The sequence below is a fragment of the Peromyscus leucopus genome, unplaced genomic scaffold (assembly GCF_004664715.2).
Source record: "Peromyscus leucopus breed LL Stock unplaced genomic scaffold, UCI_PerLeu_2.1 scaffold_1511, whole genome shotgun sequence".
Lineage (NCBI taxonomy): Eukaryota > Metazoa > Chordata > Mammalia > Rodentia > Cricetidae > Peromyscus > Peromyscus leucopus.
Genome location: NW_023504679.1, coordinates 1 through 50,914, shown reverse-complemented (window position 1 = coordinate 50,914; position 50,914 = coordinate 1). Strand labels below are relative to the sequence as shown.

General features: G+C 44.2%; 2 pseudogenes; both read left to right on the top strand.

The window, feature by feature from the left end:
* The first annotated feature begins 14,159 nt into the window (after window positions 1-14,159).
* Window positions 14,160-21,589, top strand: LOC114689119 (annotated as a pseudogene).
* Window positions 21,590-37,076: 15,487 nt separating this feature from the next.
* Window positions 37,077-44,455, top strand: LOC114689118 (annotated as a pseudogene).
* The last annotated feature ends 6,459 nt before the right edge of the window (window positions 44,456-50,914 follow it).

Below are 50,914 nucleotides of genomic sequence, written 5' to 3'. Positions count from 1 at the left end.
TGTTGAATTTAGTTAGCTACATAGACCGTTCCAGGTTGTTTCTTTTTCTTTCTTTGTCGTCTTTTGGTTCTTTCGTTTGGGTGTAAATGATCTTTCCAGCCAGTCCAACAATGCCCTGAAATCTGGTCTCTGTGACTTTCCTCCATTACTGAATTCCAATTGAGCAACTACACCTGACTTCAACTTTGGCCATCTTAAATGAACCAGTCATTACCAGGCAGGATGTATATTAGCGGGCGGGTGGGTGCCACGCGCTTTATCAGCACTCAGGGAGCAGAGCGCGACTGGGGATCCTCTGTGAGTTTGAGGGCCAACTCTACAGTAGTTCAGAAGGCGCAAGCTACAAAGGAACCCTGTCTTCCGAAAAACCAAAAAAAAAAAAAAAAAAATGTTTCAAAGATTTCTTAGTTATGGTTTCTATTGCTGCAGTGAGACACCATCCAGAAGATCACTCTGAGAGGAAAGCCAGAAGGGGTCTAGTTTGGCTATACTCATCATCTGACAGTCTGAGAAGATTAGGACGGACATCCACAGGGGATCTAGCTGAACCCTGGAGCAGAGTGAGCAGAGCCATGGGAGGGATGGCTTACTGCTTGCTGCTCATGGGCTTTCCAGACCTGCTGTTTTTTTTATATAAAACCCCTGCCACCACCTAGGGATTGGCCCCGCCATCAACTGACTTTGGCCCTTTCCCAAATATACACCAATGAAAATGCTTACAGCTTGGATCTTGTTGTTTGGATTTTTTTTTTTGAGCCCCAAACCCTTTTTTTTCCTGCTTATCTCTGGCTGTCTTGTAATCACTCTGTACACCAGGGCTGCCTGAACTCACAGAGATCCGCCTGGCTTACCGTTGATCTCAGGAGCGCATTTCTCAACTGATCCCTCCCTCCACTCTTCTGATGACTCTAGTTGTGTCATTGACATAAATAGCCAGTACAAGATTTAACTGTGTTGTGTGTGTGTGTGTGTGTGTGTTGTGTGCTTGGGTTGTGATGACGTGTGGTGTGAAGGTGTGTGTGTGTGTGAGGTTCAGTGTGAAAACCTGGGGTGTGAGCCGATGCAGGCAGATACAAGAGGTCATCGAGATCCTCTTAGACTGGGTTTACACACGTTATTGACCAATGTGAATAGGGATCAAACTGAAGTCCTCTGGAAGATCGGCAGTGCTCTACCACGGAACCATGGACAGGCCTAATTAGATATAGCCGATAAGTGTAACTAGGAAGGTATACAACCCAAGCTACGCTAAAAATTAAGCCATTAAAGTTAAGGTAATGCGATGAAGCCCAGTGAGCTGGCGGAGAGATGTACTCCTTGCGCCAGCTTGGAGGCAGAGCATGGTAGATCTCGCGAGAGTTTGAGCCAGTCTCTGTCTTACAGATGATCCCCAGAAGACAGGACTGGGGTGGGCTGGAGGCTCAGATGTAGGCACTGCCTATTTTCCAGACCCGAGATTGACCGCCACCGCATGTTACTTGTCTGTACTGCCTTCCAGGGGAGTCGGGAGCCCTTCGTCTGGCTTGACAGCACTTGAGGCACAGGGAGCACAAATATGGATGCAGGCAAAACCCATCACATGAAATAGGGTGAATAAAATGTAAAAAGAAAAAAGGCGGAAGACTGGGCCACATGACCCTAGCTGGCCCAGGAGCCGCGTTTGATGTGGCGGCGGAGGTGCTCGGTAGCACGACTGCGACCCTGCGTGTGACAAGGAGCGAAAGCCTCACAGAAGTGCCACCGTGCCCATGCCAAAGACCAACGCGGGAAGTGAAAAGAATGCCCACCCTGTCATCGAAAAAAAAACCAAAAATAAAAAAAAAAAAAAAAAAATAAAAAAAAATAAAAAAAAAAAAAAAAAAAAAGAAAATGTATTTTTGTAACAAAAAACAATAGCAAAGAAAAGTTGTCTGGGATGACAAAAAGCTATATATAATCCATATTTCCTTTCTGTATGGTTAGTTTTTTTAACTATAAAATGTTATTCTGCAATAAAGAGGAACAAATCTTGCATGAAAAAAAGTTACTAGAATAAAGTGTTTACTTCCTTTCTTTAAGGTTTCCAATCTAAATCTGAGTAAAAATAAATTGAGGATTTTTTACATACAATGACTCAGTAAAACAATAAATTGAGGATTTTTCACATACAATGACTCAGTAAAACAAATAATTGTTCTCAAAAGTTTCCCCGACACTAGCCATAAATCCTCCTGGTTCTACAATTAAAAAATATTTCTTTAAGCGTTTGAAACACTTTTGAGTGGATGATTTGAATGAGGAAAATGTCATTTTCTGATTATCGTCCTCAGCTATTTTGAAATATCCTAAACACATAATTACATTTATTTATTTAACAGGAAAAATGCTGCCTGTGCTTTTAAGAACTGGGACTAATTTATGCTTACTCAAAGTTTATGGATGTTTAAAAAGAACCACACTTCAACCTGCAGGGAAAAGAAAACATCCCAAGGCAGTAGCAACAATACCACAAGCAAACAACAACAAAAATAAACAAAATAAAACCCAGACCAAAAAAAAATCTCAAAACTTTCAAAAACTGTAAAGTCAGAATTGTCAGAAAATGTTTCACTTTTTTGTGTAGCATAAAGTTTAAATTTTTAAAAATAAAAAACCATAGTCCCTTGTGTGGTTTGGATGACAGTAGCTGGTAAGTTTACACACTTAGTCAACTGTTGGTTGAACACTTTTGGAAGGATTAGGAAGTCTGACCTTATCAGGAGGAGGTGTATCACTGGGGCCAAGTAGGAAGATTTCAAAAGACACCCACCATCCCCAATGTGTTCTCTGATTCCTGCTTGTTGAAACATGAGAACTCTGATGCTCCTGTGAGGATTCCTTCACTATGCCATTATGAACTATCTATAACCCTTTGAAATTGTAAACCCATTACCACTTTCTTTTGTAAGGTGCCTTGGTCATGGCGTTAGTGGCTGCAGTAGTAAAGTAATGAACACGAACTCCACAGCAGGTTTCAAGTGTACAGTGCAGAACTGTTATCTGCACCACTGCAAGAGTGGGTGGGAAAATGAGGAGATGATGGCCATGGGCCTCATAATGTAGCTTCAATAGATGAGAGCATTCCCAAGATCTGTGGGCACCATGATTTCAGTGCATAAAAATTTTGAAATGGGCAGGAGGAAGGAAGAGAAGGAAATCTGCCATTGGTGTATAAAATAAATAAAAATGTCTTAATAAAAATATTTTGAAATGGTGAGTTGTGGGATTCATTGGAACCTTGTTTGGGGCTGTGTTAAATTCTGGATCTCAGCCTGGTGATAGTTCATGCCTTTAATCCTACCACTCAGAGAGTCAAAGGCAAGCAGATCTCTGTGAGCTTGAGGTCAGATTGGTCTACAGAGTGAGTTATAGGACAGAGTGAGTTATAGGACAGCCAGAGCTACACAGAGAAAACAACCCTCTGGGTCTTACTTCACAGTTTTCAGCGACACCTGTGATTTCCATATTGTGGTGAGCAGATGCTGTGTGGTCAACAAGCATTGGGCTTTCAACAGGGTGCACTGGGGCCACAGTGACCACATTCTGCTCACTTATCAGTAGTGATCAGCTTTTGCCTGTTGTGCTGCAGACAGAAGGAGCATGCTCCTCTCTGAGACTTTCCTGTCAGCCTGGCTGAATCCTTAGTTCTCAGAAGAAGTATGAATCAATTTTGTTGATCATGTCTCCACTTGGGACTAGTCAAACTAGAAAAAAGATTTGGTAGCCTTCTTCCTTAGCCTAAAGCAGACTTTGCAACAGTGTACGTGTCCTCTAACTATATCATTACGGTTCTATAAATTATGTCCACAAGATCTCCCCATGTTTATTCCGCAGAGCATCCACAGAGACAGTGATAACTGGTTGAAGTCATGCTCAGTCCATGTTCACCTTGATAAGGAAATAGATCACAATGCTTACAAAAGAATATTTTAAAGTTAGATGTCTGGACCTATTTATAACTCTATTTGTTTTTTCAGTCCTTTTTATATTAAGAATTTTTTTTATTAATTTTACATATCAATCACGTGTGCCCCTCTTCCCACCTCCCTCCCCTCCAGTCTTAGCCCCAATCCCCTATTCCCTACTCCAAAAATGCAAGGCTTCCCCTGGGGAGTCAGCAGAGCCAGGTATATTCAGTAGACGCAGGTCCAAGCCCCTCCCCCTACATCAAGGCTGTGCACAGTATCCCACCATAGGTAGTGGGCTCCAAAAAGGCAGCTCACACACCAGGGATAGATCCTGATCCCACTGCCAGGGCCCCTTAAGCAGACCAAGCTACACAATTGTCTCCCAGTCCATGGAGGCTCCACAGCTGTTGATCTAAAGTTCATGAGTTCCCATTAGTTTGGTTTGGTTGTCTCTGTACATTTCTCCATTATGATCTTGATGTCCTTTATTCATAAAATCACTCTTCCTTCTCTGCTACTGGACTCCTGGAGCTGGGCCTGGTGCTTGGCTGTGAATCTCTGTGGATCTCTGCATCTGCCTCCATCAGTTATCCAATGAGGGCTCTATTGTGACAGTGAGGGCATTCACCAATCTGATTACTGGGGTAAGCCAGCTCTCACTATTGCTAGTAGTCTAGGGTGGGGTCATCCTTGTGGATTCCTAGGAACTTCCCTTGTACCTGGTTTCTCCCTGTCCCCATGATGTCTCCCTATATCAAGGTATCTCTTTCATTGTTCTCACATTCCATCCCTGTTCCAGCTCAACCATCCTGTTCCCTTATGTTCTCATTCCCCATCCCTTACCTTCTATTGGTCCACTCACCCTTGGTTTACTCATGGAGATCTCATCTATTTACCCTTTCCAGGGATCTGTGGTTAGTATGTAAAATTAATTAAAAAAATAAATGCATAAAATTTCTTAAATAAGAAATTAAAGATTCAATGAAACAAAGAGTTGGTTCTTTGAGAAAATCAACAAGATAGACAAACCTTGTCAGGCAGTAGTGGTGCACACTTCTAATCCCAGCACTCAGGAGGCAGAGCCAGGTGGATCTCTCTGAGTTTGAGGCCAGCCTGGTCTACAGAGCAAGATCTAGGACAGACACCAAAACTACACAGAGAAACCAAAAATTAAAAATAGAGATAGACGAGCCTTTGTCTGAACTAACTAAAATAAAGACAGTTTAATATCCAGCTATACCACTACTGGGCATTTACCCAAAGGATGCTCCATCTTACCACAAAGAAACTTGCTCAACTATGTTCATAGCAGCTTTCTTCATAGTAGCCAGAATCTTGAAACAACCTAGATGTCCCTCACCCAAACAGCAGATAAAGAAAATGTGGTACATTTACAAAATAGAGTATTACTTTGATGTTAAAAACAAGGACACCTGGAAATTTGAAGACAAATTGAAGGAGCTAGAAAAAAATCATCCTGAATGTGATAACCCAGAACCAGAAAGATAAACATGCTATGTACTCACTTATAAGAGGGTATTAGCTGTAAAAGAAAGGATAATCATGCTACAGTACACAGAGCCAGAATGACTAGGTATGAAGGAGGACTCAAGGGAGACAGGTGCAGCTCCATGGGAAGGGAAAATAGGAGAGATCTCATGGGTGGACTGGAGTCAGGTGGCCTTAGGAACATGAGAGATTGGGTTTAGGGGTGGGTAGAGGAGGAGAGTACTGAAAGAGACCACTGGAAATTTATGGTATCTCTGGGTCAGGTAGAAAACGGGTGCAAGGGAAACTCCCAGAAATCTACTAGAAGGACCCCAGCTAAGACTCCTAGCAATAATGGATATATATATCCTGAATTGACCATCTCCTTTGACCATGCAAGACTTCCAGTGGAGAAACTGGGATACTAACCCAGCTCAATAACCTTTGCGCTACAGTTACTCCTGCCTATAAGAAGTGCTCGGTTAAAAGTGGTACAGAGATTGTAGGAATGTCCATCCAATGACTGGTCCATCCTCAGACTCATCCCACAAGAGTGAGCCTTTCCCTGACACTGCCTGGAGTGCTAGAACTCAGAGACTGGATGGCCCTGTGTCCTAAGATAGAACCAAATATGAATGAAAAAAGATGTAAAATAAATGAATGAATCAATTAATTTATTTTTCAAGTTAACATAATGATGCTTATGATATTCTGCTATACTCATAGATTAGTGCCTATCCTAATTGTCATCAGTGAGGCTTCATCCAGTAACTGATAGAAACAGATACAGAGAACATCACAAAAAAACCCACAAAAGCAACTAACTTGGTCACATAGGGTCACAGAGTCTGAACCAACAACAAGAAAGCCTGCAAGGGACTGATCTAGTGTTCAAATGTGTAAAAGAATAAAGCAAATGCTCATTTAAATTTGTATTTGTTCTTTTAAATATCCATACATGTGTTATACCACCTGGACCTGAGTGTGAGGACAGATGAGACAGACATTTATGGGGTTGTGAAAATGTCATCTGTGTAAAAATTGCAGAGTCTACTCCCTGACCTAGCCACAAAATTGGGGAAGTTAGAACCAGGTTCATGAACAGGGTAGTTCCCCTTCCTGTGAGTTTCCTGAAAAACAGCCTCCAAAGGCCACACACTGTTTCCTGTCCCTTCAGATAGGTATTGTATATGGACAAGTACATTTGTAGCTCCTGAAAGAGGTTACATGACTTTAACCTTCAAAGCTCTGTCCTGTCTAGGTGAGATATGAAGAGGGGGAGGTGATTATAGTGGTCTAAATTACCCTGCCCCATGGCCCAGAACTGGCCCACCAGGAAACACCAGGGTCTCAGGAATTTTTGCAGAGGTGAGGATATGCTCAAGATTCAGAGGCAAACCTCTCACGGGGAACACTCTACCAGGATTTACTCTGGGTCTCAGGACCCCAGTGCTGGCAGGTGAGTATCCACAGCTGTCCTGATGTGCTCCTGTCATCACACACAAGAGCCATGCCTGGGCAGTGTAGATGGAAAAGAACATGTGTGGCGTGATCCTGGGGTGTTTGGAGGGCTGTGAAATTCAGTCCTGCATTCTGAAGATGGATATCCTAAATTCAAGCTGCTCATTTTCTTTCAGGGACAATCCCTAAGTCCATCCTCAGAGCACAGCCACACTCCATACTTTCCCAGCAAACTAAGGTGACCATCTTGTAGGAGAGGACATCAGGAGTCAAATACTACTACACCTACAGAAAGGAAACCATATCAGTGGTGCAAACAGTTTTCACTTCAGCTTAGGAACAAGAAGGAAGCTGAAACCATATGCTCTGAATGAGCAGCCAATGATTTATCCACTGAGGCAACTCTCCAGCCCTTGATCTGGTTTTTGAACTGTGAGGATAACTATAAGTTCAGGTAGGAACTTTACATCACAGCCAGATAGAAGGGTGACTTTGAGGAAACATGAGAAGGCAAATACGGTTGGAAAATGTCCTAGGAATCTGTCTCTGATTTCAGGATGGGAAATTCCCCAAACCAATTATTTGGCCTAAGCCACACACTGTGAGACCCTTTGTGGATTCCATGACTCTTTGGTGTCTAGGAACTTTGGAAGTCACAGTCATACACTCTTTGGAGAAGAAAATTCAAGATTTGGGGCAAGATAAGCTGAACTTCATCTTAGGACCAAAACCAACTTTACAGCCTTTTACATGAGAGCTGAATATACAGGTCTATATTGTGTTTCCATCATAGAAGTACTGTCTTGTCAGAAAGCACTGACACCTGTACTTCATGATGACAGAGGAAAAGACATACAGTGATACCATCAACAACCCTGCCCTAATAGAGAAAAGGTCCTGTTCTCAGAAATCATCATCCAAGTACAGTATTAGATGATGCTACCTGTGTCTAGAACTCTACAGTATACTGAGCCTATCAGCCTTGACCAGCCAGTTAGTGACATGGGAAGGGACTCTGACATTCCAGTGTTGGTCACAGTAAAGACTTGGAAGCTTCTTTCAGTCCAAGGGAAGAGAACACACCATGAGTGTTCTTTCACCTTGAACTCACACCAAAACTATAAACACACAGCATGTCCATCCTGGGCCAACAAATGCTGACCCACAAGGGCTCATGTAGATGTTCCACTTACTGCAAGAATAAAAACCACAGTTGTTGTCAATGCCCAGTAATATCCTGTATCTCCAGGTCAAAGGTGAGAAAGTCCGAACCCTGAACCACCTACTTCAAGACTTGAAGGTCTTTCCAATAGCTCTGTCCTAAGGAGAGCCACAGATGGAATTTGACTGAATGCAGCTGAGTTCTCATTTGCCAGAGTGTGAGATAAGGGGAAACCTGAACCAGAGGATGGAAGAGGGCAGATTTAGGGTAAGAATGAACCCAATGCCTGTCTTTACAGGAGGGATACCCAGGAGATCATTACTAGTGACCCAAAAATGATCTGTCCTAGGCCATTTGAGAGACTGATAGTCCAGCATCTCTTTGATATCCAAAGATGGAGAAACTGATGTCATTGTGTGCCCTGGACAAAAGCTTCGGCTGTGTTCTTTCAGTATGACTTCCTCTTGGGCTCTGTGAGCACCTGGAGGGCAGTAAAAATGCTACAGTGCACAGAGTTCTCCCTCCCTCCCTCCCTCCCTCCCTCTCTCTCTCTCTCTCCTCCCTCCCTCCCTCCCTCTCCTCTCTCTCTCTCTCTCTCTCTCTCTCTCTCTCTCTCTCTCTCTCTCTCTCTCTGATCCCAGTGAGCTGCTAGGTTTTCTATCATAGAAGATGAGCCCAGCAGATATAGTCAGAACTCTGGACACACAGATGCCACTGGGAAATTCCAGATGGTGATGACTATAATAAGGCTTGGATTCCTGGAGAGAGAAAGTTTGAAGAACAGAGCAATGGAAGAAGAAAAATAATAACAGACAAGGAAGTCCTCAGAAACAGGGCATGGTGAGATAGCTGAGGAAATGTAAGAAGCTATTTGAGCACCCTTCTTCTCCCTCGCATAGTTTTCTATACAGCCTTCTCTGTTGGTGCAGCCAGGCCTGATGATGTCCTTAGGAGAAAACATGACCTTGAAAATTCCATCAAGAAACTGGGTGGAAATTTCTTCCCTTTTAGGGATAAACTAAAAACCTGACCTAAATATTAGCAGGAAACACACCCTGGCATGTGGATGGAATGATAGACATGATCAACATGAGCATAATCCAGAATTCAAGATTGTATTAAAAATATATGTGTCAAACTCATGTGTGCGTGTGTGTGTGTGTGTGTGTGTGTGTGTCTGTGTCTGTGTGTGTCTGTGTGTGTGTGTGCATGTGTGCATGTGTGGGAGGGTGTGGGTTTGTGTGCTTCAGTCACAGGGAATGGAAAATGGGAGATGTGTTCCCTTGAATTGAAGAAGACAAAGAATTTGATCAAAAGTGAATAATCAAGATCTGAAAGTACTTCAAAAAGGATAGATAATCACTCACTGCCCAAAATAACAAAATACCAGATACAGCACAGTTGCATATGGAATCATAAATACAGCCTGCATTCAAGATACAGCCACTTAGATTCTGCCCAGTGCTGAGGTAGATTCAGGACAGAGACTCTCCTGCATTCCACCATGAGCTGTTTGTGAAACGCAGCAGGAACCGTCCTTAGCTGGGCACACTCTGATGGACACACAGGTTTACAGGACTCACCCAGCAGAGTCTATCTGGCTGTGTGATCAGTAATTGTGGTCCATGTGAAGAGCTGTGGATGGAGGCCATGGATCAAGGTTGGAGAAGAATCTTGATCCTACATCCCGGGGAGTTCATATCCACCAGCAAACAAGATGCCTCTGCTGAACTCTGCATCTGACCATTCTGTGTCAGAGAGGGCGAATGAGATGCCATGTGTGGCTGTCAGTCATCTGAGGCAAGTTCACCACATGGAGCTCATCTCACCAAGACAAGTGTTGGTGTTTGGTTTCATGCAAGTATGTGGAGGAAACAGGGTCACTCCAGGAAGAATTTTGGCTTTTGCAGAGACAGGGGAGAAGCCTTTTTATTGTAAGACAATTTACACCTTAGCAAGTCAACTTCCCCATAACAAACCTCTTATCTGAAACTTCCCAAAAAAGACAAATGCCAATGCAATTCTCAGGGACAGGACCTCACACTTTTGTGAGTCCTTCTACAACCAAGTTTTGAATAGGTTTGAACCTTTCAGGAAGAACTCAGATAAGATTGATATACTTCAAACAGAAGGCAGTAGACACAAAAGGTAAGAATCACAAAAGACAGATCAAAGCCCAGGCACTAACACTCCAAAAAAAAAAAAAAAAAAAAAAAAAAAAAAAAAACACAGCTTCAATGCTCTGTGGGAACTCCCAATATACAACCAGGAGAGGGCAGCACTTCTTCTCCCTGACAGTGATGCCTGTGTTAGTTCGGTATGAACAAGCTCACAGCACTCAGTGAAACCCTGACTGGTTCAAATGGCATGCCTCATCACTTATTCTCAGGTCAGAAAAGGCAGGTGCCCATGAAATCCACAGAGAAGATACACTACAACCATGTGACACATTGGGCATAACAACTCACAGGGGTGGAAAAAGCAGGGTCTGGGATAAGAATATCTCCTTAGCAATGGATGTAATGAAATATTTGGGACATATGCACAGTGTGAGAGTTCTATAGGAAATATATTTGATCCTGTTCACCACAAACTCTGGGGGACTTTTTCTTTACTTTGATGAGACAGGGCCCAGGCTGACACAAAACTCATTGCATAATAAGAATTTCCTTAACTCCCTCTACTCTTAGCTCTACTCCTGAATGAAGTTAAAAGACATGAGCCACAACATCATATTTATGCAATACTGGGGATCAAACCCAGACACAAGTACTCTACCAAATGATCATTTTTCTGATTCAGTAAAGGAAATATACAGACAGACTTAAAGGATGATGATTATTCATATTGACATTGATACAAAGAGGAAATTAAGAATGTGTTTGGGGCTCAGCAACAAAAGGAAGAAATGCTCAGTGACACCTCTCTCTTTCTCCATGTGACAACCAAGACATGTGTGCCCTGGATCCATCCTGGGAGGTGATGCTAAGTTAGACAATTTCTTCATGTGACACACTCCTAGCATGGGGTCATTACTGAAGAGGTTGAAATTTTAAGACCCAGACATGGTGGATGATGACAATAAACTCCTTTCTGGACACTGCAGAACAGTTGAACATCTGAGCTCACAGTGGTTGTGATGGCATCTACAAGCCCCATGTAAGCTCAATGAAGAGCAAATCTAGTATGGTGATGGGAGATGGACACAAAGTACCACCCATAGATGAAGAGCTATTGGCATTTCATGCCTATTGGAAGAGGGAGAGTCAGTTTTCATTAATGGTGTATGCCCAAACTATGGGAAGCACAAATTGAGCTGCATGAGAGAAAGAGAACAGAAATTTATGTGTATAAGGAAAAGCAGTGGACTTTCTACAACTTGCAGGTCACAGAAGGAATCAAAAAGCAAATCAGGTCCATGAGCAGGGAACTAGAAAGAGATGGTTAAGGGACAAGGGGAGGTTGGAAGGGTGGACTCCATCAAAACACAATGCATACTGCTAGGACAATTTCAAACAATTAATATAGTAAGTACATGGCCAGGTTTGGTGGCCTACACCTTTAATCCAAACACTTGGGAAACAAAGGCAGGAGGATTTCTGTGAGTTCCAGCCCAGCCTGGCCTACATAATGAGCTCCAATGAGAGAGCCTGTCTCCAGTCAACAACAAAAGTTATTAAACCCATAAACATACAAAAAATATAGAAGATGAAAAATGGATAAATAAAATGTGGTACATATACACAATGGAGTACTACTCAGCAGGGAAAAACAATGACATCATGAGGTTTGCAGGCAAATGGATGGATCTAGAAAAAAATCATCCTGAGTGAGGTAACCCAGACTCAGAAAGACAAACATGGTATGTACTCACTCATAAGTGGATACTAGATATAAAACAAAGGATGACTAGACTGCTACTCACAACTCCAGGGAGGCTACGTAGCAAACAGGACCCTAAGAAAGACACAGGGATTGCCCAATGACAGAGAAATGGATGAGATCTACGTGAGCAAACTGCATGTGAGGGGGAGTAATGAAGGGCAAAGGTTGGGGGAAAGAGAGCTTAGGGGAGTGAGAGATCCCAGCTGGATCAAGAACAGTGAGGGAGAACAAGGAATAAGAAACCATGATAAATGAAGACCCCATGGCAATAGAAAGAAGCAGAGTGCTAGAGAGGTCCAAGGAAACCCACAAAGATACCTCCACAATAGACTACTGGCAATGGTGGAGAGAAAGCCTGAACTGACTTACTGTGGTGATCAGATGGCCAAACACTCTAACTGTTGTGATAGAACTCTCATCCAATGACTGATAGAAGTGGATGCAGAGATCCACGGCCAGGCCCCATGTGGAGCTCTGGGAGTCCAATCAACAAGAAAGAGGAGGCATTGTATGAGCAAGAGATATTGAGACCGACACTGGAAAAAGCACAGGGACAAATAGTCAAACTAGTGGAAACACATGAACTATGAACCAATAGCTGAGGAGCCCCCAACTGGATTTGGCCCTCTGGATAAGTAAGACAGTCGATTAGCTTGAACTGTTTGGGAGGCCCCCAGATAGTGGGATCAGGTCCTGTCTTTAGTGCATGAGCTAGATTTTTGGAGCCTGGGGCCTATGCTGGGACACTTTGCTCAGCCTGGGTGAAGGGAGGAAGGGACTGTACCTGCCTCAACTAAATCTACCAGGCTGAGCTGAATCTCCAGGGGAGTCCTTACTCTGGAGGAAATGGGAATGGGGGGTGAGTTAGGGGGAGGGGGTGGGATGAAGGAGGACAGGGGAATCAGTGGCTGATATGTAAAATTAAATTAAATTATAAAATTCAACAAAAAGAAACATATAGAAGATTGAAAAAATTAAAGATAAGAACTTTGCAATTGCAGGATAAGGTGGTGTGGCCGGGGTGGAGTATGTCTCAAGGCAGTAGAATACTGGAGGCCCTGCCATCGATCCCTCGCACTAAAGAGAAGAGGAAATAAGATATTTTTACTGAGCTCTCTTTTTCTTCAACTAGGTGGCTGAACAGACACAACATCAGGCTTTTGGTAAGTCTTGACGGGCAAGACCATTACCCTCATGGTCTGGCCCAGTGAGTTACTCCTCAAGAATGCAAGGCTGAGGTCCAAGACAAGGAAGGCATCCCACCTGACCAGCAGCAGCTGGTGTTAGCTGCCAGCAGATAGAGCTGGCTGCACCCTGGCCAACAGCAAGGTCCAGAAAGAGTCCCACTCTTCACCTGGTGCTGTGCCTGTGTGGTGGCCTCATAGAGCCATCCCTTTGCCAATTTCTCCAGAAACACAACTGTGAAAAAGCCATGTACTGCTGCCCACAAGTGCTGCCCACACCTGCACCCCTGTGTGGTCAAACTCCTCAAGAAGAAGGGTGGCCACACCAACAACCTGTGCCCCAAGAAAGTCAAATGATGCTGGGACCTTGTTTGGCCCAGGACTCCTTGGGAACAATGAATATTTTTTGCCTGCAGGAGAAGGACTAAGGAAAGTGATGATGCTAAGATTGGGCTAGTGACATGGACCAGTGTATGAGTGCTGCTGCCAACCTTCAGCCCTGACTCTGATCCACATTATGCAAAGAGAAACTGTCTTCTGTAGGTGTCCTCTGACCGCCATGCATGTGCTGTGACACATGCGAATATACACACATGAAGGAAAAAGTAAGTGTAATTTATTATTATTATTAAATAAGTGTGATTTAAAGAAACAAGTGTAAATAAACAGGTGTAATTTAAAGTTGTAATGGAAAGTACACACAGCAAAAAAGAACAAACAACCAAAACTAGTGGTGCACATTTCTAACCAGCACTTGAGACTATGAGGAAGAGGATTATGAATTTTATTCCATGCAGATGTACACAGTGAACCCTTCACACAAATCTTCAAACATTTTGAATATGAAGCATTTCGCACAAAAAGTGAAATAAAGCAAACCCACATGTAAATTTGTATTTCACATGTGTAATATTCATACATGTATTTTTCATGTGTAATATTTATACAGTTCCATCCAGAAGGAACTGAATAAGATGAGGACAGAATGAGACAGACAATGATGGGACTGTGGAAATGTCATCCTCAAAGAATTGATTGCAGAGTCTACTACCTGACCTAGACACAGCCTTGGGGAAGTCAGAGCCTGGTGCCTGAGGAGGGCACTTCCCCTTCCTGTGGGGCTGCTCCAGTACAACCATGTCATGGGGAGTGTCCAGCCTCCAGAGACCACACCCTGTGTCTCCTGTCCCTCCAGACAGTCTCTGTAGCTCTGCCCATGAGCAAAGTTGCAGCCTCCAGGAGGAGATGCCATGACCTTCACCTTCACAGCCCTGCTCTGTCTGGGTGAGATGTGGAGAGGGGAGGGGATACTGTGGTCTAGGGTTGATGCTGCCCCACAGCCCAGCACTGGTCCATCAGGAAACCCAGGGTCTCAGGAGGTTCTGCAGAGGGGAGGACCTGCTCAAGCTTCAGGGACAAACCTCTCACAGGGAACTCTCTTCCAGGACTGACTCTGGGCCTGGGACCCCAGTGCTGGCAGGTGAGTGAGTGTCTGCAGATGTCCTGACCTTCACTTCTCATCATTCCTGCAGCCATGCCTGGGCAGTGAGGATGGAGAACAACACATGTGTGCTGCCCCTGGGGATGGCTGGAGGTTGGGGTTGGGTCTGCAATCTGAGGCTGGCTGTCCTTGGTCATAGCTGCTCATTTTCTTGCAGGGGCCCTCCCTAAGCCTATCCTCAGAGCACAACCAGACTCTGTAGTCTCTCAACATACTACCGTAATCTTCTTGTGTGAGGGGACCACAGGAGCCAAAGAGTACATACTCTATAAAGATAGATACCAATATTCTACAGAGCACAGAGATTCCACAGAGTCCTAAGGAACAAGGCTGAATTCTCAATCTCAAAAATAGACCACGACCATGCAGGGCGATATAGCTGTCGATATCGGACCCGTGATGGATGGTCAGAGTACAGTGACTCCCTGGAGCTGGTGGTGACAGGTGAGAGGACACATAGGGTCCACAGACTCAGGCTTGACTGTCAAGAAGTGGGTCTGTTAACAAGAATGCCCCCACCTCATATCATGGGAGATAATGAGACCTTGAGAACATTTAACTGATTCCTCTTCTCTCCTAGGAGTCTACAGTAAACCCAGCCTGTCAGCCCAGCCCAGCCCTGTGGTGACTGAAGGAGGGAATGTCACCCTCCAGTGTGTCTCAAGGCAGCATATCATAGGTTTATTCTGATTAAGGAAGGACCTCAGAAGCTCTCCTGGACACGGGACTCACAGTATAACTACTCTACTAGAGAGTTCCAGGCCCTGTTCTCTGTGGGCCCTGTGACCTCTGGTCAAAGGTGGACATTCAGATGCTACAGCTTTAAGAAGAACAGACCACAGGTGTGGTCAGAACCTAGTGACCCCCTGGAGCTCCTGGTCTCAGGTGAGGAACCCCAGCCTTTCCCTAGAATAATGCTAAAATTATGCATATGTTCAGGGAGGCCTTGGTGTGTGGGGTGTGTGAGGACCATGGCTCCTGAGTCATTGACACAGTACATAGAAGAGTGGGACACAAGATACAGAATCCAAGGCAGAAAGTAACAGCAGCATCCAGGAGGTCCAGGACAGAGATGAATGCTTATGGGGTCTTCTGTTACTCTGGATCAGCTAATTACCATCCACAATAGCTCTGGGGACCCACCAGAAGAGAGGGAGGAAGGGATGCAGGAACTGGAGCCTTCAGGACATCAAGTGAACATGGCCCATGTAATCAAGTATGCAGGGATCATGAGGGCTCACAGAGACTGAAACAGTGAGCACAGAGCCTGCATGGGTCTGCCCTAGGCCCTCTGCACACAAGCTGTGGTTCTTTACATTGGATGGTTTTTCTTGTTTGGTTTTGTTTTGTTTTTTAGAGTTCCACTATGTAGTGTTGTCTGGCCTGGAACTCACTCAGTAGACCTGGATGGTCTTGAATTAACAGAGATCAACCTGCATCTCTTTACTGAGTTCTGGGATTAAAGGCCTGCACCACCACTGCCTGGCTAGCTTGGGGTTTCTGTTAGATTCATAACAATGGGAGTGAGGATGTCTCAGACTCTTTTGCCTGCATGTGGGATCTTTTCCCTCCTACTGGGTTACCTTGTCCAGCCTTAATTTGAATGTGTGTGACTAGTCTTATTGCATGTTGTTATTCTGTGTTCAGTTGATATCACCAGAAAACATGTTCTTTCTGAAAGGAAACAGAGGAGCAGTGGATCTGGGGGAGAGGGGATGTGGGTAGGCTGCTGTCAGGATGTATTGTATCAGAGAAGAATAAATTAAAAAGAAAAAAGTGCCATCTGCATGTGTGACTTTCTCTGTGCCACATTCAGAAAGACCCAACTTCTTCTCTCCTACTTCCTTGCAGGGTCCCTCCACAAACTCACCATCAAGGCTGAGCCAGGCTCTGTGGTCACTTTCAGAAGTGCTGTGACCATCTGGTGTGAGGGGACCATGGATGCAGAAATATGTGTTCTGCATAAAGAGGAAAGCCAGAAAACCTGGGGCACACAGACCCCAGAGATGCCTGAGAACAAGGCCAAGTTTTCCATCCCTTCTGTGACACAGGAACATGGAGGACAATATCACTGTTATTGTTACAGCTCAGCTGGCTGGTCAGAGCACAGTGACACCCTGGAGATTGTGGTGACAGGTGAGGGGACAGTCAGCATCTCCATACTAGGCTCTGCTCTTATATTTTCCCCTCCCAAAGCCTTAGCCCTGGAGAACGTTGTGGCTGTGTGATCCCATGCAATAGTCTGCTTCCCTCTCTCCTAGGAATCTACTACAAGAAGCCCCACCTGATGGCCCTGCCTAGCCCTGTGATATCCCCAGGAGGGAATATAACTCTCAAGTGTATCTCATGGGTGGGATATGACAAGCTCATTCTCACCAAGGAAGATCAGAAGTTCCTCAGCTCTCTGAATTCACAGTATATACACAGTATTAGGCAGTACCAAGCCTATTTCTTTATAGCTTCTATGACCCAAGATCATATAGGGACATTTCAATGTTATGGCTACTACAATGATACCCCACAGTTATGGTCAGTACCCAGTGACCACTTGAAAATACACATCTCAGGTAAGTCAGCCCCATCATTGATCAATCATTTCTTGACTGACACTCTAAGCCCTTTGCCATGGACTGTCCCACTGGGTAGTTGTTGGTAGATAGTGGTAGAGGAAAAGCCTAGTGGCTGAGCCAGAGTCCCACTCCAGGGAAGAAGCAGTGACGTGTGCAGGGCAGGAAGGGAGGGGATAAGTGTTTGGTTAAAAACCAGCTCCTCAATCACTAACCTGTCACCTTCCCTCTAGGCCTGTCCAAGAAGCCCTCCTTGCTCACTCACCAAGGCCATATCCTGGACCCTGGGAAGAGCCTCACCCTGCAGTGTTGCTCTGATGTCAACTATGAGAGATTTCTTCTGTACAAGGTAGGAGAAGACAAATCTGACTGAGCACGGGAACCAGCAAACCAAGACTGGCTTCTCCTTGTCCAACTTCACACTAGATTCTGTGAGCAGCTCCACTGCAGGTCAATACAGATGCTATGGTGCACACAACCTCTCCTCTGAGTGGTCAGCCTCCAGTGACCCCCTGGACATCCTGATCACAGGTAAGGAACCAAGAAGTTTCAATCAGGTAAGGAACCAAGAAGTTTCAATCAGGTACTTAGCATCTGCATGGTCTGTCATGGGGAAGTCTAGTAGCTGATGGCTGGGATAAATGGCACAGCTCTGATTAGGGAACAGATGTAGATGTAGGGGAGCAGGAAACTGGCACAGGAAGAGAAAGGAGACAAAGTCCCAAGTGCTCAGGGCAGACCCAGGTGAGGTGTCATCTCAGAACATTGAAAGCAGCCTCTCATCATCCCTCTTCTCTTTAGGACAGCTTCCCTTCAGTCCTTCCCTTTCAGTGAAGCCTAACTCCACAGTATACTCTGGAGACAACGTGACCCTGCTGTGTCAGTCAACATACAAAGTGGACACTTTCATTCTGTCCAAGGAGGGAGCAGCCCAACAACCCCAGCGACTAAAATCAAAGTTACAAGATTGGGAATTCCAGGCAGAATTCTCCATGAGTGCTGTGACCTCTGCTCTCTCAGGCACCTACATGTGCTATGGTTCTTGGGACTCATCTCCCTACCTGCTGACACAAGCCAGTGACCCCATGGAGCTCATTGTCTCAGGTGAGGTGACCCTGCACTCTCATGGTGACTTAAGTCCAAACCCTAGGACTACCCTTGACTTGGTTGGAATTAAGGGGACAATAGGAAGGTTAGTCAGAAGGCACTTTCCCTGCCAGAGAATTGGATGCCAGCAGTGGTCCTTCTACTAATGTCCACTCCATCCTCTATTGTAATCTTGGTTTGGCATAGACAGCATGAGGATTGCAGGGATATTATAGAGCAGATGTAAAAGTGTAAGCAGAGGCAGGTCTCTTGGTTAGCATCTAACTTTCATCCTACAATTGTTCTTTTCCTAGGATCCATTAGACCTTCCAGTCCACCACCCTCAGGGCCTATGCCAACACCTGGTGAGTACCAAGCCCTTTGGTGCAGGGTGTATGCTCCATCTCCAGGGAGCCTGCCGGCTCATAGGCCATAAAAGTCCTCAAATCTCTGTGGCTTCAACTTCTGAGTGTGGGAGGCAAACAGATCCCCACAGAAACCCCAGAATCTCAGGGTTTAGTTTGTGCTATAGAAGGTGCCATTCAGAGAGAGAAAGATGTTTAGGCTCAGTCTGGAGGATGGACCAAGTGGGTATGTAGAGAACAGGAAACCCAGACACTCACCTCCCCATCCCTCCACTAAGATTCTGAGAACACAACTCTCAGCCACATGCAGTCAGGCCCAGAAGACTATGTAAAGACCTACTAGAATGAGTGGCCTGATGGACAATAGCTACTTGTAGACTTGACACAGCTCTTTCTGGAGATGACTAATTGGGCAACTTCTTCCATTTCTGGACTGCTGCTTCTCTGCATATAAAAGGTAGAAGTGTGGCCCACATCTTTAAGTTGCTTTCAGTGCTGGCCTTGGCTGTGACTTCTCATGACAGAAGAATCCTCCAGAAACTTATTCTGCAGTGTATCTGTCCCACAGTGACTATGGTATGTTAGGTACCATGTGGTTATGGTAGGGGTAGGTACACGGCCATGGCAGGGCATCCAGGCTACCTTCTTCTAGATCGTGAGCATATTTCTCGTATTCTCCATGATTTCTGTGACCTCCTGTCTCAGTGGCACCTACAGGTGCTACAAGATATGTCAACTCATCTCTGTACCTGTTGTCATGTGCCATTATCCTTGTGGAGTTCATGGTTCCAGTTGAGGTGATCCAGGTATTTCTGAGATAAAGGGTTATATCAGCATTCTTCATTTACAATTGTTGATTAGGATTGGGTTACAAATGCTGCAGAGATTCAGTCAGATGGATATTCACCTTCATGATGATGGAGGCCAACATGGATATTCCTAGGAATACTCACTACAGTCTCTGTTAATGGAATCCAGAAGGTATCACATAGTCTGAAAGAGCATCTTTTAGAGGCCACAGACAGATATAGGCTACTAAGCAGAAACTGGTCCCCAGTGACAACCTCTGCTCATCACCCTTCAGTTATCAGTATTCACAGACCCTTACTGTCAGGGCATGTGTGACTCACAGTGTCCCCAGTGGAGGAGGTAGCTTTTCTGTAATAAGTACAGGTCCTGCTATATTTCCTTTGTTCAAAACAGATCCACAGCCATAGCTCAACCCTACCAGATAGAATTTGACATAAGAACCTGAAAATAACAATGATCACATTAAGTAAAATAAAATCCAGAAGTGTCAGTCAAACCTGCTCCTTTGTGAAGTCTGCAACATTTCACTTCAGGGTGAAATAGAGAAATTGAGAATAATGGATTTGCCTTCTTTTGAGAGGTGACAGCTAAGAAAGTCTTCTGCCTACCCTTGGTGCACTCATCTAAGCAAGAAGTTTAGGGATAGAGCTGCCAAGGGCTGTACACAACTTACCCTAAAGTGATGGAAGAGCTGCACCACTCTCTCCTCACACTACAGCCGTCCTGTTTGTCTCAGTATCTATTATTTGTAAAGAGGAGAAAAGTAAGGATTAGATATGTTGGTCTTGGCATCTATTCTTAGTGTTGGCTAGCCATGCCTTTAGGAGAAATATTAGGTGAAAGCCCAGTGGCTTCCCATCTACTATCTTTTCTGGTTACACACACACACACACACACACACACACACACACACACACACACACACACACACACACACTTCACATCTTCTTTTGAGAGCCAGGATTACAAACACTGCACGACACTGCCCCACACCTTGGTCCTGCATTTCTGAAGTGATATGTGAAACAAAAGAGATGGAGAGCAATCTACATCAGAAGGATGTACTCCTACCTGAACAGGACATACAGAAATTTCTTAGTCTGATGTGGCGAGAAACATCTGGGAAAGTTTGTAAGCAAGACACCGGTTCTCAACCTTAGCAGAAACCATATCTCTTCTCTGGGACAATAAGATAGTTCCTCCTCAACCACCGCTTCCTGGTCTCTGGGTACTCAGAAGAGATCAGGAGAATGCTCAGGTCACAGGAGAGATGGGAGAGTCTAAGTGTTACAATGGAACAAACACTCGGCAAAAGCACCTATTTAGGAAATCATCCCATACTGAGGATGTGAGTCCACACAACCTCTGCTCAGTTTACCAGACATACAGATACCACACTCAGAATGGTCCTGTGGCTGCTCAGTGCAGTGACTTAGGATCAAGGCCAATAACATTTTAATAATTTATTCTACTCTGAATTGATATTTTCACTGGTGTTTGAACAATGGTGCTAAAAAAATAACTAGTAAGAATAGGGGAGGGAACCCAGCTATGCCAGGGGAAAGATCCATTCCAGCACTTCATGAGTTTATAGGATGAGAATGATGGGTATTTTACAGTAAATGAGCAGAATGCAGATGAAATACTCGGGTTTCCAAAGCATAAACACATCTTCCTCCTCTTCTTCCTTTCTCAGGATCAGTTGAGACTATCAAGCCCATCCTAGGACATTCCCAATCTCAGGAGAGTTGCATAAAGAGAATTCAAGGTCATAGCACTGAAAACAGAGGGTCAAGTTCTGTCCAATGAAGACATGATCCCTGGCTGGTCATTTAGTTATCTTGGGGGTATTTAGTTATCTTGGGTGTATTTAGTTATCTTGGGGTATTTAGTTATCTTGAGAAAGTTTTGACTGTCCCTAACCTCTGTAACTTCTTTGTCCACAACCACAGCCTCAGAGAACCAGGATCACACACTGGAGAATCTCATCAGGATGGGGATGGCTGTCATGATCCTCATAGTCATTGGAATTCTCATCTTTGAGGGTTGGTGGAGCCAGAGACAGGGCAAACATGTAGCTGGGATGTAATCAGAAGACAAAAAAGTACATCTCACAAGGTTCCAGAGCATGGAAAATAAACCTGATGATCCAAGTTTTCTGTACAAATGTCCTTTTCTGTATGTTGAGGAACTGTTGTGAGAAAATGTCCAGGGAGCAAAGTGATTTGGATGCAGAGGAAGGTGTGAGGGTTGTGGATGAGATGCTTTCCTAGGCAAATTCATATCCCTCCGCCTACTACAGGCATTTGCTGACTGACCCAATTATTTTCTGAATCTTTAAAGTGAGGGAATACACTGTCTCATCTGCTGGGCATGGGTCCTCATTTCTGTACATTCTTCCTTCCCTCTCATGTGTCATTTTTCATTCTTATACATTGCCACATTCTCCATGGCAGAAGCTTCTGTCTGTTGGACAAAAACAAGGAAGGTGCCATCAATAGCAAAATGATGAGTAAAGTCAGAGCCCAGAATTCAAAGTTACTCTGCCTATGAGTCTCCAAAACTCTCACTATGACCCTTCAACCTGTCAGTCTTCAATAGTTATTTTTCATACAGTTTCTCGTGAATATAAAGCCAATATTATCACACTGGTGGAATGAAGACTGTCTGTCAAGGTAGTGTAGGCACAACTTTGAAAGCATTTTCTTAACCCTGATATGTGGCATTTGCTGACCACTCTATATAACCCCATGAAAGACACCTTCACAATAGCAATATAACCTTACAAGTGTGATGGTGGGAAAGTTGCATGAAATTTATGTTTGTCATTTCATTCTCCATTGCCTATTTTTTGTATATGTAAGAGAAATTGGCATGCAGATCAATCATTCCAGAATCACCTTGCTGGGAAGAGCATTTCAATACACACACACACACACACACACACACACACACACACACACACATATATATATATTTACTTTTACTTCTGTTTCTGTACTAATGAGATCTTCAAGTACAATGCTGGAAATGTGTGAAGAGAGGAGATTCTGGAATCTTCTTCAAGATTTAATACAAAATTTCTGCTTTGTTAAAATTCACTATGATGTTAACTTTGGAGGTTTGGCACATGAAGTAATTCTGATGCTGGAAGTTCTCTGTTCTAATTTCTTCAAACTGTCCATGATGAATGGCTCTGGGACATTGACAAATGCTAACTGTTCCTCCAAAGCTGTCTCCATTATGTATGTTTCTAATTTTAACCTTGTTATTATCATCAATAACATCTGGTTTTCAACATTGGATGGAATTTACATGATTGGATAAATTTCACTTTTTCATGAGGTATTCTTCTCATTTTATAATACATTCTTAAGACTAGCAGCAGGGTATGACCAAAGAATCTCATTTAGTAAATGTTTATCATGGTGTTAACATCATGGAATACTTAGTAAAGTCTCATGAATATGATGTCACAGATTATGTGCTCTTCAGGACTGTCTTTACAAACTGGATGGGGTTGACATGCTGCATTCTCTCTAGTAGCCCCCTAAGAGGAAAGGAGCCAGTGTGTTAAATGAGCACTCAACTTGTTCATTGACAGCCAGTGTTGGGTTGTAATAGTAGACACTCATAAGTGAAGATGCCTTTTCTGAAAGGAAATCCTGAGAGTGGGAACCATGGGTGTTATTTCACCTGTCCCCACTAGATCCAAGGAATTTCTGAAAACAGGGCAGCTAACAATGGTTTAGTTCCCTACATGGTGCCATTCAATATTTGGAATGGAAAAGGACCATTGCTCCTATGTTCCAGTGGGGTCTATCTGCACCATAGATCTGAGCTTCCATCATTACAGAGATGATATTCCTGGAATTCTGTTGTCCTCTCACAAAGGATTGTCACTCCAGTCCCCCCAGGGAACCACAGAGCTTGGCTCAGTTCTGAGAATGAGTTTAGGGAGGTTTACTGCTTGCCCTCTGCCAAAGGACCTGCCTAACATTTCTAGGATCAGCCCATACTGGCTATGCACCATCTGTACTGCCCAGGAGTGGCTCCTGGTCAACAGTTAGAAAAAAAAGTAACCTGGGACAAATAGAAATGCACTCACTCATCAATATCATGGTCCTGGAGTGTAGACTCAGCCATAGAATAAGGTGCCCTAGGAGATGTTTTTTTCCTGAAGTCCAGTCAGGTTTCCTTCTTACCTAGAGCCTCCTGGATTATGCAGGTTTTTCTGATGGACCAGTGCTAACCTATGGGCTGATTTATCTCACAGACCACAAAATCCTCTTCCTCTTTCACATTTTAACTATATAGTGCAGGTTTGTGAATGTCAAAGTCATGGCATCTCCTCCAAGGAGTCACAATATTTGACTGGATAGACAAGCATACAAGAGAGCGAGAGAGGCTGCTGAAACTTGTCCTGTGGCTGTCCTTACAGCAGTCCCATAGGGAGGTGCAATTCACTCCCTAGACACCTGGTTCTCATTTCCTCAGCGCTCTGGTAAGGGCTGCCTCCAGACTCCCTATTTACTTCCTCCGGAAATGCCATTTCCCTCATGGTTGCACAAGATGCTGACAAATGATGGTTGGTTGATAAGACAAAACAAGACATGTACAACACAACAAGGAACATGGTGGGAAGAAGAGCAGAAATGTCACAAGTACCTGCATTACAAGTATTACAAGAAGTATTACAAGACATGGAAGAGAGTTGTGAAATTCTATCTTCTGAGAATGATACAGTTATTACAAACATGAACTTAGAAGGGCTGTGGTCACTTGCTCTGACCCTGAATAAGACTGTCAACAACTAGTCATAGATGGGAAGGTCTTTTGGAACCCTGCCCCTGATGAACTATTGGCTACTGACAGATTTTGGGAAGTGCATAGTTTTTGTCTTCAGTTGTGTACCGACCTGTTGGTGAACTCACTACTTTCATGGATGGTTCTAAATCTTTGGTTACACAAATGGATCTGAGAGTCACAAAACAAAACAAAAAGACAAGAATGCAGAAATTGATTTATAGAGAATAATAGAATTTGACAGGACCAGGAGACAGAAAAGAGAGGGGGAGTACTTAGAATGCATTATATACAAGCCTGAAATGATTAAAGAACAAATTTAATTAATGAAACCATTAATGAGATATTGCAGAGAGAGATCAGTACTTAAGAGCACTGGTGTCTCTTGTAGAGGACCTCAGTTTCTTTCCACACATTGAATGAAAATAAATCTTACGTTCAATGAGACTGAAAACTTTTGCTGGTCCTCACAAATGGAGTTAATAATACCACTCTGTGTTGGACACCTGATAAAGCAACTCCTGCATGAGAGAGACTAATTCTCCCTCTTCTAATGGTCATTAGTTGACTGTAGTTCTCTGCCTATACATGGAACACAATGAAGATACACCTTTTCACATTAATATGTTCACTAAGAGGGCATTGTTCAGGTCTTGTTTATTTCAGTGAAAAGTAAGTTAGACATTTCTTTGGCCCTTTCCAGGAGAAACTGTTGTCAAGACTTCCTGATATTCTATTTCTTACAATCTTTCTGTGCCTTCTTCTGTAATGTTCCCTGGGCCTTAGATGCAGGACCTCTGATGTACAAGTATCATTTGGAGCCTATCCATAATTCATGGATTTCTGCTGTTGGGTCCCATTGTGGTTTTCTGTGATGGCCTCCATTTGCTGTAAGGACTGGTTTTCTTGGTGAGGGTTTGATACTCTGAAACAATATACACACAAACAACATAAACAGACTGACTCAGCAGACAGTGCCTATATTTGTGTAAACACATGAACATATACATAATGGCAGTGAGAAGCAAATCAAAAGAGGTTGTCAACCTGAGAGTGGGAGGCATGTGAGACCTTGAAGGGAGTGTACCTAGGAGGAGCTAGAGGGCAGAAATAGAGAGGGAGAATGACATAATCCTATGTCAATTAAAAATGTATTTTAAGAAGAATTATAAGGATCATCCCCCTCAGCCACAATCGGCATTTCTTATCTCAGTTGACCCTATGGTAATTGCATCAGAGCTTGTTGATGTATATGAAATCAAAGAAATTGGCTTTCTATTTGATGGGGAAATCATATAAAGACAGGAAGGAGCAAATGACAGAAGGATGATTGACCTGATGAATGATGCCATGCATTTCTCTCATTTGGGTATAGCCATGGGAAGAGATTCATGGTAGATATCACTGCATATGTACATCATGGAAGAGGAAGAAGAAAGAATATAAGAGCCAAAATATTGGGGAAATGGTGCCAAATGTTATCTTCTGGGCATAACACAGCCATTGTAAATGTGAACTGTAGCTAGAGTTTTCCTGCCTTGCCCACAGTCAGGACAAATCTTTGTCACCCGCCAGTCCCACAGCCGCTCAGACCAACCAAGTAAACACAGAGACTTATATTGCTTACAAATTCTATGGCCATGGCAGGCTTCTTGCTAACTGTTCTTATAGCTTAAATTGATTCATTTCCACAAGTCTATACACTGCCACACGGCTCGTGGCTTACCTGCATTTTCACATGCTGCTTGTTAGGGTGGCAGCTGACAGTGACTCCTTCTGCCTTCCTGTTCTTTTATTTCTCCTCTCTGTTAGTCCTGCCTATACTTCTTGCCTAGCCATGGGCCAATCAGTGTTTTATTGATTGACCAATCAGCACAACTTGACATACAGACCATTCCACAGCACAGCCAAGTGCAGACCATCTCAGACACCTGCACTCAGGCCTGTGGTCCTAATCATTCCCTATGGGGACCTGCTGGGTAAAGTCAAGAGGAACCTGAGAACAGACTCCCACAGGACATACAGAACATACCACAGCAGTGAACTATGCAGACTGCCCTGGTCCTACAAAGACTGATCCTGTCAGTGATCAATTGTGCATCAGGTGTGGATTCATGTGGTTCTGCTCACAAGTTATTGACTAGTGATGAATTCTGGGTGGAGACTCTTGTCTTCAGCTGTGTACTCACCAGCGAGCCCATCACATGTCTTTAGTATGGCACCCATCAGCTTAAAATAACTGAGAAATAACAAGACAAAGAGACACAGAAAGGGGAGTGGGATTTATAGGAATGATATGTGAACTGCTACAGACAAGAAAGAAATAGGGTGGGAAGAGAATAATTGGAATACATTATATCCACATATGACATTGTGAAAGAATGCATGCATTTAATAAAAAAAGAAAAATAACTAGGACAAATGTAGAACTTGCTACAGAAAGAGAAGTGTTGTGAATGGATCTAATATCTTTGCTTCTCTCAAATTGCTGAAAAGAAATTTCATCTTTTCCCAGCTCCGCATGCCTTTCAGGTCAAAGTGATGATATTTAAAAGGTAAAGCTGTGAGGAAGTAGATCTGTGCCTGGAATGATGTTCTCTGAAGGGAAAGTCTTGGCTTCCATATGAATATCAATGATGCTTGATGCCTAACTCAATCCAATCCCAGACATCAATGTGGCCATGAGATTGTCATGTGTGTTAAAATTAAAACTCTCACACACTACTAGACTATAGGTTAAATGCTCTCAGAAGTCAGTCTCCTGACAGTACATTAGCCTGGCCTCTTTTTCTTAGTTAGAACTGTGGTTTCTATAAATTCTCATTGTGATTAGCTGCAAGTGTGCTTTTTGTCACATACCTTTTCACGTTTCCCAAATCCAGGTCTATATTCATTGTGGATTTTATAATTCTCTGAGAAACGTGCAAGCAATAGTTGAGGAAAGTTTTAAAGGGCAGATTCCAATTTAGAGCAGTTGAACATTCACACCCTCCAAGTCATGGTCCTGTAGCTAGGGATACAGTCTTGATACCCAAGGAAACTGGGATACAAACACCCATCAATCTCAGCCTCAACGCTTTGTAGGTAGCCAAGAAAGTGAGGCAAGATAGGTCGTGGATATATACTTCTGTTTTTCTGAAGGAATAAAGCAATAAAATGACTCTAAGCAACATTCTGTTATAGTCATAGATCAATGTCTTTCTATGCCATCAACAGAAAAGCTTCCTCCTGAAGGAGATGGAACTAATACAAGACCCAGAACTGGACAATGTGCATAGAGAGGCCCTGAAATCCTTAATAGAGTGTAGTCATCAAATCCCTCCCCTTTGGGTCCAAGGAACTCTAAGAGGAGAATGAAAGATTGGAAGAGCCAGAGGAGATGGAACAGACTAAGAAAACATTGCCATCTAGACTCAACAAACTAATGCAAATATGGACTCTCGGAAACTGTGTCAGCATGCACAGGGCCTACACAGGTTTAAACCAGATCATGTCCCAGTTCTGGGAGGGGATGTGGACACAGTACCACATCTTTAACCCAGAAGATATTTAGAATTGATAACCACTTGCATAAGATAAGTTGTTTTTTTTCCAATGGAGTCTCACGGTATATTAACCACACATAAGGGGAGGCCCCATGCCAAGCAGTAGATTGGAAACACCAAGTACACTCAGTGGTATTTGGTATTTTCTGAGGTTTTATGTTATAATGTTTGTCTGGAGATTTTTTTTTTATCTTTCATGTCCTTTGCTTACATATTATGATTTCCTGTTTTCTCTTTTTTATATTTCTATGTGTGCAAAAATGTGTGTCTCTGTGTCACTATGTATTTTTTATACTTATTCTTTGGCACCTATTTCTGTTTATTTTAACGTATTATTGTTTGCTGTATTTATTTTTCTCAGCTTATTTTATTATACTTACTTTGTAAAGAACTTTTTTCCTAATGAGAGACACAAAAACAAGATATGGTGTGGGGTGGTTGGTGTGGGGTAGAGGAACTGCGAGAAGTTGGAGGGGAGAAAAATCATAATTAGAATAAACTGTATGACAAATGTCTATTTTCAATTTAAAATGAACAAAAGGTAAAGGATTATATGATAATTTAAATAAACTATTATCTATACTATCAAAACAAAAATCACAAGTCTCAGCTCTTTTTTGGTGCACACTTTTATTTATTTATGTTTATCTAATTAAGGAATGTTTTTATTCATTTTACATACCGATCACAGGACCCCTTCCCTTCCTTCCTCCTGCCCCTCAAGCTTCTCCCACCCAAACCATCCCCCATTCCCTCTTGTAACAAGTTAAGGACTCCCACGGGGAGTCAGCAGAGCCTAGTACTTTCAGTAGAGGCAGGTCCAAGCCCGTCCCCCTGTATCAAGGCTGTGCAAGTGTCCCACCATAGGCAGTATGCTTCAAAAAGCCAGCTTATGCACCAGGGATGGATCCTGATCCTATTACCAGGCAGCCCCTTAAGCAGGTCAAGCTACACAACTGTCTCACTTATGCAGAGGGATTAGTCCTGTCCCATGGAGGCTCCACAGCTATTGGCCTAAAGTTCATGAGTTCCCACTACGTTGGTTTAGTTGTTTCTGTAGATTTTCCCATCATGATCTTGATGCCCCTTGTACCCTTCTTCTCTCTCTTCTACTGAACTCCTGGAGCTCAGCCTGGTGTTTGGCTGTGGGTCTCTGCATCTACTTCCATCAATTACTGGATGAAGGTTCTATGATGATAATTAGGGTATTCACCAATCTGCTTACTGGGCTAAGCCAGTTCAGGCACCCTCTCCATTATTGATAGTAGGTGGCGTCATCCTTGTGAATTCCGAGGAGCTTCCCTAGCACCTGGTTTCACTCTATCCCCATGATAAGCCTCAGCTCTTGATGTGGATCTCCTTAGCAGAAAACAACCTGCATAGGTTTTTAACAAGCTCTGCCTTTTAACAGGGAATTCATATGGCTGTAAGGATCCTGCCTATGTTTCCTGCGAATCTGTCCATGACACAGTTATATGATAACAGCCCCTGTCCACTCATTGACACCACATTTCATGGGAGCATCCAGAGCTTTAAGCAATCATAGGTGAAGCATGTTGCCAAGGTAACCAGGTTCTCATCTGGCTACCACAAGGACAGCACAGACTTCATGGAGAATGAAGAAGGAGTCTTGGAAAAATGGAAGAAGATGCAGATTCAGCCCAATGCTGGATCTGAGGACAGGCCATGGTTGAGATCTTAATTAAGAATTTCAACTCAGAGCTCTGTTAACCTGTGCTCAGTATCATATTACTCAAGCAAAAAGTGGATCTGGAGTTGGAAGTCTTGTATAGCTTAGAGATAGTTTATTACGGACAATTGATTAACTTGAAAAAATTGTTCCATTAAAACTGAAGGGTAACTGGAGTGTTAGCAGAGATTTCAAGTTAGTTTCATCACTAGAAAAAATAAAATTCACCATTTTCATTCCTCAGCTGTCAATCTCTGAGACTGCTACTGTTGACACCATACTCCACTGGAATGTAGTTTTTCCCTTGGTGTGGTCAACAAGGGGCATCTCAAAATCCAAAGGCACATTATCCTCTCTAATTCTCAAGTCTAAAAACTTCATCCAACATTGTTCATTGGTTGTCCTTGTCTTTTTTACATATACTACCATGTAAGATATTACTATCTTTGGAGTTTATCTTTAATTATGAGAAACAAGTAATAGAAAACTCTTATAAAAGGATTCTTTCATGAAATTTCACCTTCATGTGGCACAACAATGATATAAAGATAATCTTAATGTTTCATGGTGAAACCCAGGATTCAGAACAGCTCACCTGATTCAGAAAAGAGGTTAAGTCCTCATTAACCCCTCATTGAGATATGCAAGTATGTGTAAAGATTTTTCCTTAGCCCCAACAAACAGAACCATCTAGGCTCCCATCTCCCATATTACAATGAAATCCCCAAAACAGTGAACATAAAATCATTGCTGGAGATGAACAGCTCCATTCCTACAAATCAGCTCTTGTGATGCCTGGTCTGTGGCCCTTGAAATCCATATATCATTGGGAATTAATTACTATCACAAGGGCCTAACTTCATTGTAGGGGAAAGCACTGGGTGCTTGTGAAATTTGCATCATTGTAATAATGTATTAAGGGCACATTACATCTTCTATTTTCTTAGGTGCCCGGCAAAGTTATTTGTCTTAGTTTCCAAAGGGAACTCAAGGCCCACTCTGGAAGGAGGGTGTGCTCTGTGATGGACAGCTCGAACTTAGGGCAACCAATGTTGGTATGACTTAGAACCAAATTAATGTGACATACTGTTGTGACTTCTACTTAAAATATTTAGTGTTGCCCAAAACAGTGAAATTTTGCCAAAATATTCATTATTTGACTCTCTCCTGTTAAACAAGAGACCTTCAGAGAGTGCTTGCAATCAGGTATAGAAATTCCAAAGTCAAGATTAGAAATTTTTCAGGAGAATACAAAGGCCAGCTGTGGTGGCTCGTCTTGGCTAATAATTTGACTGGGTCTTGAATCAACTAAGAAAAAAGCAGATGAGAACATCTATGGGGATATTTTTCAGAATTTTTAAATGTAGTCATTTAATATTACATATACTGGTGTTTTTCCTTCAATGTACATCTATCCTGGTGTCTGTGGAGGGAAGACATGGGCATCAGATGCACTAGGACTCTTGCTAAGGGTGGTAAGATAATTAAAATGGTTGCTGGAGACTGAAACAGTATGCTCTGGAAGAGCAGCCAATGCTTTTAACCACTGAGGCAAATTCTCCAGCCCTTGACCTGGTTTTTGAACTGTGGGAATATACTATAGGTATAAGTAGCAACTTCCCATGGCAGCCTGAAAAAAAAGGTGGCTATGAGGCAAACTGAGAGAGTGAATATGGTTGGAGAATGTCGTAGGACATGGCCTCTGATTCAGTGAAAATCAAGGCCCCAAAAGAATAATTCAGCCTGAGTCATACACTGTCATACCTGTGTGGAATCCATAAACCTCTGGTGTCTGGAGATTCTGGAAGTTACAACCATACATACCTTAGAGAAGGAAATTCAAGGTTTAGGGCAAGAAAGCTGAACATCAGGACAAAAACTACATTAATGATCCTTTTTATGACAGATAATATGAAGATCTATACCAGTGTTTCCATCATACAAGTACTGTCTTGTTAGAGAGCAGTGGTACCTGTAGCTCATGATGATAGAGGAAAGGGCACTCAGCGGTCCCCCACCAACCCTGCCCTAAAGATGGAAAGGGTCCTCTTCTCAGGAGTCCCCATCACAGTCCAGTAACAGCTGATGTTGCCTCTTTCTATAACTCTACAGTGCACTGAACCTGTCAGCAAATTGGTGACTGTGAAGGGACTGGAACCCTCCAGTGCTGATCACAGTACAGTCTTGGAAGATTTATTCTGTCCCATGAAGGAGAATACATCATAAGTATTCTTGCACCCTGAATGCACATCAAGTCCATAGACACACAGAATGTTGATCCTGGGCCAAAAAAAAATGTTGACCCACATGAGCTCATGCAGGTGTTCCACTTACTGCAAGAATAAAAGCACAGGTGTGGTCAATGGCCAGCAACACCCTGCAGCTTCTGGTCATAGGTGAGGAAGTTCTAACCCTGAACCAATTATTTCAAGACCTGTAGGTCTTTTCAGTAGCTGTGTACTGAGGAGAGCCACAGATGAAATGTGACTGAACAGAGCTGAGTTCTCCTCTGTCAGAGTGTGAGATAAGGGGAGCCATGCATCAGAGGATCGGAAAGGGAAGATGTAGGGTAACAATGAACTCACTGCTCATCCTCCCAAGAAGGGTATCCAGGAATTCATCCCTACTGGCCAAGAAATGATCTGTTCTGGGCTATTTGAGAGACTGACAATCCAATGTCTCTCTGATTGCAAAGATGGAAAAACTGATGTCCCCGTGTTCTCTGGACAAAAGCCTAGACAGGGTTCTCTAAGTATGACTTCCATTGGGCACTGTGAGCAGCTGGGGGTGGCAAAAACAGAATAATGCATACAGCTATATTGTTCTCTCTGCCCCCAGTAAGCTGCTGAACAATCTATCACAGAAGATGAGTCCAGCAGGTACAGTCAGAAGTCTACACTTGACACAGGAGCCGCTGGAGGATTCCAGGAGGTGATAAGCATAGTAAGGGTTGGATTCCTGGACGGAGAAAGTTGAAGAGCAGAGTGATGGGAGTGGGCGAGTGATAAGAGACACAGAACACAAGTCCTCAGAGGCTGGCAGTGGTGAAATTTTAGCTGAGAACAATATAGGAAGGTCTTTGAACACCCTTCCCTCCCACTCATCTCTCTGTACAGCCTTCTCTGTCAGTGCAGCCAGGCCTGATGATGTCCTTAGGAAAGAACAGGACCGTGATCATTCCATCATGAAGCTGGGTGGAAATTTCTTCCCATCTAGTGATAGACTAAAAATCATGAACTAAATATTAGCAGGAAATACATCCTGGCATGTAGATGGAGTGATAGAATCATCAACACGAGCTTATTCCAGAAAACAAGGTTGGGTTAAAAATGTAAAATTTCAAACTCAAGTGTGCATCCATGTTCATATGTGACAGGGTGTGGGTGGGTGTTCTTCATTCACAGGTAATAAATAATGGGAAATGCGTTCCCTCAAATTGAAAAAAAAAAATCTGATCAAAAGTCAATATTCAAAATCTGAACATACTCAGAAAAGAATATAAATCACTTACTGCCCAAACAGAAAAACACCAGATAGATACATTGTGACTGCAGAGGGAGTCAAACAAGCACACAGCCTGCCACTTAGACTCTGCCCAGTACTGAGGTGGACTCGAGACAGAGACTCTCCTGCATTCCACCATGAGCTGTTTGTGAAAAGCAACAGGAGCCATCCTCAGCAGGGCAAACTCTGATGGACACACAGGTTTACAGGACTCACCCAGCAGAGTCTATCTATCTATGTGGTCAGTGGTTGTGGTCCATGTGGAGTGCTGTGGGTGGAGGCCATGGATCAAGGCTGGAGAAGAATCATGACCCTACATCCTGGGGAGTTCATATCCACCAGCAAACAAGATGCCTCTGCTGGAACTCTATATCTGACTGTCTGTGTCAGAGAGGCCGGATGAGATGCTATGTGTGGCTGTCAGTCATCTGAGGCAAGTTCACCACCTGGAGCTCATCTCACCATGTCAAGTGTCAGTTGTTGGTTTCACACAGGTCCATGGAGGACACAGGTCCCTCCAGGGAGGATTTTGGCTTGTGCGGGAGCAGGGGAGATGATTTCTGGTGAACTGACTGACTTTTGCTTCAAAAAGGCTCTTTTTATTGTTATACAGTTTACACTTTAGCAAGTCAATTTCCCCATGCCAAAATCTCTTATCTGAATCTCCCCAAAGGAGACAAAAGTCAAAGCAATTCTCAGTCCCAGGACCTGTCTAATTTCTGAGAACTCACAACCTAGTTATGCATAGGTTTGAACCTTTCAGGAAGAACTCAGATAAGATTTACATACTTCAAACAGAGGGCAAGCCTGGCAGTAGTGGCACACGCCTTTAATCCCAGCACTGGGGAGGCAGAGCCAGGTGGATCTCTGTGAGTTCAAGGCCAGCCTGGGCTACCAAGTGAGTTCCAGGAAAGGCGCAAAGCTACCCTGCCTCGAAAAACTAAAGAAAGAAGGAAGGAAGGAAGGAAGGAAGGAAGGAAGGAAGGAAGGAAGGAAGGAAGGAAGAAAGAAAGAAAGAAAGAAAGACCAAACAAAGGGTAATAGACAGAAAGGTAAGGATCACAAAATGCACATCAAAGCCAAGGCATTAAACTCCACACTACAAGCCAGTTGTAAGGCTCTTCAGTAACTTCCACTACATAACCAGGAGTGGGCAGCACCTATTTTCACTGACAATGATGCCTGTTGAGAGGTAGATGTGAATAAGCTCACAGCAGTCAGTAAAACATTGACTGGTTCAAATGGCATGCCTCATCACTTATTCTCAGGTGAGGAAAAACAGCAGCCTATAAAATCAATACTAAAGAGACACTATAGCCATGTGAAATGCTGCACATGAAAACTCACAGGGGTGCAAAAGACACAGGGGCTGGGATAGGAATATTCCCGTTAGAAACGGGGAAGAAAGAATAATTGAAGACAAGCATAAAAATGTATATAATAAAATATGTGTGACATATCCGCAGTGTGGGAGCTTTATAGTAAATATATTATCATTATTTCTTTGAAGATAATCACATGCATAAAATATATTTGATCGTGTTCACCACATACTCTAGGGGACCATTTCTTTCCTTTGATGTGATAGGACCTGATATAGCCCAGGCTGACCCCAAACTCATTGCATAGTAAGAGTTTCCTTAAACTCCTATTAATCTTAGCTCTACCTCCTGAATGATGTAGTCAAAGACTTGAACCACAACATCAGATTTATGCAGTACTTGGGATTAAACCCAGATACCTAAGAATATCACAAAAGCACTCAACCAATTGAGGATTTTTCTGATTTTGTAAAGGACATATACAGCAGACTTACAAAAAGGGGATTATTCATATTTACATTGATACAAAAAGGAAATTACGAATGTCTTGGTCTCAGCATCAAAAGAAGGAAATACTGAATGACCTCTATGTCATTCTACATATGACAAATAGGAGATGTGTGTGCCTGAACTCATCTTTGAAGTGATGCTAAGTTAGAGAATTTTCCCCATGTGACACATTCCTAGCATGGGATCATTACTGAAGAGGAGGCTGAAAAATTTTAAGACCCACACATGATGGATGATGACAATAAACTCTTTCTGGACACTGCAGAACAGTCGAACATCTGAGATCACAGTGGTTGTGATGACATCTACAAGCCCATGTAAGCTCAATGCAGAACAAATCCAGTAGATGGGAGATGGGCACAAAGTCCACCACAGATGAAGAGCTATTGGCATCTGAAACCTACTGGGAGAGGAGAGATCAGTTTTCTTTAATGGTGTGGCCCCTGGATATATGACCAAGACTATGGGAAGCACAAATTGAGCTGCATGGGAGGAAAAGAACAGAAAGTTAGGTGTGTAACAAAGGGCAGTGGATTTTCAACAACTAATGGGTCACAGAAGGAATCAAAGAGACAATCAGGTCAGTGAGGAGGAACCAGCAAGGGGAGGGTGAGAAGGTGGATTCCATCAAAACACAATACACACTGATATGACATTTTGAAACACTTAAGGTATTGAATCCATTGCTGGGTTTTGTGTCTCACATCTTTGATCCAAACATTTAGAAAGCAGAAGCAGAAGGATTTCTGTGAGTTTCCAGCCTAACCTGGCCTACATAACCAGCTCAAGAATAGCCAGGGATCCACTGAGAGAGCCTGTCTCAAATCAACAACAAAATAATTAAACCTATAAGTATATGAAAAAGAAAGATGCAAAAAAAAAATAAAGTAAGGTCAGAAATTTGCAATTATAGGATAAGGTGGGTGTGTCTCAGGGATGGAGTATGGATCAAGGGTAGTAGAATACGGACCTTCCTGTCATCAGTCCCTAGTACCAAAAGGAAAAGCAAAGAAAATATTTTTACTCAGCACCCACTCTTCAACTAGATGGCCGAACAGACACCAACATACAGATTTTGGCAAGGTCCTGAAGAGCTAGACCGTGACTCTAGAGGTCCTGCCCAAAGAATGACTCCATCAGAGAATGTCAAGGCTGAGGTCCAAGACAAGGAAGGCATCCCACCTGACCAGCAGCAGCTGGTGTTAGCTGCCAGCAGATAGAACACAGCTGCACCCTGGCCCACAAGCAAGGTCCAGAAAGAGTCCCACTCTTCACCTGGTGCTGTGCCTGTGTGGTGGCCTCATAGAGCCATCCCTTTGCCAATTTCTCCAGAAACACAACTGTGAAAAAGCCATGTACTGCTGCCCACAAGTGCTGCCCACACCTGCACCCCTGTGTGGTCAAATTCCTCAAGAAGAAGGGTGGCCACACCAACAACCTGTGCCCCAAGAAAGTCAAATAATGCTGGGACCTTGTTTGGCCCAGGACTCCTGGGACACAATGAATATTTTTTGCCTGCAGGAGAAGGACTAAGGAAAGTGATGATGCTAAGATTGGGCTAGTGACATGGACCAGCGTATGAGTGCTGCTGCCAACCTTCAGCCCTGACTCTGATCCACATTATGCAAAGAGAACACTGCCTTCTGTAGGTGTCCTCTGACCTCCATGCATGTGCTGTGACACATGTGAATATACACACATGAAGGAAAAAGTAAGTGTAATTTATTATTATTATTAAATAAGTGTAATTTAAAGAAATAAGTGTAAATAAACAAGTGTAATTTAAAGTTGTAATGGAAAGTACACACATCAAAAAAGAACAAACAACCAGAAATAGTGGTGCACATTTGTAACCAGCACTTGAGACTATGAGGAAGAGGATTATGAATTTTATTCCATGCAAATGGACACAGCAAGACCCTTCACACAAACCTTTGAACATTTCAAATACTAAAAAGTATTTCACATTAAAAAAATTGAAATAAAGAAAGCCCACATCTAAATTTGTGTTTCATGTGTGTAATAGTCATACATGTGTTTTTATGTGTAATATTTATACAGTTCCATCCAGGTGGAACTGACAAAGATTAGGACAGATGAGACAGACACTGATGAGAATATGGAAATGTCATCATGAAAAACTGACTAAGTCTACTACCTGAACTAGCCACAGCCTTGGGGAAGTCAGAGCCTGGGCCTGAGGAGGGCACTTCCCCTTCCTGTGGGGCTGCTGAAGTACAACCATGTCATAGGGAGTGTCCAGCCTCCAGAGACCACACCCTGTGTCTCCTGTCCCTCCAGACAGTCTCTGTAGCTCTGCCCATGAGCACAGCTGCAGCTTCCAGGAGGAGATGCCATGACCTTCACCTTCACAGCCCTGCTCTGTCTGGGTGAGATGTGCACAGGGGAGGGGATACTGTGGTCTAGGGTTGATGCTGCCCCACAGCCCAGCACTGGCCCATCAGGAAACCCCAGGGTCTCAGGAGGTTCTGCAGAGGGAGGACCTGCTCAAGCTTCAGGGACAAACCTCTCACAGGGAACTCTCTTCCAGGACTGACTCTGGGCCTGGGACCCCAGTGCTGGCAGGTGAGTGAGTGTCTGCAGATGTCCTGACCTTCACTTCTCATCATTCCTGCAGCCATGCCTGGGCAGTGAGGATGGAGAACAACACATGTGTGCTGACCCTGGGGATGGCTGGAGGGTTGGGGTTGGAGCTGCAATCTGAGGCTGGCTGCCCTGGGTCCTAGCTGCTCTTTTCCTTGTAGGGGCCCTCCCTAAGCCTGTCCTCACAGTACAGCCAGACTCTGTGGTCTACAAGCAGACTACAGTGACCTTCTTGTGTGAGGGGACCACAGGAGCCAAAGCATACAGACTCTATAAAGGACAACAATGGCAAACAGAGCATCCACAGAATCCTAAGAACAAGGCTGAATTCTCAATCTCAAAAATAGCCCATCACCAAGCAGGACGATATCAATGTCAATATCAGACTCGTGATGGATGGTCAGAGTACAGTGACGCCCTGGAGCTGGTGGTGACAGGTGAGAGAAGCACAAGGTCCCCAGCCTCAGGCTTCACTGTCAAGAAGTGAGTCTGTTCTTAAGGGTGCCTTCCCCACCTCACAGCCCTGGAGGATAATGAGACCTGATACATTTAACTGATTCCTTTTCTCTCCTAGGAGTCTACAGTAAACCCAGCCTGTCAGCCCAGCCCAGCCCTGTGGTGACTGAAGGAGGAATGTCACCCTCCAGTGTGTCTCAGGCAGTCATATCACAGGTTTGTTCTGATGAAGGAAGGACCACAGAAGCTCTCCTGGACACTGGACTCACAGTATAACTACTCTACTAGACAGTTCCAGGCCCTGTTCTCTGTGGGCCCTGTGACCTCCAGACAAAGGTGGACATTCAGATGCTACAGCTTTAACAGGAACAGACCACAGGTGTGGTCAGAACCTAGTGACCCCCTGGAGCTCCTGGTCTCAGGTGAGGAACCCCAGCCTTTCCCTAGAATGATGCTGAAATGATACAGGTGCTCAGGGAGGCCTTGGTGTGTGGTGTGTGTGAGGAGCCAGGGCTCCTGAGCCATTGACACAGAGCATGGTAGAGAGTGGGACACAAGATACAGAATCCAAGGCAGAGAGTGACAGCAAAGCCCAGGAGGTCCAGGACAGAGATGAATCCTTATGGGCCTTCTGTTACTCTGGATCAGCTCATGTACCATCCACAACAGCTCAGGGAACCCCACAGAAGAGAGGGAGGAAGGGTTGCAGGAGCCAGAGCACTCAGGACATCAGGAGAACATGGACCACACAATCAACTAAGCAGGGATCATGAGGGCTCACTGAGACTGAAGCAGCAACCATGGAGCCTGCATGGGTCTGCCCTAGGCCTGACTAGCATGCACACATGCTGTGGTGGTTTACCTTGGGTTCTTTTTTATTTTGTTTCTTTTTTAGAGTTTCACTGTGTAGCCCTGTATGTCCTGGACCTCACTCTGTAGACCAGGCTGCCTTGAACTCACAGAGATCTCCCTGCATCTGTCTCCTGAGTGCTGGGATCAAAGGCATGCACTAGCACGGCCTGACTAGTTTGGGTTTTTGTTAGACTCATAACAATAGGAATGGGGATGTCTCTGACACTTTTGCCTGCATGTGGAATCTTTTCCTCCTACTGGGTTGCCTTGTAGAGCCTTAATATGAGGGTGTGTGCCTAGTCTTGTTGCATGTTGTTATGCCTTGTTCTGTTAATATTATTGGGAAGCCTTCTCTAATCTGAAAGGACACAAAGGAGCAGTGGATCTCGGGGACAGGGGTGGCAAGGAGGCTGTTGTCAGGATGTATTATATAACAGAAGAATAAATTGAAAAGATAATAACAGTGCCATCCACAGTGAGATTTTCTCTGTGCCACTGCCAAACATACCCAACTCCTTCTCTCCTACTTCCTTACAGGGACCCTCCACAAACCCACCATCAAGGCTGAGCCAAGCTCTATGGTCTCTTCAGGGAGTGCTGTGACCATCTGGTGTCAGGGGACCCTGGATGCAGAAATATGTGTTCTGCATAAAGAGGGAAGCCAAAAACCCTGGGGCACACAGACCCCAGAGAAGCCTGAGAACAAGGCCAAGTTCTCCATCCCTTCTGTGACACAGCAACATGGGGGACAATATCGCTGTTACTGTTACAGCTCAGCTGGCTGGTCAGAGCCAGTGACACCCTGGAGATTGTGGTGACAGGTGAGGGGACAGTCAGGGTCTCAGCCCCAGGCTCTGCTCTCAGGAGTATTCCCCTCCCACAGCCTAGCCCTGGAGAACACTGTGGCTGTGTGAGTCCATGAAACAGTCTGCCTCCTTCTCTCCTAGGAATCTACTACCATAATAAACCCAGCCTGACAGCCCTGCCCAGCCCTGTGGTGACTTTAGGAGGAACATGACCCTCCAGTGTGTCTCATAGCAGGGATATGACAAGTTCATTCTCACCAAGGATGACCAGAAGTTCCTCAGCTCTCTGAACTCACAGTATATACACAGTATTAGCAGTACCAAGCCTTGTTCTCTATAGATCATGTAACACCAGACCACAGAGGGACATTCAGATGTTATGGTTACTACAACCATACTCCACACTGGTGGTCAGTACCCAGTGAGCCCCTGGAAATACACATCTCAGGTGAGTCAGCCCACCACTGACCAATGTTTTTTGACACCCTAAGCCCTTTGCCATGGACCTGTCCCCCTGGGTAGTTGTGGTGGAGAGTGGTAGAGGAAGAGCCTGGTGGCTGAGCCAGAGCCCCACTCCTGGGGAGAAGCAGTGACATGTGCAGGGCAGGATGGGAGGGGATCAGTGTTTGGTAAAAACCAGCTCCTCAATCACTAGCCTGACACCTTCCCTCTAGGCCTGTCCAAGAAGCCGTCCTTGCTGACTCACCAAGGCCAGATCCTGGACCCTGGGAAGAGCCTCACCCTGCAGTGTTGCTCTGACATCAACTATGACAGATTTGCTCTGTACAAGTTAGGGGGAGCTGTCTTCACCCAGCATGAGTCCAGTGGACCCAGAGTGGCCTCTCCTTGGCCAACTTCACACTGGGCCCTGTGAGCAGCTCTACTGGAGGCCAATACAGATGCTATGGTGCACACAACCTCTCCTCTGAGTGGTCAGCCTCCAGTGACCCCTGGACATCCTGATCACAGGTGAGAACTAAAAAGTTTCCCTTGGATACCTAATTTCTGCATGGTGGAGTTAAGGAGGTAATAGCTGGGATGAAGGACAAGGATATTATTATTCAGGAACAGATGCAGAGACAGGAGCAGGACAGGGGTCAGGGAGAGACAAGAGAAACCCAGGTTCTCATGGCAGATCCAGGTAAAGTGTCATCTCAGAACAATAGAGGCAGCCTCTCATCCTCCCTCTTCTCTTTAGGACAGCTTCCCTTCAGTCCTTCCCTCTCAGTGAAGCCTAACTCCACAGTACACTCTGGAGACAACGTGACCCTGCTGTGTCAGTCAACAGACCAGGTGGACACTTTCATTCTGTCCAAGGAGGGAGCAGCCCAACAACCCCAGAGACTAAAATCAAAGTTCAAGCTTGGGACTTCCAGGCAGAATTCTCCATGAGTGTTGTGACCTCTGCCCTCTCAGGCACCTACAGGTGCTATGGATCTCAAGACTCATCTCCCTACCTCTTGTCACATGCAGTGCCCCTGTGGAGCTCACTGTCTCAGGTGAGGTGACCCTGAACTCTCAGGTGATTTACAATCCAAACTGTAAGAGAGCCCTTGACTTGGATGGGATTAAGGGCCAATAGGAAGCATTAGTCAGAAGGCACTTTCCTTCTAAGAAGTAGATCCAAGCAGGGTTGCCTCAAGTAATGTCCACTCCACCCTCTATTGCAATCTAGGTTTGTGGTAGACAGCATGAGGATCTTGGGGAGGTTACAGGACAAAGGTAAGACAGTGAGCAGAGACACGTCCCTGGGTAAGCATCTAACTCTCACCCTCCTCTTGTTCTGTTTCCTAGGACCTACTGGAGCCTCCAGACCACCCCCATCAAGACCCATGCCAAGAGCCGGTAAGTATAACACACCTCAGTGCAGGACGTAGGCTCCCACCACAGGCTAGCCCATTGAGGTGCTCATTTCTCTGTCTATTCACTTTGTGAGTGTCAGAAGCAAATAGAGATCCCAACAGAGACCCTAGAAGCCCAGGAATTGAGGTTGGAATACAGAAGTTGGCATCCAGAAAGAGATGTTTTGGCTCAGTCTGGAGGATGGGGCAGGTGGGTGAGGTGGAGAGGAGGGATCCCAGACATTTGCCTCACCATCCTGCCTCTAAGGCCCTGCGAACAAACCTCTCACAAGCATGGATGGAGTGAGGTTCCAGAGCGATAATAAGGACTCTGCTAGAAGATGGGACCAAGTGGGCAATAGTTAATTATGGGCTTGATACACAGCTGACTCTGGAGATGCTAACTTGGACCAGCCTTTCCCTTTCTGGATAGACTGCTCTTTTCCTGAGTAAAAAGGAGAGAAGCCTGGCCCACATTTCTTTCAATGTTGGCCTTGGCTGTGACCTCTCCTGACAGGAAACCTTCAGAACTTGATTCTGCAGTGGGTCTGTACCACAGTGGTGGTGACATGTGCAAGGGTGAGTCACAGGGCCAGCCAGGGTATTCAGGCTCCTCCCCTCCAGCTCAGGAAGCTCAGCTCAGGTGGAGAGAAAAAAGCTGGAAGAGTCCCTGAGTTCAGCTCCCAGCTCTGCCACTTCCAGTCAGGTGATCCTCATGAGGCCAGTGAACTGTGGGGACAGAAAAAGAGACAATTCCTTGTTGCATGATTGTGAGGATGGGAGATGATGAGTGCAAAGACCCAGCATGGTCTGTCACACAGTAGGTACTCAGTTCAGCAGCAACATTCCCACTCATGACGTCACTTGTGTCTCAGGACTGGAAGGGTACCTGAAGGCTCTGGTCGGAGTCTCTGTGGCCTTCCTCCTGTTCCTCTTCATCCTCATCTTCCTCCTTCTCCGACGAAGGCATCAGGGAAAATTCAGGAAGGATGGTGAGTAGGGTGTGGGTGACCTGGGTCTCAGGATCCCCTGTGAAGAGCCAAGCAGGGGATCAGGACACCAGCCCCAGGGAAGCCTCAAATGGGCTGGGTAGTTTAGAAAACTTGCAGATCTCAGATCAGAAAGAACATGATCTCAGAACCTGTGCAATGTCAGGTGTTCTGTGAGCTTCACCATGTCCTGGGACATTTGCTCACTCACCCATGATGTAAAGGTTCCCTTCCTTCCTTTTCCTTCCCTGTACATGCCTGGGGGAGGGGAAGCTGAGACTCTTCTCTCTCTTGCAGCCCAGAAAGATACAGAATTGCAAATTCCTACAGGAGCTGCAGAGCCTGTAACCAGAGACAGAGGCTCCCAGAAGAGGTAACTCATGACCAGAGACATAGACCCCCATCTTCCTGACACACCTCACTGACAACTGACATCTTCTTGTCTCTCCAGATCCAATCCAGCTGCTGCCACCCAGGAAGAAAGCCTTTGTGAGATAAAGAGGGTCCTGGGGAGGGAGATGTCTGAGGACTCAGCATTGCAGGGGTGGTGGAGAGGCTCTGGGGTCTTTGCTATTTGGGTCTGAACTTCTCACTATAGACCCTGGATATCACAACACTCCCTGATTCTCTGTCCGCACCTGGGGCAATGTAGGAAACCAGGGGTCAGAGTCATCCCTAGACTCTGGTCAGGAGACATTCTGTTTGTTCTTCTGACAGACACTTCAGTGAAGGACACACAGCCTGAGGATGGTGCCAAGCTGGACAGTTGGGTGAGGTTTCTGTCCCTATCTGCAGTGCTAAGAATTTAGGGCCCAGTTTAGTCCAGAGAGCCTTTTTTGTTCTTCTCTTGGCCCTCAGAAGCAACCAAAGCTGACCCTTCCCTCTCTTCTGCAAGTACAACCTGCCTCACTCTCTCCTGGTTTTCCCGGGATCATGTGTCTCATTGATCCTGTCCCCTTTCTGGCTCCTTGGCATCTGTCTGATTGTCTTCTGAGGGGCAGCCTGGAAGGAAAGCCCACAGAAATATTTATGGAACTAGCAGCTGTAGGCAGGAACCAAAGGGACTTGGGCAGAAACGTGGGGTTTTGTATTGTGTGTGTGGATGTTTTACAAGCATGTATGTCTCTGCACCACATGCCTGCATGGTGCTCCAGGGGCCAGAAGAGAGTGCCATATACCCTGGAATGAGAGTTACATATGAATGCAGGTTGCCTTGTGGGTTCTGGGAACCAAACCTGGATCCTCTGCAGTAGTAGCTCAGTACTCTTAATCACAGAGCCATCTCTCCAGCCCCCAGAAATGTGTTTTCAGGAAGATGGACTGTGTGAGTACAGCCAAGACAGCAAGGTTTAGAATGTCAGGATAAGAGGCCAGAACTGTAGGAAGGAAGCCCCAGAAGATCCCATCAGGGATGCTGTCATCTAAATGGGTCACTCTGGCCATGCTGTGGAAAACTGGCCAGAGATACCCAGGGGAACAGGGAGACACTGTCTGTCCCTCACTACTTCCCTGCTACAGAGACCAGCTGAGGAAGACCCCCAGGGAGAGACATATGCCCAGGTGAAAGGCTCCAGGCTCAGGAGGGCAGGAGCTGTCCTTCCTTCTGTCATGTCAGGAGAAGTCCTGGACACCAAAGATGGACAAGCAGAAGATGACAGAGAGATGGACAGTCAGGTGAGTCCTGTCCTCCCCAGGACTTCAGCATCCCCCAAGCCAAGCATAACCTTCCTCTCACTCTCTCCCACTCCAGGCTGCTGAATCTGAGGAGCCCCAGGATGTGACCTATGTTCAACTGTGCATCAGGTCACTCAGACAGGGGACAGCTGCACCTCCTCCCTCCCAGGCAGGGGAGGCCCCAGAGGAGTCCACTGTATATGCTGCTCTGGCAGTCACTCAACAGGGCTCTGTTCCCAGTAACAAGGAGCAATGACCCTCTGCCTGCTGGGAGACCTAACAGAGACCTCCAAGGGGTTCTGTGAACTTTTGGGAACCATGACTGCATTTTAACTAACATCATACATTTTGGAAATAAAGCAGATTTCTCAATAAACACATGAAATGAGAAACTAAATAGAAGGAAATGGTTTCACACTGAGTACTAATTTTAATGACATCACTCATCAAAGCTGTGAAATGAGAAAATTTACAGGCTTGGTTGCACAGATCCATAATCCCAACCCCTGGGAGGCTGAGGCAGGAGAATTGCCTTTGTTTTGTGGTTATCTTGGCATACCTACTGAATTTCATGACAGCCTGAGCTGCAGAGTGAGACATGTTTCACACATTAACCACCAAAGGCCAGGGTGGAGGTACACACCTGAAATCCCAGCAACTTTGAAGGTGTGGACAGGAGGATCAAGAAGTCAAGGTCATCTTCACCTTCATAGCACAGGAGTAAGAGGCCAGCCTGGAACACATGTGACACTGTTTTAAAATAAATAAGCCAGGCATGGTGGCGCAAGCCTTCAATCTCAGCACTTTAGGAGGTAGAGACAGGCAGGTCTCTCTGAGTCTGAGGCCAGCTAGTCTAATAGTGAGTTTCTAATTATCCAGAGCTACATAGAGAAACCATGTCTCAAAGAATAAGTAAATAAAATAGGGCCAGTGAGATGGCTTGGCCAGTAAAGGTACTTGCCACCAAGCCTGACATCCTAAGTTCAATCAGCAGGAATGGGGAAGGAGAAAACTGACTCCCACAACTTGTTCTCTGACCTCCACCTAAGTCCTTGGTGTCCTCCCCACACCCAAGAAATAAATAAAACAATTTAAAAATAAACTAATAATCATAAATGAAAGCTGGGTATGGCGGTGTAGGCCTGTGATCCCAACAAGGCTGGCCTCCAACCTGCTGTCCTTCTGCCTCGGTTCCCATATGTACAACATATATTCACTTTATTTTCTTAAAGGTTTATTGTGTTTTATCTATGTGTATGTATATGTGTTTGTGTGTTTTTATGCTGTGTGTATACAGATGCCCTAGTAGGCCAGAGTGGACATTGGAGCTGGAGTTATAGATGTTTGTGAGCTACATGCTGTGGGTGCTGGAAACTGAACTCAGGTCCTCAGCAAGAGCAGTGCATGTTCCTAACCACAGAGCCACCTTTCCAGCCTCCCTACATTCACTAAAAATGTAATAACAGCAGAGCACTATGAACAATTTTATACCAACAAATTAAGAGCTGTACATAAAATGGACAGATCTTTTGATGTCAATAAGTTATCTCATTGCTCAATAAATAAAAAATCTGAGTGACTTCCCACACATTGAACACAATGTCACTAGAAAAGATCCCCTTTGGAAATTCACTTTCTGGAAGCTGGTGATTTTTTTCCAAGTGTTTGTGTGTTTGAAATGAAGACATTCTGAAACTAAAGAAAGAGGAAATATAGCCCAACATAGTAGTATCAGACCAAAAAAATTTTATTAACAAAACCTGACAAAGAAAACCTAGAAAGAAAGTTCTTTCACATCAGACCAGATGTGACCCCTTAAAAAAATAATGAGCCAACAACCAGGGAGGCTTCATGAGACTGACTGAGACCCCCTGCATATATATTACAGTTGTGTAACTTGGTCTTATGGGACTTCTAACAGTGAGTGCAGGGCTATCCCTGACTCTTTGCCTACTTTTGGGATCCATTCTTCCTACTGGATTGCCTCATCTAGCATTAATAGAAGAGGAGGTACCTAGTCTCACTGCAACTTTATATGCAATGGCTGGCTGATATCCATGGGAGGCCCTCCATTTTCAGAAGAGAAACAGGAGGAGGAGGTTAACAATTTGAGAGTGGGAGGCATGTGAGACCTTGGTGGAAGGGTATTTTGAGGGGGGACTAGAGTGCTATGGAATGTCATTCTGAATGCTGTGCATGTGTGTTGCTCTGATTGGTTGATAAATAAAATGCTGATTGGCCAGTAGCCAGGCAGGAAGTATAAGCAGGATGAGTAGACAAGGAGAATGCTGGGAAGAGGAAGAACAGAGTCAGGAGTCACCAGCCAGACACAGAGGAAGCAAGATGACAAGGTCAAATTAAAAAAATTACCAAGCCACATGGCTAAAAATAAGTAAGAATTATTAGTTAATATAAGTGTAAGAGCTAGTCAGTAATAAGCCTGAGCTAATGGCTGAGCCATTATAATTAATATAAGCTTCTGAGTGATTATTTTATAAAAGGTTGTGGGACCATGGGTGAGAGATTTGTCCTGATCATGGGACAGGCAGGACACAGAAAAACTTCCAACTACATTTGGTGTACTAATGCTGGACTCTCGAATTTCCATAAGGCCTAAAAGAGCTTTAAAAGGGCTTCTAAACACACAATAATGGAGCCAAAAACAGCTTTCTACTTCATGTCTCATGTAGGTCGAGATATAGAGACACCAAGGTACAGAGATGCTGTGTTGTGCAGACTGGAGCTACAGTATGGTAGGTTCACAGTGTACAGGCTTGAGTGCAGCAGGCAGATTCCTGCTACTGTACACAGTGGTGTCTGCAAGCAATGCAGCATGCTGCATGATGGATTTAGCTTTTGCTAGTACAGAAAAAAGAGAGAGAGAGAGAGGTTTCTGGGCAACACGTTGCTTCTTAGAGACATAGACACACTGCTTCCCAGGAGTTGGCAGTAGGCATACTTCTGCCATGATTGGAAGCTGAGGTGGGTGGAGTCAGCTGTCAAGGCTTCCCTGTTGGTCCTAGCCAAGCAGTTCAGCAGTTTAAAATCTCTCCTGGTCAGAGAAGGATTACAGATTCACAATAAAACAGGTTCAGGCCCAGCAGTGATGGCAGTTGCCTTTAATTCCAGCACTTAGAAGAGAGAGCCAGCCTGGTCTACACAGCAATATCCACTACAGGCACTGAAACTACACAGAATCCCTGTCCTGAAAAACAAAACAAACAAACAAAAAACAGATTCAGATAAAATAAAACCAGAAATTGTTTACAATGTGTGTAAAAATGTACATAGGCAAGGAAGATAGAGGAATAGGAGGACAGACAGTTATATAAAGAAAGAGATAGTTTTTAAAAATAAAGTTTTTAAAGAGAAAGTAAAAGTAATATAAAAAATAAGTCACAGGGTGTGGCTGCGGAGACAAGCAGATGCAGGTAGGCCTGCAGAGGCGGCCCACAGAGGTAGATGGGCCCAGCGGCAGCCTGCAGAGGTAGACCCAGCGGTGGTCCACAGAGGTAGACAGGCCCGGCAGTGGAGACAAGCAAATGCAGGTAGGCCTGTGGCAGTGGCCCGCGGAGGTAGATGGGCCCGGCAGCGGTGGGTGACAGGGACATTCAGGCCGGGCGGCAACAGGCAGAGACATTCAGGCCCGGCAGCGGCCCACAGAGGTAGACAGGCCCAGCAGCAGTGACAAGCAGAGGTAGGTAGGCCCGTGGCGGCAGCCGGCAGAGACATACAGGCCCAGCAGCACCTGGCAGAGACATACAGGCCCAGCGGTGGCCCACAGAAGCAGACAGACCCAGTGGCAGCTGACAGGGACATACAGGCCGAGCAGCAGACCGCAGAGGTAGACAGGCCCAGGGACAGAGACAAGCAGATGCAGCTTGGAACAGGGACACCTCTAACACCAACACCTGGGGAAGAAGCTATCTCCGTGGGACGGAACCAGAGCGAATCTGAACACTCCATCTGAGGACAACACAAGGCCCAGCTGCTGATCCTGTGAAACCCAACAACTTGGAGGTGTTGGTGAGACGACCCTGCTCAGCTGAAACCCATCTGGGAGAGGATTCAGATGCCTACAGTTTGAAGTCTGAATAAACAAGATCAGCTGAGGAGTTGACGAATGAACAAAACGTGAACTGGGAACACAGAAGAAGGTGCTACCCAGCCACCAAACCAGATCACCAGAATCATAAGTATATACTTCACCGACTGAAATCAGCTGCCCCTGAAGAAATAGGCCAATAGCACCAATTTAACCAAGAACCCCTACTAAACCAAGACTAAAAATTAGAACAAGAGAGGCACTCCCAGACACAGACACCACTTGCACCACACAGAGGAAGATATGAGTACACGCCAGTGCAAAAATACAGGCAACAACATAAAGACCTATATGGCAACATCAGAACTTAGTGATTCTACCCCTGCAAGATCTGAACATACCAAGACAGAAGAAACAGAAGAAATCAACCCTAAAAATGACTTTAAGAAGATGATAGAGGCCCTTAAAGAAGAAATAAAACATTCCCTCAAAGAGGAAATAAAAACTTTCCTTAAAGAGGAAATGAAAAACTCCATTAAAGAGGAAATAAAAAACTCCCTTAAAGAAATGGAAGAAAAAACGAAGAAAAATGGGAAGAAATCAAATCAAGTCAAGAAAAAGCAATTAAACAGATGAAAGAAACATTCCAAGATCTGAAAAATGAATTTGAGACAATAAAGAAAACACATGCTAGGGAATGCTGGAAATAGAAATCCTGACTAAACGAACAGGAACTATAGAAACAAGCATAACCAACTGATTGCAAGGGATGGAACAGAGAATTTCTGACACTGAAGACACGATAGAGAAAATAGATGTGTCAGTCAAAGAAAACATTAAAGACAAAAAAGTCGTAACACAAAATGTCCAGGAAATTTGGGACACCATGAAAAGACCAAACCTAAGAATAATAGGGATAGAAGAAGGAGAAGAATACCAACTCAAAGGCACAGAAAATATATTCAACAAAATCATAGAAGAAAACTTTCCTAACCTAAAGAAAGAAATACCTATGAAGATACAAGAAGCTTACAGAACACCGAATAGGCTGGATCCAAAAATAAAGTCCCCTCGCCACATAATAATCAAAACACTAAATACAAAGAACAAAGAAAAAATATTAAGAGCAACAAAGGAAAAAGACCAAGTAACATATAAAGGCAAACCCATCAGAATAACACCAGACTACTCAATAGAGACTATGAAAGCTAGAAGATCATGGACAAATCTCATGCAGACACTAAGAGACCACGGATGCCAACCCAGACTATTATACCCAGCAAAACTCTCAATCAACATAGGCAAAGTAAACAAAATATTCCAGGAAAAAACCAGATTTAATCAATACCTGTCCACACACCCAACCCTACAGAAAGCACTAGAAGGGAAAATCCAACCCAAAGAAGCTAAACACATCCATGAAAAATCAAGCAATAGATAATCCTACACCAACATACACCACAGAAGGACAACACAACACAACCACAAAAATTAACAGGAATTAACAATCACTGGTCATTAATATCCATCAATATCAATGGTCTCAACACACCTATAAAAAGACACAGGCTAACAGAATGGAAAGAAAACAGGACCCATCCATCTGCTGCATACAAGAAACACACCTTAACTTCAAAGACAGACACTACCTCCGAGTAAAGGCTGGGAAAAGGCTTTCCAAGCAAATGGACTAAGAAACAAGCTGGTGTAGCTATCCTAATATCTAATAAAATAGACTTCAAACTAAAATCAATCAAAAGATATCAGGATGGACATTACATATTTATCACGGGAAAAATCCACCAAGATGAAGTCTCAATTCTAAACATTTATGCTTCAAATACAAATGCACCCACATTCATAAAAGAAACACTACTAAAGTTTAAAACGCACATCAAACCCCACACATTAGTAGTGGGAGATTTTAACACACCACTCTCACCAAAAGATAGATCTACCAGACTGAAACTTAACAAAGAAATAAAGGACCTAACAGATGTTATGACTCAAATGGACCTAATAGATATCTACAGAATATTCCATCCTAACACAAAAGAATATACTTCTTCTCAGCACCCCATGGAACCTTCTCAAAAATTGACCACATGCTTGGACACAAAACAAATCTCAACAGATACAAAAAAAATGGAATAACCTCCTGTATCTTATCAGACCACCATGCCTTAAAGTTAGACCTCAACAACAACAAAAATTATAGAAAACCCACAAACTCATAGAAACTGAATAATGCCCACCTGAAACATCAATGGGTCAAGGAAGAAATAAAGAAAGAAATTAAAGATTTCCTAGAATTCAATGAAAATGAAAGTACAACATACCCAAACTTATGGGACACTATGAAAGCAGTGCTAAGAGGAAAATTCATAGCTCTAAATGCACACATGAAGAAGATGGAGCAATCCCATACCAATGAATTAACAGCACAACTGAAAGCTCTAGAACAAAAAGAAACAAACTCACCCAGGAGAAATAGACGCCAGGAAATAATCAATTGAGGCTGAATCAACAAAATAGAAAACAAGAGAAATACAAAAAATCAATGAAACAAAGAGTTGGTTCTTTGAAAAATCAAAAAATAGACAAACTAGCCAAAAAACAAAAGAAAAGAGAACAAATTCACAAAATCAGAAATGAAAAGGAGACAAAAAGACAATGAGGAAATCCAGAGAATCATCAGATCATACTTCAAAAACCTGTACTCCACAAAAATGGAAAAACAGGAAGAAATGGACAATTTTCTGGATAAATACCACATACCAAAATTAAATCAAGACCAAAAAACCATTTAAATAGACCAATAACCCCTAAGGAAAT